Source organism: Biomphalaria glabrata, chromosome 11 (assembly GCF_947242115.1).
Source record: "Biomphalaria glabrata chromosome 11, xgBioGlab47.1, whole genome shotgun sequence".
Taxonomy (NCBI): domain Eukaryota; kingdom Metazoa; phylum Mollusca; class Gastropoda; family Planorbidae; genus Biomphalaria; species Biomphalaria glabrata.
The window spans coordinates 16022524-16094612 of NC_074721.1; the positions used below are offsets into that span (position 1 = coordinate 16022524).

Here is a 72089-nt window from a genome sequence, read left to right on the forward strand (position 1 = left end):
GTTTGCATGAAAACACAACTTAAATTTGTTATTCTTTTTCCTTAAATAGCATTTAGATCTAAGCAAAATATTTGACATTTTGGTAAAATAATGTAACAAGAATAGATGTTCATATATATATATATATATATATATATATATATATATATATATATATATATATATATATATATATATATATATAATTATATATATATATCGACTTGGGTGCATTACTTATTCATATTTCCCAACCTGTGAAATAAGCAAAAAAATGTTACTATTAATACAGAGACCACAACATTATATCGTCCCGAACTACCCACTCTAGTGTTGCTTAACTTCCATTACCAGCACACTCTTTTGACATCTGTGCATCCTTTTTTGCCTACAGGAAAAAACAAATTCTACAATGTTTTATTTTTTTATTTTTTTTTATTTGACATGTTTTGGATGTTCCTTCAGATTTGAAAACGATTATACCCAAAACCAATCCTCCAGCACGACGGCAGGAAGATAGCGGGCAATGTTCGAACCAGGGACATTCGTTAACAGTAGTCCAGAAGGCATACCACAAGATCGGCCAACCATCTCTCTGGCAGTATGGCAGTATAGAGTTAGGCAACAGCTGTATGCTTTCACGTAATGTGATCACAGGCCATACTGTTTGCTATGTACATTTCCTATGTACATTTAGAACTGTGAAACCAAGGGTAATCTAAATTCTTTATATTACTGATTGCTACTATAATAGCAACCTATTCATCAGCTAATAAATAAAAAAACAACTAAATTCATTAAAAAACAATAGAGCCAGCGCTTGTAACGCAGTAGTGCGTAAGCCGGGAGAGGAGGTGAAAGATAAACACTAAGAAAAGTCAAAGGGTTTGAGTAGAGGAAGAAAAAAAAGGAGATATGAAACAGAATGATAGTAGAGAAAAAAATGTTTAGTAAAGAGAGAGAGAGATAGAGGAGAGAAAATAAGCTTCAATAGCTGTAGATAAAGACAAAGCCAGACAGGCACTTACAGAGAAAATGATAAGAGAGGGAATATATATATATATATATATATATATATATATATATATATATATATATATACATATATATATATAGAGAGAGAGAAATAGATATATAGATAGATAGATAGATAGATAGATAGATAGATAGATAGACACATAGATAGATAGCTAGATAGATAGATAGATAGCAGACAGACAGACAGATAGATAGATAGATAGATAGATAGATAGATAGATAGATAGATAGATAGATAGATAGACAGACAGACAGACAGACAGACAGATAGACAGACAGACAGACAGACAGATAGATAGATAGATAGACAGACAGATAGACAGATAGATCGATAGATCGATAGATCGATAGATCGATAGATAGATAGATAGATAGATAGATAGATAGATAGATAGATAGATAGATAGATAGATAGATAGATAGACAGACAGATGTATATATATATATATACAGATTAAAAGTGAGGGAATATATATATATATATATATAGAGAGAGAGAGAGAAATAGATATATTGATAGATATATAGATAGATAGATAGATAGATAGATAGATAGATAGATAGATAGATAGATAGATAGATAGATAGATAGATAGATAGCAGACAGACAGACAGATAGATAGATAGATAGATAGATAGATAGATAGATAGATAGATAGATAGATAGATAGATAGATAGACAGACAGACAGACAGATAGATAGATAGACAGACAGACAGACAGATAGATAGACAGACAGATAGATAGATAGACAGATAGATAGATAGATAGATAGATAGATAGATAGATAGATAGATAGATAGATAGATAGATAGACATATATATATATATATATATATATATATATATATATATATATATATACAGATTAAAAGTGAGGGAGAATGACAGAGATTGAAAACAAAAACGGTTAAAGAAAGAGAGAGAGAGAGAGAGAGTAAAAGTGTTTAAAGACAGAGAGAGAGTGAGTAAAAGTGTTTAAAGACAGAGAGAGAGTGAGTAAAAGTGTTTAAAGACAGAGACAGAGAGAGGAAGAAAGAAAATGAAAGTGAGAAGGATAAAGAAGGAAGAAACAAATGAGAGAAAGACTGAAACATAAACAGAAGAAAAGAGAAAGAGTATAAGCCTATAATGTACGATAGAATGCTTAATAATATACTATTTGAACATAATATGAAGACAAACTACAAGGTAGAAAACAAGAACAAATGTTTTGTACTTTAGTCTTTCTCATTATTTCCATTATTCTACAGTCATGTTCTAGTCCAAACACTGTCAATTAATAAAGCTTTTGGAATATAATATATACGTGGTCTGCACCTAGAAAGAGTACTAGGGTTACACAGCATAACTCACCAGTGGTACAAGCTCTATCAATGCGCGAAAGTGTACAGAGCACCTCTCTTTCACCCTCCCTCCACCACACCCATTCGTTTAACATTTTTATCTTCTCTCTCTCTCTGTCTCGCTCTCTCTCTCACCCTTTCCCTCAGTATTTGAGGCAAACAGCCAATAATAGTTGTGTTAGTGCTCTGTTTTTTTGTTTGCTTGACTTCATGGCCTTTCATTCGGTTGTTTATTGTGCGGTAGATTTGGACTATTTAGCATCACAGCCAAAGTAAACTTTCCGACGACTTTTCCTATAAACCCTCTATTATGTGCCATTAAAGAATTCTTTGTGAAACATCAACAAAAATCGAGTTTTGATCTTCACCTCAATCAGTTCTTATTCATCAATTTCGGCTGGATTTCGGATGCGTTCTTTCTGAGTGAGTATTCTGCTTCAAAATTATACTTTGTGAGACTCGAGCTAAATTGGAGAAATGTTTGAAAATGCGCTCTGTATTGTGTGATAACATTGAAAATAAGGAAAGTAATTCTATTTTCAATATAGAAGAGTTTAAAAGAAAGGGTCTTCTGTACATCAGGTGTACAAAGTAGGAAGATTTTATAAACCATGTATAAAAGCCTGTCTAATAATTTTATGGTTACTTTCGTTATTGTATTATAAAAATTCTAAGCTAGCCCGCTTGTAGCTCTAATTAATGATTTATATTAATGAAGTTGCATCCTCGACATCGTTTGCTTTATTTTTTATGGTTTTGGGGGTAACTACCACTTTCTCACTACGTAGTAAAGGGTTGGGGAAAGGTTTGAGCTAAAATTACACTGAAATAAGAAACTAAATAAAGCAGAACTATAATTATCTAATTCCATTGTGCGTATCCATAGGAAGTTTTTAGGCGAGAATAAAAAAAAATAAAATATTCCACACTTTGATCAGTTACTGGAATGCATTATTAAAGTAAATTACTAGAATTCAAGTCACATAATTCACACATAATACAGTCATTTGAGGTTCAAGCCTAGCCCAAATAAATCGTCGCACACATTGATCTGTTTTATGGATGTTTAAGCACCGTGTTTAAAAAGTACATGAAACCAAAGCAACAATAATTTTAGCAACTTAAGAATTTATTCACTGAATCGTATTCGTTGATTATTAACCACGTGCTTAATTACTGCAATCGCATCGTAGTGGGTAATGGGGCTAAAAGTGTCTCTATATCTTTAGAGCCTCAATTGAAGACGTATGTGAGAATCAAACAGAGACTTGCTACACTAAATTAACGGCTACTTGGAAGAAGCTCAACTTTCTAGCATATCATCTTTTTACCAGGTTATTCTCCCATGCAATAAAAACTGATCCATCATTATAAGTCTGGTGAATGAAGAATACTTCTGGGTTTGATGCCGAAATAGAAGTATGGAATATGAACTTTAGAATTTAAAAAAAATCATCTCTTTAAGCCACACGAGTTGCGAAAAGAACAAAAAACAAGTGATATTTTTTTTTAATTAAAAAAAAATATTTTCAAAATTAAAGATTATATAAGGGAAAAAAATGCAGACCTAATTGTAACATATCTCAATGATGTACAATTTAGTTCACTTACTGATATAAAACAAACGTTAATTAATTATTAAGATTTAATTATCTGCTTTGTTGATTTTTTAAAAATTGATTTATGTTTTGATTGAAACAATGAATACTTGCGCGAAGTTTCAACTTATTACGATAATCTCATGTCGTAAAGTAGAGATTTTTTACCCTGCATTACAATAGCATCAATATGTATACGTTCCTGAATATGAAAGGTGAACCTGTTGAACATTTCCAAACTGAATGGGTTCGGGAATTGGCATTTGAGGTTGCAAGACCTGAATTTGATACTTCAAAGTAAAAACATAATTGTCACAACTGCGTATGATCTTGTGAAGTGCTCTCAAGCAAAGTTACGACTGTGGATAAACCAAATATGAAGAGAAAATCTTGTTCACTTCTCAACGTGCCTGGAACTAAAAAGATTACATACAGCTACAACATTTGGTAATAATGTCTTACACCTGGAATCTTTAGTAGATGCTTTCATAGACCGTTTTTGTGACTTTTTTATACGAGCAAGAATTTTCGTTGTTAGTATCACAGTTCTCATTTGATTCTGAAAATGCTGCTGATAATGTGCAACTAAAACTGATAGAATTGCAGTAAGATTTCTTGTTGAAATCGAAGTATATAGAATTGGCTGTGCCAAAATTCTAGTTATTTATCCTGAACGGTACGTTGAATTGCGGAAACTTGCAGCCAGAATTCTTGCTTTGTTTGCAAGCACTGATCTCTGTGAGCAGTTCTTTTCTATAATGAAAGCTATAAAGGCTCCTTACCGTTCGAGATTATCTGATCAAAATTTGTCATCAGTGATGAAGGTGTCAGTGGCAAACAAACTTAAACCTACATTAATAATCTTATATCCCAGAAAGAATGTCAAGCATCAGGACAAAGAAAATAATCAGTAATCATAGTAACTTTTAATTACCAAATAGTAGGCTAACTAAGGGACAGGTATGCCATTAATTATTGTATTCTATTGTATTATTTATAATTTACATAAAACTAGTAGGCTGTTTTGCAACTGATTTTTTGCTGCGGCTTCTCAGGTCATAGTAAGTTTGTTTTTTTATGAGGCCTTTACACCTTAATGAGTTTGACATGCCTGGTATATGTGATAGTAAATTACCCCTTTATTATCTTGCCATATAGAGGGCAGCTGATGTTTCAGTTCATCTATTTCTTTGATCTACGGTTAACGAGGGTGTCATGTAATAAACACAACGACCAACCGCATTGACTTTCAGTAACTTACGCCAGGTAAACATCCACTTCGTAACTTGCCTTTTTTTTAATTTCAAAAACATTTTTGTGTCAATCCAGCGCTTGGCATATTTCATTTATTTAAAAACTCCTTTCTTGTTGTCTCCCTTTTTAAACTGTGAAACCTTCTAGGTAACGAAAAAATAATAAAAAGAAGTAAATAGAAGTAATAACAGTGCTGTATTAGGGCTTCCCGACCTCTGGCAAAAGGAGTTTATGTCATTTATTTTGGTCTTCCGTCTGGCAGACGTTGCTCTAATTTGTGAACATGTCTGCTGCTTTCTGTAGAGGCATATTATCCTGGTATATTGCGTGCTTCCTTAGTTTAAATAGAAACATTTACTCAAAAAGAGAATTAATTATTTGATTTTAAAAAACGTTCTTCAAAGATGAATATTCCATTCATTCAGCCTACACTCAAGGCTGTTCAATGGAAACCTGTGACTTTGTGCGACTAAAGAGTGTAATTTATTATTATTTATATTTTTTTTGCGTGTGTATCCTTTGCATTTCCGGGTATAATGCGAACGTTGTGTGTTTCAGAACTGATCAACGAATTGTGGACAAAAGAGACAGATACTCCCCATTGAGTCCATTCGAGGCCTTTTGTCAAAGTATGGAGGCGTGGGGGCTGAGAGGCACAGCGCCTGGCTTCCAGACCGGGATCCAGGGTTTGAATCCGGGTGAAGACTGGGATTTTAAAGTACGGGATCCTTGGGTTCCTCTGAGTCCACCCAGCTCTATGGGTACCTAACATTAGTTGGGGAAAAGTAAAAAGGCGGTTGGTCGTTGTGCTGGCCACATGACACCCTCATTAACAATTGGCCACAGAAACAGATGAACTTTACATCATCTGCCCTATAGACCACAAGATCTGAAAGGGGAAAAAATTAGGCCAAGTTCACATCTAACTTTGCATTCACTTTCACCTATCCTTTGATCTGCTGGACAGTTGGGGCACTACACAAGATCTGTCAACCTTCTTTCTCCATTCTTATCTCTCATTTGTCGTTGATATAATTTCATTCGGATGTTCTTTCTGAAAATATTGAAGTCTGCCTGGGTGGACCACTTCGGGGGACGATTTTGAGTTTCCACACAAACTGTGTTTGTAACTTTGTTAAATCTTGTTGTTTTTATAGTCCTACTAGACATATGTTACCCGCGACCCGCGGGTCTTTATTTGCGCATTACTTTCGATATAGTCACTGAGAGTGTTTTGTAAACAATTAAACGGAATAATAATGTAATAAGTAAAGCGAATGTGTCAATGTAAAAATAGTGTGAATGAAGCTATCAAATCAGAATAGCTAATAGGCTTAAATCCATTTTGTTTTTCAAATTAAAACATTTGCTTGTAGGCCTACATATATTTGATTAAAATTTGAGGTGAATAGACTTAATTTTGTATGTTCATGTTTATAAAGTATAAAGTAGATCTTGAGGTAGACATAGATCTAAATCTACACTAATCTAGAGGCTTGTATAGAGTTCATTCTGTGTTGCGCATGCTTGACCTTTTTTCATGAATGAATATAGGCCTATCTCAACACGGCTACGCAGCTTTATTTAGCGAACAGCGAACGAATGTATTAAAAATGCTTTAGAAAAACAAATTTGAATGCTAATTTGATTAAAATATGAAATGAATGGACAATAATTAGTATGTTTATGTGTTAAAGCATAAAACTATCTTTGCGAAAAGAAGTTTTATCATCTTAGAGTTCAATAAGAGTTTTAGACCTAGGCCTAGGAATAGACTCAGTAGAGGGATGTGTTAATCACTGTTAATGTGTAACCATTTGGTAATGTCTAATGAAAGGATGTTCGCCAGACAATACCCGCGGCCTGCGGGCCTAAGTTTGTGTTTACTAATCTAGTGGATTGGATTTAGATGTATGTTAAACTTAACTAATGATCCTTTCAAGTTTTTTCTCTTTCGCTACGAAAATAAAATTAGGTTTGCAAAAATGGGATTACCCGAAGCCGATACATTCATATCTATTAAAAACGAAAAGAGCGATAGCTTTGTTAAATAAATGGAATTATAAAGTGAACAATTAAACGAAATAATTTTTTGTACGCGATTCATGAATGAATATAGATCTAGGCCTATCTCAACTTGGCTTCGCAGCTTTCGTAAACGAATGTAGCTTTAGAAAACCAAATTTGAATGTTTATTTGATCAAAATATGAAATGAATGGACTTTAATTAATATGTTAATGTATTAAAGTATAAAACTATCTGTGCGAAGAGAAGTTCTTTCATCTTAGAGTTGAATTAGAGTTTTAGATCTAGGGATGGGATTATAAAGTAAACAATTAAACGAATTAGTACGCGATTCATTACGGTATTGTCTAATGAAAGAATGTTCGTCAGGAAATCTGTAATCACAGATATAAGGAACTAATTAATGTAAAAAATGCTGTTGAAACACAAAATTGAAGGTTAATTTTATTATATAATGAAATCAATGGATCTTCTTTTGTATGTTCATATGTCAAAGTAAAAAACTATCTGCGCAAAGCGTATTTCTTAAAATTAGATCTAGGTCTAAATCCTTTCGATCTTTTCTCATGTCAACATTATAGACATGGCCTAGATCCATAAAATACTATAGCTGTAATAGAGTCGGACAACTTTATTTTTTTTGAGGGTCTTAAGTTTGTTTTAGGGCTACAATACATACACTACGGTTTAAGTTGGTACCCAAGGAACATTCCTGCCTAGTTTTATCAAGATTGGTCAAGCGGTTTTGATGTCTATAAGTAACATACATCCATACATACATACATACATACATACATACATCCATACATACACCTCACATTCTACTTTATAATATAGATAAAAGTCGAACTAGTGTCAATCTACTCGTGTGTATCTAAAACGGGAACAAGAACTTTTGCAGTTATGTCTTGATGTTATGGGGTATTTATGTTTACAAGTCTTTAGATCCACTGTTACCATAATTAACTCATAAATGGACTGCTCTGTGTAATTTGCATTGCATAATTGGGTTGGTTGGTTCGTATCCCAGGATTGCTCAGCTACGAAGTCATGAAAATCACAGTTATTATTTCAACAGTTCATCAAAAGAAAAATCGAAAGGAAAGGGTAACGGGAAAAAAAAAAAGAAAGATGAAAAGCAAATATTGCTGCCAAAAATTGATTTTACCTCAAGTTTGGCCCTAACAAATCAGGTAAGTTGCTGAATCTCATGGTAACTTTCACGAAGGAACATTAACAACTGAATTTATTCCTGGAGATGAAGCCACCTTAGACAACGTAGACACACTAACGCATATTTACAAAGATGCAGATTTCTACGCTCTAATTTCTAGATATTCATGAGCGCCTTCAACATCGGATGTCTTTAAATAATTTAGTGTCTCTAACCTTTCTTAGCCCTTGATTGTGGAAACATTGATCTATTGCAAGAATCTTTTATGTTAATTTCTTTTTCATTTTTATTTGTTTGTTTTGGTTGTTACTTCAAAATAAATATAAAATCCCACAGGACGGCCGGGTGGGGGAGGAGTTGATTGAGTTCGAACCCAGGACCATTGAGACGACACTTCAGAATGTTTTGATTACTCTTTTAGTTATATCAAAATAATGTAATTGACTAATTAAGATTGGGATTGCACAGTAGATTTTTCTTTACACATTACGATCTCCTATTGCCCCTCAGTCTATTTCCATGTACAAATACAATATGCTATAGAAACCAAGGTTTGCTTATTTGCATTCAGTTGTACAAATACCAAATACAATAAGGTTGTAAACACCCAGTCCACCCTAGAATGTCCGCCCTATTGTGTCCGCCCTAGTGTGTGGAACTAAAAGAAAGAAGGTAAAAGAAAACAAAACTGGCACTTTTATATGAACTAAGGGAGGCAATCGTTCATTTTTTAATCACAATACTAGAGTTATGATAAGAGTCTATTTCAATTCAAACATTAAAGACGGGCGTACAATCAAAAAACCATCACAAAACCAATAAAGGATTACGCTACATTTGTGTTAAAGGATTTTTCTAAATCAAAGAGAACAAGTTGACCATACCTAAAAAAGTTACAGACTTCTTTTCTCTTTTCTTTAATTGATGTTTCAGAATTACGATATCATAATTCAAGCCTCAGATGGAATATTTTCTCCACTATCAAAAGATAAGTTTTAACGTGGGTTATTTTAGGTTGATCTAATAAAATTTTGTTTCAAAGTTTTTTAAACGTTTTTCTTACAAGAGGCGTGCAATAATCCATTAGCAGTTCCGCCTCCTTGTAGCTTGCTGTCAAGGATGAAATGTTGATGTGTGTTTTTTTAACAGGGAAATGTCTAGGTTAATTCGTTTTTCGTTCTATTTTATATTTTTATTTGGATTTTTTTTTCTTGAAGTTGGCAATAAACGCCTGATTTATGAACACTTGTGTTGTTTTATTTCATGTTACATTTTATTATTAAACCTGATCTGAAAATTGTGGTGGCAACTTCGAAATAGAGTCCTACTAAGTCTAGTTAGCGTAAACAACTTGTACTAGATCTTCTTTTTTCTTGTATTGAACTTCTTGTTCCGGGCATCTTATACTGAACTTCTTGTTCCTGGCTTCTTGTACTAAACTTCTTATTCCAGGCTTCTTGTACTAAACTTCTTATTCCTGGCTTCTTGTACTAAACTTCTTGTTCATTGCTTCTTGTACTGAACTTCTTGTTCCAGGCTTCTTGTACTAAACTTCTTGTTCCTGGCTTCTTGTACTGAACTTCTTGTTCCAGGCTTCTTGTACTAAACTTCTTGTTCATGGCTTCTTGAACTAAACTTCTTATTCCTGGCTTCTTGAACTAAACTTATTGTTCATGGCTTCTTGTACTGAACTTCTTGTTCCAGGCTTCTTGTACTAAACTTCTTATTCCTGGCTTCTTGTACTAAACTTCTTGTTCCGGGCATCTTATACTGAACTTCTTGTTCCGGGCATCTTATACTGAACTTCTTGTTCCTGGCTTCTTGTACTAAACTTCTTATTCCTGGCTTCTTGTACTAAACTTCTTGTTCATTGCTTCTTGTACTGAACTTCTTGTTCCAGGCTTCTTGTACTAAACTTCTTGTTCCTGGCTTCTTGTACTGAACTTCTTGTTCCAGGCTTCTTGTACTAAACTTCTTGTTCATGGCTTCTTGTACTAAACTTCTTATTCCTGGCTTCTTGAACTAAACTTCTTGTTCATGGCTTCTTGTACTGAACTTCTTGTTCCAGGCTTCTTGTACTAAACTTCTTATTAATGGCTTCTTGTACTGAACATCTTGTTCCAGGCTTCTTGTACTAAACTTCTTGTTCATGGCTTCTTGTACTGAACTTCTTGTTCCTGGCTTCTTGTACTAAACTTCTTATACTGAACTTCTTGTTCCAGGCTTCATGTACTAAACTTCTTATTCATGGCTTCTTGTACTAAACTTCTTATTCATGGCTTCTTGTACTGAACTTCTTGTTCCTGGCTTCTTGAACTAAACTTCTTGTTCCTGGTTTCTTGTACTAAACTTCTTGTTCCTGGCTTCTTGTACTAAACTTCTTGTTCTGGCTTCTTGTACTGAACTTCTTGTTCATGGTTTCTTGTACTAAACTTCTTATTCCTGGCTTCTTGTTCTAAACTTCTTGTTCTGGGCGTCTTAAACTTAACTTCTTGTTCCGAGATTCTTGAACTGAACTTCTTGTTCTGGGCGTCTTGTACTGAACTTTTTTAAACTCTATGTCTCTGAAATTGAAAACATATTAATCAATTCTTACATTTCTATTAAAATATCTCAATAAAATTCTGAATTTTAAATTTTACGTTGAAAAATCTATCATACCAAATGTTTGTTATGGAAAATGTTTTCAGACAACTAAATGACTTCATTTCTTTAATAATTAAATTACTTCATCACCTTGGAAAAAAAAACTCAATTTCTTTGATTCTGACATTTGTTGAAAGCCACAGCTGAATGGTACCGGTAGTAGGTACATGACGCTTTGGCGGAGCCGGTTTGACGCTTGATGTTTTGGCACAAGGGGCGTTTTGACGCATGACGTTTTGGCGCAAAAACATGGTACGTTTTGGCGCGAGGTATTATGACTATAATATAAGAAGCACGTTATTTTTATAATAAAGTTTATTTCACTAAACTTTATTATTGTATGTATATTATGAGCCCCTGGAGTGAACTTGTGTGTTACCCGTGCTTGTAATCGTGCTAGTATTTGAAATCGTGTTCGCATTATCGTAGTCTGTGAATCGTGACCAGTCTGTACTGTGTTATTGTGTGTATCAGTCGTGTTTTATTGAAATAAAGCCTTGTTTCTAAGGTTATGAGTTGATTTAGTATATTACATCCACCGAATTTTTTTTTTTTTGTATAACGGTTTTGATTATTTCAAGAATATATAGTAAGTCAGATTCCTTCCTTAGACCATGGTAAAGGCATGCTTACAAGAAAAGATAGGGTTACTATTAATGGTATATCCCATTGACATACAATAAACGATATATCCTATTGACATACTATAAATAATATATCCCATTGAAGAATTGACATTGTTATAATCCACACACAAATTTGTCTCTAGTAGACATAATATTAATTACTCATATCTGATAAACAACAAGGTTACAAAGACAGTGTGTGTGGAAACACAAACTCAAAATCAGACCCCGAAGTGGTCCACCCTTGCAGGAAAAAAGGCAGGTTTCAATATTTTCAGAAGAATATCGGTATTAAATTCTATCAGAAGTGGTCCACCCAGGCAAGTAAAAAGGCAGGTTTAAATGTTTTCAGAAAGAATATCATAATGAAATTCTATCAAAGGCAAATGACAGAGAAGAACGGAGAAAGAAGGTTGACAAATCCTGTGTGGTGCCCCAAAGGTCCAGCAGACCAAGGGATCCGTTAAGGTGAATGTGAAGCTAGATGTAAACCTGTCCTAATTGATGTCTTTTAATGAGTATCTAATTGTTTGTAAAGGGTCAATCTCTTATTGAAAGCCTCAAAAAAAAAAAAAATCTCCGTAAAAAAAAAAAAGAATTCCTTTAGTTTTGTGTTGCTTGTATGTAGTATCTCGTTGCAGATCACGCGATAATATGAAAAACTACTTATTAATTGTTGTTTTAAATTGTGTATGATATATTTCCATAGTAAATAGATTTTTTCTGTTTAAAAAAAATTGTTCTTTTTTTTTTTTTTTTTGGTAAATGTAGTATTTAGTATGACAGAACTTAGCAATACAATTTTAAAAAATAAAAATATTTTTTATTTAAAATCTAAAACCATTTGCATAAATGTGTTAAAAAAATTTTAAATAGTGATCTCCCCTACCAAAAAGTCTCCAGTGTTTTTTACTATTAAAAGTGAATAGTTGTATAAATGGTGTATTTCTATGGAAAAACTGCTTGCATAATTGATTTTCAAAATTAGATTTTTCGCTTTCAGACAAAAAAAAAAGCCGTTGCATTAGAACTTTGAATGATCTAAAATATCATTATGTCCGAATTTCATTTTCTCTTCTAGTTTCTGAGATCTAAACGGGACGGACGGACGGTCAGACGAACTGACAGGTCACAATAACTAATAGAATCTTTTCCCCTTTCGGGGGCCGCTAAAAAACATAACAAATGTATAATAAACATAGTTTTTTTGTTTACGATCTTGAATCACACAATTTATAAGATTTATTTCCCCCGCCCTCTCACGAAAAAGAAAGTTTGGATAACTTTGGACTATTTCATGCAACATAGAGTGAAGTTTGGATGGCCACCTGGTCGTGTGATAATGTCTCACGATATGTGGGCTCAAAAGTCCCCATTTTAAACCTTTACTGCCGCTATTCCCTCTCTTGCTGTGGAGGTTTGTGTAAGAATGTTATAATCTCTTATTCTACGGGGAACATTTGAACCACGGAACAGTGTTCCGTGAGGCCTGACTAGGTGTTCCACGAACTTCTGGAACAATTAACTAGTGGCCTATACGAGAATTAATTTCGAAGAAAATCTAAAGTGTTCAGCTAAATTTTCCGAATACGCGAAGTGTTCCGTTAAACATGTGCAATGTATAAACTCTCTCTCTGTATGTGGTACATTCCCATTCGTCTTAAATAATATTGTCCCAACGATAATGTGTAAATATGCTAATATGCTGTCCACTTCAATTAATTATTAAAATGTTGTGTCTCAGAGTGGCTCTTATTTCTATTTCTGAATGATGCACGACCTCTCAAAAGTACGGACACTTGGAACTCTCTGGGGTGAGAGCTGCGTTTAGATACACATTTGGAAACGTCCATTATGCCAGGACAGCAGGTCTCAAGGCGGGAGATGTTAGCTAATTGATTTAGGGTTATTTACAGCAATGGCTGCCACACATGATATCACACACCACACATGTAGACACTTGGTAATACCTAGACATTTTTCTAAACACAAACACCGATAGAAAAAAAGATGTCCGAAGATAGTTATTGTTTATGTTCTTGCAAATATGTCTTAACTCTTCCTCTCCTGACGATACCACCATTGATTCCATCAGAATGTGGTCAATAATTACGGAGAGAAAGAGTTAAAAGATTATGGGCAAGAGTATACTAAAAGAATTGGTCTTTGATGGTTACAAGTACGTTGCTAATGGATTAAGTCATTTTAGTCTCTTTATTTAGTTAATGGTTTGTGTAATTATGATCACAATAAGTTTGTTTGACTTGTAAGTAAACGATTAATATAAAACAACAACATTCCAATTTCGTAAACATTCCACAAGTAAGTTGGAAGGGATTCATCTAGAATTGGAATCTTTTAGGGGAGACAATTAGTGTGTAACATATGCAATTGTTTATTTAGGAATGTCTAAAAAATATCTTATTATAAATCACCTGCTCATGCAGGTGTCGAGATTTTATCAAATTAATTTCAAGAGCTTGCGAGTTGGACATACATAAATAGTACAACTTTAAAGCTTTGAGTAATGTTTATACTTTGAACAATCACAGACAACAGAATAGTAGTCCAGAAGCAGTTAATAGATTAGACTTTTGTTAAGATTTTCCAGATTGGAGTTGATAATATTTTCTACTATGTGACTTTACACCAAAAATACTTTGGCTAATTCATTGTTTCTACTTGTTACACAATATTTTGGAAGCCTTCCCGGCATCTCTATGATACTAATTACTATGCAAGCTCTCAATATTACATTTATGGTTTCAAATACCGTTCAGTTTTGGTAAAGACAGCATCTTATGACCTGTCAATTCTACGAGGCTGTCATTGTTTAACAGTTCACCTTGGCATCAATAAAAACCAGTAGCCGGAAGCGACCAACTATTTATTTCGCAAATAAGCGACATCTTATTGAATTTGAATAGGAAAACGCGTCGTGATCAAGTTTGAACCTGTTGCAAGGCTATTGTTATTTCTACATGAAAAAGTCATAGCTCATTTTCATTGTTTTAACATTTTGAAAAAATTGATTTTTTAATATGAAAATAACTAAAAAAGAAATATATTGTTCTCTTGACTTTCGAGGGGGATACTTTATGAATCCGCCAGCGTAATTAAAATCTCCGCGGTATTTTACTATTTTTGGATACGAACATACATCCCTTAACAATTTAAATGACTATTCCCCATTCTATTGTTACGTATTTCTAATCTTCTGGCTAAATTTACTAGTAGGCACACAAATAAAAACACTGTAAAGAACTTGACGACTCAACTTTCAGTTTCATATAACTTTAATGACTATTAAGTCTAACAATTCGTCACTGTAACATGTAGCGTATACGTCTTACATCGACTGTATCGACTGTAACGGCTCAAGTCCACTCTCTTCTACTGTCTCGCACAGTAGACAACAGTAACGACGACTGTACTGACTCTTTTCACATCAACTCTCTGGTTTAAATAGAGTCCCTAATCGCTTATCTTGTTGCAAAAACACTGCTAGTATCCTCTGGAACAACATGGGAGGAAGCATCACATCCTGTCGCTGTTTATACATGTCGATTCCAGAGAACACCTGTTGCAGTGTCATCTCGCCGAGGTTACACGTAGTGACCTCTAACTGTCACTGTTCATTTGTAACACTGCCCCCTTCGTAGATCTGTTCGTCCTCTGGAGCAACACGTGAGGGCACGTCACATCCTGTCTTTGTTTACACACATAGATTCCAGATAACACTCGGTGCTGTGTCATCTCGCCGGGGTCACACATAGTGACCTCTACCTGTCACTGTTCATTCGTAACACTATTAATAAATCCTTACATGCCAACTGTTTCCGACGTCACGACCTGTGACGGGACAACGAGCTAGCTACACAGGTTGTGATTTCGCAGGTCAGTATAGATTGGTCTTAATTAAACCAGTTCATGTGCTCTACGGTGATTTCGGACAATGAACATCCAAAAAGCCTACACGAGACCAATCGTTCTATCGGGTGGCTTTGAGAAAACACGTGTTTAAAAACCAACAACAAAAAAACGAAGGAGTACTTTTAATTTGTTATTTATTTCGAAAGCCAGTGGTAAAGCCCTTCAGCGAAAGTCGTATCTGCGAACGTCAATGGACAACTGTAGCTCGAACTTTTTCTTAAAGAATATCAATTAGGTGCATCTGGAAGGAAGATACATAATATTGCAAGTGCAAAGCGAAAAGCTAGAAAAGTTCCTCGACTGAATCCGCCCGTGACTGTCTAAGCGACTATTTGGCTATTGCTGTTAAACTATGAACACTTGATAACCATAAACAACGCCAACACTATAACGCCAGATTCATGAGTGAATTTATTTACACATTGTGTCAACATACATGACACATAACATTCCAACATTCACTCCCTTAGTCAAGGGGAATCATTCAAGCTACTCCTATAAACAATGTCAACATTCACTCCCTTAGTCAAGGGGAATCATTCAAGCTACTCATATAAACACAATGTCAACAATTGCAAGTTTTGTGGTTCAACTCCGTTATTGATAGTTACTTACCATCCTCGGCCTCTCTTTGACAATAGTTTGAGAAGCATCCATCCCCTTGGAGGGCGCCAAACAGTTTGAACATAGCACCGTTAGCTTATTTCAATCAGGGGTGCTAATGGAAAACAAACTCGGAATAGGGTTAGCGTTGATGCAACTATTAAGCCACAACCTATGAGCATAGAGCGTATTGTCAATTAGTGCTAAATGCATCTCATTAACAAGTCAAGTCATTAAAGCTTATGTAGTACTACTGGTCGCCGCCGTCATCGTCATGTCCTTGATTAGCTCCCCTTGGAGTGCGCAGAGGCTACGTGTAGAACAAATGTTCTCACCCCAACCGAACAGAAGCATGATACAAAGGATTCTTGATCATAGCTGTACATTAAAAAGAATAGTTTTTGTGAACTATAATTATGAATTTATATTTGTTGTTATATTTAGTTTTTACAAATCTTATATAAACTCACTATGTCTGAATGCAGGGCCGGACTTAACAAGTGCGGGGCTCTAAGCGAAATGGATTGCGCTGGGCCCAGTCTCGGTCCGATAATGATAATACGTGAAAATTAAGATTTTGTTTTAGAAAATAAATTCGTCTTTATATTTTTTTTCATTCTTTACTAAGTACAAAATCATGATCAAATTTTACGAGCCTTGCATCTAGAGAAGTCATACAGAATATCATCAAAGTTATGTTTCCTTCATAGATTACGCTCAATAGCTAGAATTGCAAAACTGTTCAATCTATCTTCGTGAATAGTCGACCTCGAGTAATTCTTGATTAGTTTGAGGCGCATGAAGCTTCTTTTACCAGATTCCACAAATACGGGTATTGTTAAGAATACTCTGCAACAATGTAATTTGGGAATGTACAGATACGCAAAAATCTCTACCTGGGTCTTGGCAGTATTAGATAAAATATGCCTTAAAGATAACAATTTTGTCTATTTTTGACGAGTCTTTTATGGGTTTTGAGGAGATTTCCAAGAGCTCCTGGAAAATCAGGAGGCCTCGGTAACCCATTTACAAGTTATAATGATTTAATTTATTAATTTACTCATAGATTTAGCGCGGGTCCTATGAAAGTGCGGGGCCCACAGCGGCCTGTATGGTACAGATCTTATACACGTTAGTTCTTCCTCTTCTCAATCTTGGATCAAGTTGAAATTTTTGCACAAATTAATTATTGTCGATAATACAAACGAATCAATATATTTTTTTCTCCGTAATTAATTTTTCACGTTCCTGTGGAGTAATCCATTTTGATAATTTTGTATTTCACTACACTATTAGTGTTATATTATCGGTTGAACTGCAGTGCGGCAATACGGCTATGGATCATTTAACTAAAACATTGTTTTTTTCTTGAGGCTTTGAATACGATATTGACCCTTTACAAAACAATTAGATCAATTAGATGATCATTATATAACATCAGTTAGGCCAGGTTTACATCCGACACTTCACCTTCACTTTTACCTATCCCTTGGTCTGATGGACCGTTGGGGCACCACACAAGATCTGTCAACCTTCTTTCTCCATTCTTCTCTGTCATTCGCCTTTGATAGAATTTTAATCTGATATTCTTTGTGAAAATATTGATACCTGCCTGATACAAACTGTCTTTGTTACCTTGTTTTTTGTTTTAGTTTTTTTTTCATATTTCAACATGTTCTAAATGAAGTATAATGAAGAACAGTTTGAAACCAGCAGGCAGGCCGAAAGCAAGTTTCAAAGAGAGAAGAATAGAGAGAGCAACTAGCCCTGTATGGGCTGCTCATTACATTTGCTCTTTCACGTAATATTCCGGATAGATTCAACAGCAATAACTAGCCCATTAAATAATTATGAAAATTGGTCCAGACTAATTGCTCTTTACCAAATGAACATGCAATTGGGTTACTCTACCTGCCTTTTTTTTAAATAATAAATCTGCGTTCCAGTAGAAAATGGGTGGCGTGTTGGTCAAGTGGGAAAGCGCTTGGCTTTTAAAACGAGGCGTTTGAATCTCGTTGAAGACCGACATTTTCAGGGCGCCTGTGAGTCCATCCAACTTCCATAGGTGCATGACTTGCATTGGGTAGTTATGGTGATTGGTCGTTGTGCTGCCACATGACAGCCTGGGCCAGAGAAACAGAAGGGCTTTATATCATCTGTCTGTTGGTTCACGAAGTCTGACATGAATACTTGAATTTACCAGTTGAAAGTTGTAGCTGGAAAGGGAGAGAATTGATCGAACACTTCGATGGAGAGGACTGACATTGTGATTGGATATAGTGTAGGGTAGGACGTGTTCGTCCAACTATCGTCGCTAAAATGAATACATCGCCGATAGGTTACTACAATGTTATATGTTCTTATAACTTCTTAGAATATATATATATATATATATATATATATATATATATATATATATATATATATATATATATATATATAGAGAGAGAGAGAGAGAGAGAGAGAGATACATCTTCACTACTAGATATACTTGCACACTACATAGTAAGCTTGATAATTAACCTCTGTTTCTACTAAATTATATACCAATTTATTACAGTACATAGATGTTCACACCTATGTATAATAATAATTCACTACAGTATATACATCTTCACTACAAATTATACATGTTCCCTGAAAAAGCATATTTAACACAGTATAAACATGTAGTCTGCAATGTATACACATTCACTACAGTATATACATTCGTACAACTATGTGCGTTATTCTCGTGTGAGTGGATATAATTGTAATGCCATTCTCTTTAGTTCTTATCTCTAGCCTTGCTCTTGTCAAATAGCTAGCAGAGCGTATCTTGATCTGCGCCTCAAGATATTCTTTGTCGGCAGATTTTACTGCCATATATCTTTTCTGTCTACCTGGAGCTATTCCTGGATACAAGACCGCCTCTGTGTCGTGACCTGTATTTGTTGTTTTAACATATGCTAACTAGCTTTTAGGATTTCTTTTTTTGTGTGTGTCAAGGACGTCATTTGTTTCTGTTTTCGTTTGAACACAACTGTTTGTATAGAGAACTTTAGCAAGACGTCACAGTGTATAGTAGTTAACAAATAAATAAAGCAAACAAGTCAGACTACTAGCTGAGAACACGGATGAATGCACTAGCTCCTCCCCTATCCCATAATTTTCAGGTGCCGTGTGCATTTTAATGTAGAGAACATAAGTTGTCCCCCTCCCATTTGCACACTCACGCCAGCATGATCATCATTGTTCTATTGCGTTCTTCATGGAACAAACGGCTTTAATAGAAACACGCCACTCTCCACGGTCTCTTGTTAATAATTGAATGGCTTCCGAGATCTTTCCTGTCCCCTAGGCTTGAACAAGTACACTGTGTCGCCACGTTCTTTTTAGTCTTTGGGTCTCGTGCCGTGGGGGTTCTACTCTAAGGCCTGTCTAACTCTGTTGTTGGTATCTTTTCTAAGGGCGTGACCAATCCATATCCACTTTCTCTTTTAGATCTGCATCTTTATATTTCTTTGTCCACTAATATTCTATTTTGTCTTAAGAGTGTATTTTTAAGATATTTCTCAGACATCTGTTAATGAAGGTCTATCCTTTTTTTGTGTGTTTATGCTTCAGTTGTTCTCCAGCATGTTGGTATCGTATTAAAGTTTAGGTTAAGTCACAATCTGACCTCACCTACGTCACCACGTCCTCTTAATGAATAGTTTATAAGTACAACTAACAACTTTGAGCACCTAAAAAAATAAAGAAGTACTTTTAAATTCAAGTAATTGTGGAAACATAATCTTTTACTAAATGGAAACGAGCCACTTTTAAATATGATGTTTAGTGTGACCCTTTGTAGTTATTAGTTTATTAATTTTTTGCTATGGAAAAAATAAATTATAAACATGTTTTTCAACCGTTATTTCGCTTTGGTTTTGTTTGAAAATTAGAATAATTGCTCAAAAAATCCTTTATTCCCACATAACATTCACAGTTTAGACATCAAGTGACTCTATAATGGCATAATAAAAGTATATACAAAAAATTACGAGAAAAAAAGTTTACATAAAAGTCCATGATTATAACTGAAGTAACATTTAAAAAAATGATCTGAAAGACATAGTTTCCTTAATGTATAATGTATTTCAATAATATACAACGCGACGTCCGTCACCAAAAACAGCTGCGCCAAATTGTCATGTCTTTGCTCCAAAACATTTGACCGATATTATCAAGATATCCGGAGGCCATTGGCATTTTCATTAACTACAGCCATGTCGAAATAATTAAAGTAATTACATGAGTTGGTAGAGCAACAGCATGAATTGACTTTGGAATGTTGGGTTCCTGTGCCTACTTCACCTTCACCTTTCTCTTAGTCTGTTGAACCGTTGGAGCACACCCTATTTCTCCATTCTTATATGTCTTTGGTCTTTGATAGAATTTCTTTTTACTGTTACTGTTCTCTGAAGGAGGGTCTTTGCTAGCCCTGAGGACCTTGTGATATGCCCATAGAGATTAAGTGTGCGATTTTTTTACTTTAGTTAGCAGGTCATCATGTGGTCCAATAGCTGTATTAATTCTAATTTCATTTGTGTTACGGTCTTTGAAAGCTTTACTTTCCATTGCTAGGATTCTCTTCTCGAGATCTGCAGTCACAATGAAAATATATATGAAAGTGTCGAGACCAGGGAGCGCATCAGTCGGATTTTAGTTTCGAATACTTTCCAATCTGTTTTGAGATTTGCATATCTCAATCTACTCTAATTGATGCTTTCAAGCCGTATTTAAAAACAGCATAACAACATAGATCTCAAAACTATTAGCAAAAGTGCAAAACAAATTTGTAAACAAATTAAGATCGCAATTAAATTTCTCACCCTCCCTGATACGATACGTTTGTACTAGATGTGACAATATATTTAGAGAGCTAGATGACAACGATGTTTTAATGTTACAATGACATTGTGTTGATCAAGCAATGTTTTTTTTAATTGTTTTACTCTTACATTGATTTCTCCTTTGGACAATTTTTCAGAATTCTCAAACAATATCATGATGCCGGAGATACTACTTTAGAGTAGAAACTCAAAACTGAAATCTTCTTTAAATAAATACAAAGCTTTAATTCTGGAACTAGGAATCACTTTCATAATATACACTACATAAAAGTACAATACATTTAAATTTAAATTCTTCCAAAACTAAATGTTCACACCTTTTAAAAAACGACCTCATGCTCCCTTTCTAGTAGCTTTCAAACTATTGTTTAGTGCTAATGAAAGAAACATGACCTTGCGCTGAAATAATCTAATTATAAACTTTATACAAAGGGTGTGCTGTACGTGACGTGCCACTAACTAAAGAGAAGCAGCCAAACTCCTCAACACTTTCTTTACCTACCATTGTAAACCACAAGTCAACAAGGAGTGGATGAATTTATCAAGGAGAATGTTAAGACTTATTAATGTAGACATGGGCACCCGCAAGGGGGCGCACCCCCCTGGATTCTGAGCAGCCAGATTCTAGCTATTTTTTCACAGCATCAAATCAATTAACTTCTAAGTAGCAACTGAACAAGTAGTGCTTCCACTTCCACATGTAGTAGTAGAGTAGCCTACGCGTATCAGGAATTGACGACCAACCATGTACATGCACGCCTCTGCATTCTGAGTAATCACATTTTAGCCAATCATTTATATTTTATAATGAAATACATCTTCTAGATCTGTTTTTTTTTTTTCGTAGATGTAGATTTAATCAGAATGCAGGGTTGTGCAAGCGCACCACCATGTACCCCCCTGCGGGCGCCCATACAATATTGAATCAAGAATTTAATAAATTAAAGTTCAAGAAAATTTTTGCGCATCGTCTTCTAAGTCTAAATCTAAACGCCCGTCATTAGAATATTATAAAGTGTAGTCACTTAACAAGTAGTGCTTCCACTGAAGTACAGTTGTACAGATATGCTATTATTGTAACTAGGCAAATCTGTAGTTCATGTCCCACCATTTACGATTTATTATAGGCTTGCAATTCTTTGCTCTATAAAGGGTGTCGAATATTCTATAGTATGTTAGTCGTGACGATTTGTTTATATTTGCACATAGATTTAGTTATTATGAATGCCACAAGGTCGACTTTCACAAGACATTCTGTATGATGTTTTAACAGAAGGCAGGAGATCCGCTGGTCATCCACTGCTAAGGTATACTGATGTATGCAAAGGCGACATAAAGCTCTTCAAAATCGACACTAACAGCTGGGAAAACTTGGTACTGGTTAGATCCACATTGCCACAATGACCTTTTACAATATTTAGTTAAGGTCTAAAATATTAATTTTTGCCTTGGAGGAGGAATCCTTGCCAATTACTTTTCGATGTGTTAATTTTTCTAGTTTCTTTGAACAAAAGTAAAGTGTGTAAATGTATTAACATCTTGCGGTCGGTGTCAGCGCTCGATAAAATAGCAGGTAAAACACATCCCCAAGTTTACAATAGAAGAGATAGGCTTACAAAAAAGTTCTTCACATGCCATCGTCCAAGTCATAACGTTGATTTGGATCAACGGAGCACTGTAGGCAGCAAGAACTCAAAAATACGAGCTGCAGCATCATGAATTAACTGCATTTGCTGGGTATTATAGTGATGAAACTGCAGATATATCAGGTACTGGGCAGTTGTCTTTGAGTGTTCATTTTGTAGTGTTCGTTTTGTTGATTGCGATTGTATTCAACTTCATTGGTTTAGTTCCTGTGGTTCAGAGAGACGCTCTGCATGTGTCTAACGTCATTGTACAGTCTAGACATGGACAAACTACTCGGCCGAGGCTGCCCCCTGATGGCTAGCATTCTTTTTCCGTTACTGTTCCTAGCGATAGTGTTGGTGGTAAATTTACCTCTTTTGTGTGAGACACAACCAACTAAAAATTCGAATCCATTCAAGATTTAAGTCTCAGCTTTGGGATGTTTGACTGTTTGGCGGATCTTAAACTAACGACTGCAAGTGAAACCAAACAAACTGTACATGTGTAGTAAATGCCTCTCCTCTTGTTTCTGATTTGTCTTTTCATTGTTGTTAATTAGTCATCTGTTCTTGAACCAGTTTCCACGGTGTTGCAGTCTTTCTAACTTAACAAAGTGGCCGCTCAACAGCACACCAGAAGTCACATTAATGACATAATCAAAAACCAACTTGACCATCCTGAGGAACACGTCAGAGATGTTAGTCTCTCTCTTTTTGAGCAATAATAATGGTCACTTAAACTTGTTTTGTCTTCATCCTAAAAGCTGCAATGCAAAAAAGAATATCAGAACTGCACGATAAGCGTTCATTGCCAGCTTGTCCATCGCAACGAAAAGCAATGCATTAGTAAAGTTATTGACAGTTTCAGCAACCACAGTCAACGTTTGCAGTTTTTGTTTGATCCTCGCGGATAAAGGTAACAATGTGTTCACGTGTTTAGTTTCTTATTATTTTACTTCATGAACAAGAAGTATTTACTGTGTACTTAATATCGATTAGGTATGAGGGCCCGAATAGAGGCCAGTTCTTTTCTTTAATATTATAATAAGAAAGTTGGGGCTACGACTTTGATCCATGGGTGGCAGCATGCATCCCCCTGAAAAAAATCCTGCGGGCGCCCATGACTGTAGATTCAAGCCATGAGTTTTAAATTTGATCCTGCACGCCTGTATCTTAAAGAAAAGAAGGGCGTAGTTGCATTATATGAATTTGAGATATTAAAATACAACAAAAAAACAACAGCACAAAACAAGAAGAATATTTAAAAAATATAAAAAAAAAACACAATAGCTCATTTATGCAACTTTTTAAGCGATTGTTTTTCTATTAAAATGTAATGAATGTTAGATTTAAAAACTGTTTTTTATCCCGACCCCTTCCCCCCCCCCCCATGAGAAAGAATCCTGTTTAAGCGAATGTATAAATCTAGTACATCTTTTAATATTCCAATGATAAGCATTCAGATCTAGACTTAGAAAATGATGCGCAAAATTATCCTCAACATTTAATTTATTAAACTCTTCAATTCATAAAGCTTTACATTTGGAAATTTCCGAACGCGATTGTCCTTTTGAAACTGAAGTAGGATCTAGACCTAGCCAAATTTAAATTTATTATTTTTACTTTGAAAAATTATAACGATCAAACCAGAGTTTTCTCCATTTGGTCAACCAGCCAGTACTTCTTTTCTCAGCGATATACATCAACTGTAAAATTTCTATAAAAATCGTTAGAGATGTTTTTGAGATCAGCTGTCACCAACCCATCCATGTTCCCCCATGAATAGAGGCATTGTAAAAATAACACTGAAACGGTAATTAAAGACACTGGATGAAGTATCTCATTACTTAAAAGGTTGTCCCACTGACCTAAATGAAATTGATGAACAACAAACAGCTGATCAATAAACTCTTCAAACACCATACATTTCAATTCTATCGGTTACAGCCCATTAAATAATAATGAAAGCAAACTGACATAGTGTGGAAACAATTGTTTTAAAGCTGAAATCTCTTTTTTTTTTATCTAGACACACTAGGTGGCCAGGGTAAAAGTGAATGACTGCCTTGTCAATTGTTTTGAGCCGCGGTGCCACGTAACGATAGTACCGAATAGGAACCTTGTAGTCCTTTACAAAGCTTTGGGTTAAGACGCAATATTATTTATTTATGAAATAGCATTCAGTAATTAGCTAAAACAAAAAGAATATTTTTTTTAAAGTTTCCACCATATGTTACCATATTTCCTAATCGATGTCTTGGGTCTAGTATATAGACACTGAGCACTCTATCACACTGTCCTCCAATCTATTAGTTGACTTACTTGACCCAATTGTTCTAGAGTCCCAATGGACCGCTACATTACTTCGCCATCGAGCTCTGTTCTGTGCCCTGTCCCTCCGTTGGGTCCATTTCCTTCCTGCCATCTCTGCTTCTTGATCTACTGATCTTCTCCATGCTTGGTTTGGTCTCCCAGCCTCCCCTGTGGGTCCCAGTCTAGAGCCTGGCTTGCAATGTTTTCTGCCCTCCAATTTTGTTTTAGCATCAACTCAAATGTTTCTCCTCGTTTTGTGGGATGATAAAATGAAAGTTGTTTACTCCCCCGCCCCCCCCCCCCCCATCTAGCACTAGCCCGTTTCACTCAGTTCAGTGAGTATGGTGAACAAGGAAATATAAGAAATAACATTACAAAATTAGCTTGTATTTAGTGTAGCTGTATCAATTAGTTTAGATCAGTCATGTCATTAAATTTGTAATAGATGACTAATAATAATAAATCTGTGCGATTAGAAATATTTTTACCAGTTGTGAAAATGGGGGGGGGGGGGGGGGGGGGAAGAAAGGGTTAAAAGGGAGAACTTTTACAGTAATTTTAAAACAATAAGGAACGACCTGAATTTGAACCCCTGCCTCACGCCTCTCAAGCCGACATTCTAACCACTCTGCTAGATAGGTGCCTTTGGCAATATAGGATTATATAGTTATCTATTGTTTGCTTCAAACTTACTTTAAAGCGGCGACCTATAAAAGGAATCCCAGATCATTTAGGATGAACTCAAAAACCCTGGTTGACACGGATCTTGAAAATGGTTCGAATGATTTTTATAGAAATTTGAAAGTTGATCTGTATCGTTGAGAAAATTACAATCTAATTGGCCACAATGGGGAAAATCTAGTTTGACCGTTATAATTTTTCAAAATAAAAAAAAAAATTTTGCAAGAGAACTAGAAAATATTTATCGAAAACTGGTATTCCCGCTTGTAGACTGTAGTAGTATTCGCGAGTTTAATAAACTAATCTTCATCTTGCACATCTTCTAGATCTTAAAGCCAATCATTGGAATATTACAGTCTAGTAGATTTGGCTTAACCAAGATTCATTCACCGGAGGGGGGGGGGGGGGAGATTGGGCGTTGTAAAAACAAAACATCGATTTTAAAGAATCTAATATTCATTACTTATTAATGTGAAATGCTCTATCTATCTATCTATCTATCTATCTATCTATCTATCTATCTATCTATCTATCTATCTATCTATCTATCTAATCTATCTAATATCTATCACACTCTATTTATCTATGTTTCTCTCTTTACATCTATATATATATTCTAGCTTGAGATACTATACTTACATGCTCAGTGATATTTTTTTTCTGCATTTAAATAAGTTAAGAAATAAGTTAAGAAATAAGTTAAGAAACGAAAATTTCAAGAGATGCGGACCGACATTTTGATACATTTCACGAACAAGTTTTTTTCAAGCAACTGTTTACAAAAGCAAATAGTGTAATGAATATTTCTCATCATATTTTTGGACATTGCAGTCACAAACAGCAGTCAAGGAAGTATATCGAAACTTTAAGCAAACTGTAAAAGTATATACACATTTAAAAGTTAAAAACTCTTAGTTTTGTTGTTGTATCTTACAAGATCAGTATCTACAGGTCAGTGCATTTCCTACACGTTCCTAGATTCTTCATTCAAAAAAATATTTTACATCTAAATGCACAGAATCAACTTTTATTGATATTTCTTTGACCAAGCGCTACAAAATGTCTTGTTTTTTTCTAGTAAATATCATATTTATTTATTGATTTTAATTCCATTCAAGTTTTCTTCTGTGATAACTCTACAAACAGGCCAATGGTAAATTTGTTACATGTAAATATTCAAAAGTGAAAAGCAAGAGTAAACTTTGCTTTTTGGACTTGCTTATCTACAATCTACTATAAGGAGTCTACCTAAATACTCTCATAACTTGACTATACAATCTATTATAAGGAGTCTACCTAAATACTCTCATAACTTGACTATACAATCAATTATTAGGAGTCTACCTAAATACTCTCATAACTTGACTATACAATCTATTATAAGGAGTCTACCTAAATACTATCATAACTTGACTATACAATCTATTATTAGGAGTCTACCTAAATACTCTCATAACTTGACTATACAATCTATTATAAGGAGTCTACCTAAATACTCTCATAACTTGACTATTACACCATAGAGTCCCTAACACAGGTGCTGGATAATTTAATTGCTTGTTCCCATCAACTTAACTCTTTCTCTCCTAACTGACGATACCAGCCTTGGTTCCACCAGAATGTGGTAAATAATTAGGGAGAGAAAGAGTTAACGTGAATCGGTCGAACGGGATCCTCGTTTGTGGATTTTATCTTAAACTGACATACACAAAAGCTGAGAACTATGTGTGTAGACTGGCTGGGCAATATAGGGCAAAACATAATCGGTATAGAGTCAGTATAGACGCTAATGGCTGTCAGCAGTTTAAGAAAAAAAAGCTCAGGACAGCTAATCTCACACTGTTTAACGTATTGACCTGTTTTCTTATGGATTATAGCTGGACCTAATAGCTACTTCACTTTCATAGATAAAATAACCACATATATAATCATCTAGTTTACTTATATAATCTTAGAATTAAAAGACAGAAGTTCATGAAACATATTGTTCATTAATGAAAAGTTTTATAAGTTTCGGATGTTTCTTCAGAGATGAAAATATTTTACTTCCTAATCCAAACCTCCCGCAAGACGACGGTTTGAACCCGCGATCATCGATAAATGTAAACGACAGTCCAGCGCACAAACCGCACGAACAGGCAGCCTTAAAGGCTGTGTATTACAATTCTCATAAGATTATTATTTTTTAATTAAATGTAAAATGTAAAATAAATGAAAACGACAGTCCTGCGCACAAACCTCACGAACAGGCAGCCATAATTGCTGTGTATTACAATTCTCGTAAGATTATTATTTTTTAATGAATATATCTATAACCATTTGTGAAACTGCCAGGTACCGTATATTAAAAAAAACAAAAAATGTGAATATGCTTACAGTGGCAAACTAGGCCACTGCAACATATGCGACTGCAGTGGGCCCCGCACTTTCATATAACCCTCGCTAAATCTAGGTGTATAAATAATTAAAAAATAAACCATTGTATGCCTTTCGATTTCTCTTGAAAATGCAAAATATAAGAAAAAGTCCTGGAAATATCCGGAAATTATTAAAATCTTTAGAAAACTCATACAAATCTCCTGAAATATATAAAGACAAAAATTGGCATTTTGGGGTGTCATTCAATATGGAAAACGACAAACCTACGCGTTATCCCGTAATTTTGAAATCTGTTGAAAGAAGCTTCTCGCGCCTCAAACTAATGAAGGTCAACAATTCTCGTAGACAGATTGAAACATTTGATTATTCTTGCTATTGAGCGCGATCTATGTAGGAAATAGAATTATTATTATATACTTTATGACTTCGCTACACGCAAGGCTCGTAAAGTAATTGTGTATGTATTGAAGAATGAATAAAATACAAAGACGAATATATGTTCTAATATTAACTCTTAATTTTCACTTATAATCCGTATCCCTGCCCAAACTGGGCCCCGCGAATTCCGATTCGCACTGAGCCCCACAATAGTTAAGTCTGGCCCTGCTATTTAGTGACGGGTGAATACAGAGTAGATTACATGTTCTCCTCCCCAATCTTTTTTTCGCCGCTAAAACTACGTGGGGTAGAAATTAAAAAAAAGTGATCTTTCCATGACTTCTTGGTCACAACGGTCCTGCTATTTTGTGATGGGTGAATGCTACTTGTTCTCCTCCCCCCTCTTTTTTTTTGTAGGGTAACTCTAGTCCTACTTGCAGAAATAAAAGAGTGATCTTTCCTTTACTTCTTGTCCAAACTCTTGAGCCATGAAGAGAATTATATAATTTTAGGGTAATTTGTACTATAAATGCAACACTTTGTATAATTTAAGATTAGTCGATATTTTCTAAATAGATATGAACTGAACAAAAAAGTTGTATTGCCAAAATAACGACTGCCCACATATCGGACATTTTGATACGTTTTTTTTTTCAGTAGCAATCGAAGTGAAGCGATGCTTGTTCCTAGCACGAGGTACCTGAAGACAACTTGACCCCCAGAGTTACCTGGAGGCGCTGACTCAGTTGGCAATATTCGTGCGAGCTATTGACTATTATTAAAAAAAAAAAGAAATTTTAAAGAAAATGTTAAGCCTTTCAATAATTCTCTAAGACTGTTTATTTAGACAGTAGGTAGACAGTAGGTAGACATTGCTTTCTAGTTTCAACCTATTCTGTGAAGACTGTCAACATTTTTTAGGTTCACATTTATTCGTCAAGAAATGTTGAGGACATAGAAAAGTGTATTCGTTTGTTTCAGTTCAAATTGTACGCGTGCCAATTAATTATTTTTTGCTCTCCGATGGTCTACATATGTTAATTGACATTGAGTAGAAAGTTCAGGGGAACAATCGAGAATTTGGAACATGTAAGATTACTGACTTTTAGAATTTCGGTCCAAGCCGAAACCAATGCAAAGGGAGGCCTACTATTGGTCTTCGCTAACCACAGGTTACCACGTCACAGGTCGTTGTTCAGACCTACTATGACGATTGGTCTCCACTGACCACAGGATGCCACGTCTTAGGTCAGTGTTCCAGCCAACTATGACGATTGGTCTCCACTGACCACAGGATGCCACGTCTTAGGTCAGTGTTCCAGCCAACTATGACGATTGGTCTCCACTGACCACAGGATGCCACGTCTTAGGTCAGTGTTCCAGCCAACTATGACGATTGGTCTCCACTGACCACAGGGTGCCACGTCTTAGGTCAGTGTTCCAGCCAACTATGACGATTGGTCTCCACTGACCACAGGATGCCACGTCTTAGGTCAGTGTTCCAGCCAACTATGACGATTGGTCTCCACTGACCTCAGGCTATTGAGTCACAGGCTAATGTTCAGGCGTACGATGAAGATTGGTCTTCACTGACCACAAGTCGCCACGTTACATGCCACTGTTGAGGCCTACTCTGACGCTTGGTCTTGCCCTAGCCGGCTTAATCACGTGGTAGATGACTGCCAACCATTTTCAGCCATTGTGTGAGCCTGACACATATGTCACTGGGCATATCAGCTCAGAAAACAATCGTCAAGTCCAAAAGTGGAGGTAATCCTCAACTAGGCAGTACACTGTTAGCAGAAGTTGTGAGAGGTATGATACAACCACCTGACAAGCCGGATCTGGCTCGCGGGCCGTAGATTGGCCATCAGTGTGAAATCATTAGTGTTTATTTACAGCAAAAAACTTTTTTGTTAATTTCAAGTTTCTTCTTCTTCTTCTTCATCGTTCTCATTGTTATGTTGGAGTGTTCATATGACTAGACCAATACATGAGATGAACTGCGCAGTGGTTTCCAAATCAGGGAGCTCTCCATATAGTTTTCTTTCTATTGTGGTGATTTGGGGCCAATGTCTCATACGGGCCTCTTGGTAGAGAGAGCAGTTTTCAAGTAACTTTATGGTTTTTAAGATTATTATTATAAAAATGTACATTATATTTATTATTATAATAATATAATAATCTGTGAATTTATTTCATTATATAATGTAGAATTTCGATTAAACAAATTGAAGTAACATTACTGTTTCCTTTTTTTTGTCAAAATAGAAGACATACAGTAGATACGTAAAATGCTAAATCTGCTTTTGTAAACAAATGTAGTGTTGTAATTTAACATCACTCGTAACATCAAAACACCATAGCATCCAACTGTTTCATTGGTGAAAGTAAATCGATACTTGTCAAATGTAAAAACATCTAACCCGCAATTCATTTCAGCAGACGTAACGGTTACAACATAAACATTTCCGTAGTCTTTCTAAATCAATGAACTTCAATATCGTAAAAATTAATTTTACTATATTTTTTTGATTTTCTTTAAAGGCTTTCAAATAAAACACTAGTGACTTATTTTCTACATTCTTGTTTCAGATTGAATTCTAGAAGTTGAATGAAGTGAATGATCTCTCCCATAGATTGTGGTTTTAATTGTTGCCTGAGCTAGACAGAACTACACAATGGTTAATAAGTAAGTAGGGGGTTGAATATTAAGAATTCCTTATTATATTTGTTATATAATATCTACCTATTTAATCTGAGACCTAATTATCTGTCTGTGTGTCTGTGTGTCTGTGTGTCTGTCTGTCTATCTATCTATCTATCTATCTATCTATCTATCTATCTATCTATCTATCTATCTATCTGTCTGTCTGTCTGTCTGTCTGTCTATCTATCTGTCTGTCTGTCCATCTGTCTGTCTGTCTGTCCGTCCGCCTGTCCGTCCGTCTGTCTGTCTGTCCGTCCGTCTGTCTGTCTGTCTGTCTATCTATCTATCTATCTATCTATCTATCTATCTATCTATCTATCTATCTATCTATCTATCTATATCTATCTATCTATCTATCTATCTATCTATCTATCTATCTATCTATCTATCTATCTATCTATCTATCTATCTATCTATCTATCTCTCTCTCTACCTATCTATCTATCTATCTATCTATCTATCTATCTATCTATCTATCTATCTATCTATCTATCTATCTATCTATCTCTCTCTCTCTCTCTGTATATATATAGATATATGTATTACATTATATGTTTACATTTAATATATGTTTAGTGCAATATAACACTTTATCATTCAATTCACATAAAAAAGAATACTTTTGTGTGCATAAGAGATTGTTTGCATGAGCTGTTGTGTTAAAATAGATTTTCTTTGACTTTGAGCTAATAAAGCTGACATATCTAATCCACTCTCCATCCCTTCCAAAAGTAGCATAACTCTTGATAACATAATCTTAAAAAACATTTTAATACACGAACCGTGTGCACCTCAACTCTTTAAGAGAAGGTTTAGTTGTGGAGGGTTGTGGTTCTTGGAACTATTCCATTCTTACCTTCAACGTTTCATAAGTGAACGCGTGGAACACATTACAATATCCATTACATTGTATGTAGGTCAGAATTGAAATAGCATTGTTGTAATAAAAAACATATCAAACATTATCTAAGTAATTTACTCACTGCATGTTTTGTGATGGTGTTTTTCTTTCATTTCTTTTGTGTAACTTGATGTAGAAAAAACAAATAACATGCTTTTTTTTTAAATTGGACCATCACGTGGTGGAGAAGTAGACCGCGCGGACGTATAGCAGTAGACCAGGCGGACGTAAAGCAGTAGACCAGGCGGACGTGTAGCAGTAGACCAGGCGGACGTGTAGCAGTAGACCAGGCGGACGTGTAGCAGTAGACCAGGCGGACGTGTAGCAGTAGACCAGGCGGACGTAAAGCAGTAGACCACGCGGACGTAAAGCAGTAGACCAGGCGGACGTAAAGCAGTAGACCAGGCGGACGTAAAGCAGTAGACCAGGCGGACGTAAAGCAGTAGACCAGGCGGACGTGTAGCAGTAGACCACGCGGACGTGTAGCAGTAGACCAGGCGGACGTAAAGCAGTAGACCAGGCGGACGTGTAGCAGTAGACCAGGCGGACGTGTAGCAGTAGACCAGGCGGACGTGTAGCAGTAGACCAGGGGACGTAAAGCAGTGCACCACGCGGACGTAAAGCAGTAGACCAGGCGGACGTAAAGCAGTAGACCAGGCGGACGTGTAGCAGTAGACCACGCGGACGTGTAGCACTAGACCAGGGGACGTAAAGCAGTAGACCACGCGGACGTAAAGCAGTAGACCAGGCGGACGTAAAGCAGTAGACCAGGCGGACGTGTAGCAGTAGACCACGCGGACGTGTAGCAGTAGACCAGGCGGACGTAAAGCAGTAGACCAGGCGGACGTGTAGCAGTAGACCAGGCGGACGTGTAGCAGTAGACCAGGCGGACGTGTAGCAGTAGACCAGGGGACGTAAAGCAGTGGACCACGCGGACGTAAAGCAGTAGACCAGGCGGACGTATAGCTGTAGACCACGCGTACGTATAGAAGTAGACCACGTATACTTGTAGCAGTAGACCAGACGTACGTGTAGCAGTATGCAGATATAACGGGACGTAAATTAATCCCTAAACGAATTGCAAGACGTAACACACCAGCCGACAGCGACGTAAGACTTCCTTATTGTTCACACTTCGGAAAAGCTGACGATAAAACTTTGAATAGTAAGTTCTTGAATGAGTGTTTTATAAACAATGTTTATTTTGCATAGAAACACGAGCGTTGCGGTGTCAAGTTCTAAAATTAATTCATTGTTAGGATTCACGACATGATAACTGAGTCGAAGTGGTCAAACATATCGTCATTTAGTAACAACCTGTATTTAAAATGTGTTGAGATCAGCGTGAGTCGTACAGTTAAGACCTGTATTTAACGTTGTTGTTTTTTTTTAACTTCGCAGCAAACTTTTAAAAATTTGAAAAGAAAAAGTCTAGCTTGGGAGGGAAGGTGATGGTCACCTCTATTGCCATCAGATGTCGAGGACAGTAGAATAAAGTGAAATTGTAACTAAGAGAAAGGTCCATGATATCATTTTTCAATCATTTTAGCGATCGGTCACGCTAAATCTAAAACAACACTCCAAAACTTCATGACGAAACTACAATTTAAGCAATACATACAATAACAAAAAAAAAGTAAATATTTAACACCCACATATTGCAACAACAAAAAAGTAGAACAATTGAAATGTTTAACTTACATAACACTTTAATGGACTGATAGTGTACAACAAGAAACAGGAAATATCCCCCAAACAATGAAATAAATTCGTACTGTTTGAACAAAGCACTCACATATACGATTCCTACTAAACAGATAACAAGTTCATCTAAAATACAAATACTTTACATATTATTTAAATGCATTCTTTAGTTACATATTAATGAAAGAAATACTGTGACTCACCTTTGCATGGGAACGACCATACGCAATATGGGGTATTACTAATACTCAATATAAAGAAACATACAACACAATTGTTATTTTCCATGACTCCTCCTAGACAGTACACCGAACTTAACGGTCAATTAATGATTTTAAATTTATGCACAAATGATGGAGCCGATTGTTTTTAAATTTGATAAAATTTGATATAATTATCTTTGCGTAATTTCACATTTTTCTTTCCTTCTTACTTGACGAACGTGTAATTCTTATTTCTTATTTTATTAACAATACGCTTTGCATTTTTAACATATTGCATGAATTGTAGAATTCGCAATTCGAGTTTTATTAATAAAACAAAAAAATTTCTGCATTATTCATGTTAAACTTCACCTAATCTGCAACACTTAATTAAGCCAAAATGTTTCTATAAAGTTATTTAATTTCAAATGCTCATTAAATGCTCATTTACACATTACATATATATATATATATATTCTAACGTACTTGAATAATCATTTGTTATTTATAACCAAGATATGCTCTGACAAATAATTGCATTGTAGGTGGAGTGATATTATTGGTACCGATGTTCCTACAGAAGTTTGGCTAGCTAACATTTATAATTAGTTTTAATGATTATAAGTTCAGTTTCTTGTTGGACGACATGCATATGTAAGGAATCAGTTTTAAATCAAATCATTTACTGGGCTGGAGAAAAAAAAAGTTTAACAAAATACAAAGCAACAACGTGAAAGTCTGTTAATTGTTTTTAAACCAACCAAATTTTATTTTAACCAAATAAAAACTAGATCACTATAAATCTACATTTAAATCATCTGCACTGTAGACCGCAAGGTTTTAAATCTGGAACTTTACTTTATTTTTTTTATAAATCTAGGAGAGTAGCACTTCAGCTATATATATTCAATAGTAATTTTTTATCTTTGCTTATTTTTTATAATAGTGTTTTTACTGTTACTTTCAAAAATGTGATATTTACTATATTTTGTAACATTTTTCAACCTGATAGACTTGGTGTAATATTTCTCATTATTTTTTAAGTGTTTTGCGTGTATGTGTAACATCGTGTCATTATTTCCATTTTATATTCATAGCATCATGGCTTTTTTAAAAATTTTATTAGTGCTTTTAGTTGTGCTGTGATAAAATCGGGAGTTCCTAGCAGACAAAGTTCGCCAGTTGGGCGAGTCATCTAAGGGAGATGTACTCTTTGACTTCAAATCCCCGTTGAAGTCTGTTTGTATGGCTTTAGGAGACAACCTCGAGGACAAATTTTAATATTCCCTCCGGCAGCTTCTACGTATGAGTTGTTTAGAATTGAGATACAAAACTCTTTTAGGATCACATCAGCAACGCCGAGTCGTATGGGCCAATCATGAACACTTTACCTAAGACCCAGGAGTGCGTCCCGGAGAGGAAACTGATGCTGCTGAAAAGTGGTTAAAACTACACGGGAGGCAGTTGTGGGTTATACATCCAAATTATTAAAAAGATTTTGTAACAGCATGGATTTCTTCCTGATTATTTTGTGTTTCTTTATAACAGTATGTCTTTCATCGTAAGCAGTTCTCGTAACATTTTTTTCACCTAGTTTCCTTTGTAATAGCACGGCTGTCTTCCTGATTAGATTTTGTAATATATTTTGATTTGAGTGTTTTTTTTTGTTTGGTGTTTAACCTTGTGACTTACTTCCCAATGTGTATGTGTAGCATCATGGCTTTTTATTTATTGTGCTTTTACATGGGTTGTTGTGACAATTAGATTAACGAAGAATGAATTTAATGTCAAATTTTAAACTAAAAATCTCTTTCAAGATTCTATGAAATCTATATACATGGCATATACTTATAAGTAGAATCACACATGTACATACAGTGATACAGACATACTGATAGAGAGACAGGTAGACATGATGGATTGAAAGGAAGAAGAAAGAATCCGAGGAAAGAAAATACACAAAATGTGTATGTGTTGGCAGATGCAGGTAGATTAAGTTTTAAATAGAAGAGTCCGATATAAAAACTCAATATTCATTTTTTTTCTGTGCAATATCTCCAGTCTCCAGACCAAGCTATTAGTAAAATCATTGAATTCTGCTTTGAAGATGGTTAAAATTCATTACTTATTATGATTAAATGATGAATTTAACGAAATTGTGCGCCATTTTTCATCTGTCTAAACTCTTTTGAAAGAGACCTCTCAACAGCTAGCAAGTGAAGAAACTATATTTTATAACTTTCTCCAATGCAAAAATGGTTGTCTCATACTAATAGCAAGTTTCTCAAAGCAGTTCCCACCACAATGCGACAACAAGAGACATTTAAACAGGACATGAAAGATCATTTCACGATATTTCAAAATCAAGAAAGCGGATTCCTTACAAGAAATGTAATGACAATGTATTCCATGTAAATCCTGAAGCTTAATCATCATCATCATCTCTGCCTGTGGTCCCTTCTGGGGCATCCGCCACCAACCAGCTTCCTCCAGGCATCTCGGTTCTGGGCAAGTCTCTCAAACTGTCCCCAAGTCTTGCCCATCTGCTTGGCATCTGCTTCCAAATCGAGGCGCCATGTATTCCTAGGCCGTCCTAACTTCCTCTTTCCTTGGTGGTTCCAGGTTAGGGCTTGCCTTGTAATGTTGGATGCAGGGTTGCGAAGGGTGCGACCTAGCCATCTCCAGCGTCTCTGAAGGATATCTAATTCAATGATTTGCTTCTTTCTTCTTTGCCACAGTTCCTCATTCGAGGTCTTGTCTGGCTAGCGGATCATACGAATCTTCCTCAGGCAGGTATTGATGAATACCTGGATTTTTTATGGTAGCTATTGTGGTTCTTTAGGTCACTGCTTTATAAAGTAGTATTGGCTTAACAATAGTGTTAAAGAGTCTGATGAAAGGCTGCTCGAGCTCAAGCTTTACCAATGCGGTTCTGTCATAATGCCGAAATAAGTGAAGCTTTCCACCGAGCGCCTCACCTTGGAATGTAATGGGTGTACTATTGGATCCATTTATCTTGAACATCTTGCTCTTCCCTCTGTTTTTGGTAATTCTCTCTCTAGCTGAAAAGTCCGCAACGATGCTTATCTTTTCATGCATCTGCTATCGTGTGTGAGAAAGTAGAGCCAAGTCATTGGCGATGTCAAGGTGGTCTAGCGGTTTCCACAGTGGTCACTGTATACTGTTCCGCTTCTGGTCTGTTGCTGTCTTCATTAACCAATCTATGGCTAGTAGAAACAAGAATGGAGAGAGTAGACAGCCTTGCCTCACTCCTGTTTGGACTTCAAAAGCGTCTGTTAGTTGTCTGCCATGCACTATTCTGAAAGTCATCCCCTCATATGACTTTTCAGGCACTCCATACTGTTTCAAAAGTCTCCGGAGGATCTATCCACGCTCGCTGTCAAACACCTTCTCATTGTCTATAAAACTGACTTAGAGAGGGGAGTTCCATTCCATGGACTGTTCCAAAATTATGCGTAGTGTTGCTATCTGATCTCTCCTTTCGAAAGCCGGCTTGTTGGTCACGGAGATGTGGATCTACAGCATCTTTCAATCGGTTTAGCAGAAAGCGGTTAAATTTTTTTCGTGGAATGAACAGTAGTGTTATCCCTCGATAGTTGGAGCAGTAACTGAGGTCACTTTTCTTTGGGAGTTTGATGAGGTAGCCCTCCTTCCACTCTGGTGGCACTTCTTCTTTCTCCCATATCTTGCAGAAGAGAGGGTAGAGTAACTTCACACTGGTATCAATGTTTTTTTAGTGATTCAACTTGTAAACCCTGTAGCTTATGCTGTCTAAATCGACAGTCAGGTGTCTAGAGTCAAGAGGACGAGAAGTTGCAGACATAACCTCAAAGAAATGTTCTAAACAAGAAACAATATAATACACTTCTCTTGACACAACATTCATAAGTATATACATATATGACTTCTTCTGACTATGAATGCACCCAGATGAATTACTAGTCTTGGTTTCCTCCCCTTGAATCAAGTCATAATCAGTTTGACTAAAGAGGTCAACTCTGTTGTGCCATAGTTGACTACAGTTTTTTACATGAGAATAAATCTTGCCTAAGGGCTATCAGATCTTCGTTCTGCCAAAGGCCAAAAGTTACTTTTGCTCTTCACGAAGTTTGTGCCAGCACTTACAGTCTCCATGCTGTCCGAGTTTAGGGTCATTTTCTCCCACATACTCTCATTAATATAGGTAATCCTTGGTTCCCACTTACGGGCACGTCTGTTGGCTAATCTTGAAGGTGTCATGGCTAAGTAGAAAAGAAGATTTTAAAATTTTCGTCATTCCTATGGCTTAAAACATCCGTGCCCACGCTGTTCAACCCAAAACGTTCAAACATGTCACAGAAACATCCAGAGGAACTGGGAATTTTTGACTTTTGAAACAAAGATGAATCACAACCCGATGAAACATTGCGCCAGTAATAAACCCCTTTATTATTTGTTAGGGCTCCTTGTCATGGACATAATCCATCATGTTGCAACAGAACAAAAAATTACAATTATTTTATTTCTTTTGTTTAGCTTGAGTTTAAATGAAAATAACAGAGACAATACAACACACTACATTGTCATTCACGTCTTTGTACTCTATTCAATGACTTCAAGTCAGAAATAAAATGTGATTACAAGTATATATTTTGTTGTTTATATAGTCATGTTCGTTTCTCTCTGTTGACAGCAGTACTACGGATTTCATAGTCAGCGAGGCCATTGCACAAACATATTTATGGTTTCTGTGTGGTATTGGTATTCCTGCCAACACACTGGCCATCATTGTCATTTTGACCATGCAATCCATGACCCCGGCCACGTTTCTCATCGCTTCTCTGGCGTTCTTTGATGGCACTGCGCTCATTGTTAAGTTAGTGGTCTATCTGATGGACGTCTACGCCACACCGCCTTGCAAGACCAGTTTTATTGTCAACTTCTTCTCCATGATGACCAACTGGACACTGGCCTACGTGTGTTTGGAACGGTTTATTTCCGTCTGTTACCCTCTGAAAAAGCTCTATCTCGTTACGCTGCTCAGATGTGTTGCTTGCGTGGCTGTCACTGCAGCGGCCATGTTAAGTTACTTCGTGCCTGTATTTAGTCTGATGTTCTTTTGGAACTCTAACGACACTTCGTGTTGGGTGCACAATGAGTACGATGAGTTCTATTTTTATTACCACAGATGGATCAATGAGACTTTGGTTCTATTCATACCTTACACTGCCGTCGTGGTGCTGACTTTCGTCATTGTCGTAAAGCTGAAAGTTAACGCTAAACAACGTCGTAAAAGTCTTCAGTCCACTGGGTCCGCGAACAGCAAGACGCCATGCAGTTATACTGAGCGCGTCATCAAGGAAAACGAGCGAGTGGAAAGCACTTTGACCATCATGCTGATCTGCACCGCCATCTTGTTCATCGTCCTGACCTTGCCTTCATTTCTGTATTTTATTATAGATAAGAATTCACTCAGATATCCGCTCATATTCAAACAGTTGAAGTATATCCTTTATGACAGCACACATGCGTTTAACTTTTTCATATATTTCTTCTCGGCGGCCAAATTTAGATGCCGCTTTTATAAACTTATTGGTGTAGATCGGTGCCGCAATGGGTGCAAGAACGAATCGGATGAGTCCAGGGAAGGAGAGGACGATATGTCACCAAATACCCACCTCACGAATTTTTCAACAAATCAATAAAATTGTCCGACAGAGTGGATTTCTATTTGTACATTAAGTCTATTTCAATTTCGTCAAACCGGAAATGTTCAGGACATGGAGCTTTTTGGTGTATCAGTTTGACAGACAACAGATTGGCAGTATAGATGTTTTAATCCACCTGATCAATTTTGTGTTCTTTTTTTAGCATTGTTGAATTAAATTTTAAATGAAATTTGTAAAACAAAAACGCAGATTACTGTAACTATTAATTGACAGTAGAAATTAAAAACATTGCTGCTAGGAAAAGACAAAAATTTGTATTGAAAATGTTTAATTTTTGATATCATAATTATTGGTTTTCTAACCTGTGGACTTCTCATTGGTCTCAACTTTTCACCAATGAGTATTTAGATCGCTAAATATTATCAAAACGAATTATTTTTCCATAATAAAATAAAAAAAACATCTTTAAAAAAACAAAAACTTATAACATAAATAAAATAAAATAAAAAATAACGCAATGAAACAGCTGCTTAATTAACTTCGTGTACTCACTCCAAACTCAAAGTTGGTTTCACTGTGAAAAGAGTTGTGCCGAAGGCTCTTCGTACTCTAGGCTTGCAAGCCTGATTGAAAAAAACAACACTATGTCCGGATAAGGTTCAAATCAATGTCTATACAAAATACTCCTATTTCCAATGTGTCGGAAACACCGGGTGTACGGACTAAAATACTAGGCCCAAGGCCATCAGTACTTAATGTGGTTAGGCAAAAGAAGTTGAGACATATATATTTTCCAAAATCTCAAACAAAGTCATTGATATTTGGAGTTGGTTTAATGTATAGTTTTTCAATACAGATCTTTTTTAAAAACAAAGTTTACTCGCAATCTACACAATTGCTTTACATGTTACTTGCAGTGTAAATGTTTTTTTGAAATGTTTGTAAATTGCTCGACAAGAAATTTCATGTCAGTATCTTCCTACATTTTTTAAATTTTATTTTTGTAATTGTGACTTTTTGTCTGAATTTGTTGTGAAGGACTCCAGTAGACCTTGTGAATGACTCCAGTCAGGGCCGGTCTTAGACTACTGCAACCTATGCGGTCGCAGTAGGCCCGCGTTTTCATAGTTGTAGATGTAAATTATTAAATTAAACCATCTTAACTTATCATTAAAGTGTTCATGGAATTATCCTGAAATTGCAAAATATACGAAAAAGTCATGAAAATCTCATGAAATTATTAAAATCTTATGAAAACTGATGCAAATCTCCTTAGAAATAGACAAAATTGTCATTCAATATGGACAACGCCAATCCTACTCGTGATAAAAAAAAACGGCATAGTCAGCTTTCATTTAGTAAATATGTAATAATAAGGCGAATTTTAACAAAAACAAGAAGTACAAATACTTAATTTACTTTAATAGTCACTGGCATTTAACTATAGATCTTAATCTATCTCGACCTCTTAAAAAAAACTAAAGCAAATGCGATATTTTGCTAGTCGATAGTAAATCTAAAGGGCAGATCTAAATTTGTATCGGCTTTTAGTTGAAAAACTACTATCTACTGTAGATTGCTCGTAAAGTTAATTTGACAGTGGTTTTTTACTTAGTAAAGAATGAATAAAATGCAAAGACGAATTTATATTCTTGTACAAAATCTTAATTTTCACTTATTATCCAGAATGGGCCCCACGCAATCCGTTTCGCATAGGTCCGCGCAATCAGTAGGACCGGCCCTGACTCCAGTTGACCTTGTTGTGAATGACTCCTCAATTTTTTGAATTGTTACAAAGACCAGAGTGTAATTGGAATACAGACGGAAAGTAGCCATTTATCTTGTATTAGAAGGCCGACGTAGGCCCTACGTATTGCTTGGGCTAATAGTAGAGATATTAATTGTTGTTTATAACTCCCTGTCATCTAGACGCTTGTAGTGGGTAAGTTAATAGTATATTGTTTACGTATTCTGTTCTTTAAGTTCTAGATGTTAATTTATTTGTTAATCGCTAGGACTATATCGACTTGCTACCATATTATTTGAGTGCCAGTGTCTTAGGGGGTTTGATACCATGCATGAATGCAAAGTGAAAAGTGAAAACTTGCATGAACAAGGCGCAGAGGCGTAGTGAGAGGGGGGCATGGGGGGTGACAATGCCACGAGCGCCACCAAAACAAATATTGTAGATATTTTAGTTAGGTAATACATTCTAAGGCTATTTATATTATATTATTATTAAACACTTATTTTATTTATAAACTTATATTTCTATGTGATGTTCATGGAAAATGGCGGGTGTGGGGGGGGGGGGGGACTCACGTTTCGCTCACTACGCCTCTTCCAAGACGTGAAGATCTTAAATGAGAAAAAAAAATGGATGAGTTTGATAATTGTGCTTCGGTATGTTGATAGAATGACTTCATCACTAATAATAGGTTTCGTGTGTAAGAAAAGCCTTGAAGTCCTGTTCAACTGTTATCTAATTTAAGTATACATTTTTTTGTAGGGTTTTGAATATTGATGATTACTACTACAAAGGATTATTATAACTATTTTACATAATATCTTATATATATCATAAATGTAGTATAAAGCTATTAGCGCTGAAACCAATTATGCATAGACTTGAGACGTAACATCTAATACTAGCAGCACCAAGGGACCAAGTCTATTGAGAGAAGAAGGCGAAGACAATATGGCGTAGGGTGAGGGGCAGTGGTTCGAATCTTCATCTGGACCTGTCTTCTTGTCGACATATTTTCTTCCCTTTCTTCACTTAATAACCTTGGTCCTTTAGTGCTGCTATTTTTAGATGTTACGTATTCTTGTGTTACGTTCTGTTGTATATACATAGAAAATGTATGTTCACCAACACCCTTAGACGTTAGATGTTATTGTATAATTTAGTTTCTATGCTCCTGACAATGAAACCTAATTACTTTGTCTGAGTGATTTGTCTACGGATTGTTTTTAATATTATGGATTTACTGAAAACCTGTTGAGAGATTAAAATTGATCATGTTTTAAAAATGTTTAACTATATTTCCTTGGTGTATTGATTCTATCTCTTAAGATTAAAAAAAAAAAAAAAAAAAAATAAAACAAAAGAAAAAAACTAGTTCAAAAAATCAATTGGAAACTCATATGCCCAATTACATACTAACCTTTATTCATGTATGCTAATTTTATGTCACGTACCTCTCATCTACCTCCCCGCCTCCCAAGTCAATACCGTTTTAATGTCATTTGAAATGTGTGAACGATTCATGAATTATTGAAAGACTAACACTATGTATCTACTTTGTTAATACTATACACATTTAAAGACAGAACACTTTGTTGCGGTCGACTCATGTTAGCTTCCTTAAGGCGAAAAGCCGATTTTCGTTTAGTGCCTGTCCATCCGTCAGTCCTTTAGCTCTCAAAAACTACGAAAGATCTTGTGAATATCTGATATCAAATTTAAGATCTTAAAGACCTAATGTTCGAGTGTTACGGCTATTTTTTTTTCCTCTTCTGAAAGCGAAAAACTTTGTTTTTAATTTTAAATATACTACCAGTTTGTTTAAACTTTCATTTTATTTTACTATAAATAATAGAACAAGATAAACTATGACAGAGATGTAATTATTTGTATATTTATATAACATAATGCTTACAGCGTTGAAAACATTTGAATTAGTAAAAAAAAATTATTAAAAATGTATGTGTCTTCTGTTGTCTACTATTAATTTACTAATTATGTCTCAGCTGTTATTTAAATAAAAAAGAAAAAGATTTTTTTTTCGCACATTATTGTAACCTATTTTAAAACAGGATTTAATAAGCAGAGTTAAGAAATTGTTTTCGTGATCCTGTGGCATAATAGTATAAACTGTATAGTTTTCTTAATGGAAGGATTTCTTCCACATTAAGTCTATTTAATATGAAGGGAGAAGTGATTATGATCATTGATAGTTTTTACTTCATAGGTTCTGCTATTCATGCTTAAAATATTGAAACCTGCTTTTTTGCCCACATTTCTTATCTTTCTCGGTCAGACTATATCAAAGCCACCCTTTGCTCAGGAAACATGAAAAGGACCAAGATGCCTGTAGTCGTTGAATAAACTCTTCATGTTGTATCTGCTCTATTTCTGTGTATGTTTCTGTTATGTTGTCTTTATATGAGAGAAAAGTCCTTGTAAACACGACCAATTTCCATAAGGATCAATAAAGTAGTCTTAGTCTTGGTCTTAGTTTGTAAAGCCGTGCACGCGTAGCAAATTGGTGAAGAACTTACTTTACCAGCTGAAAGTAATGTAATACGCACCGTGTTACACAAGCCAACTTTAGACATAATGAAAAGAGTTCCACTGAGCAATTCTACAGTACAAAGATGGAGTCACGAAATAGTTCCGTGCTTAGAATATTCCTTACGTAGAATACTTCAAAACATCTGCTTTTTCTATACAGACTAACTAGTCGTCAGGAAACGAAGCTTTACTTTTAGCTTATGTAAGATTTGTAAAAAAAAAATTAAATGTCAAGAAATTTTTTTTTGGCTAAATGTTTCAAAAGCGATATCGAAAGATACTGAACTGAAAAAATTGTTTGATGTAAAACTTATACTCTTGACTAAAAAACATTTCCTTTGCTACCGAGACTTTACCGAGACATACAACAAGCTGAGCTGAAAGTATTTTCAGTACGTTGTGTCTTTCGTCGACATCATTTAGTCGTACACAATCTTTGTCATTAGGGCAGTTAGTAAAATCAAAAGGATTGTCTTCAATGAGGATTTATTTCCTCCACTTTGTTTGTAAAATGGCCCAGAATCTAACCGTTCACAACTTCACTGGCACATCGACTAAAGTGACTAAGTCAAAGAGCATCTTGTACCGATGGAGTACAGCAGCAATCTCAGGTAGAACTATTCATGAAAAAAAAAGATGCCTTTCAAAATCATGTCTTTAAGACGATTTCAACACACTAAACCACATCGAATCTGGACGAAGAGGCCGACTCTGCTCCATTAAGACTGGAATAGAGATTATTAACAAGTAAAATATATGTAAACACTTTAAAAATATATATACAAATTTATCAGCTTAAGGGAATAAATCCACATTTACAGCCATAAATGTAAGATTTATTTCCCTTCTCCGATTTCAAACGACATCAATTAGTTGCCACTATTAAATTATTTTTTTTTTATTGATTCATGTTTTGTCGAAAACATTAAATAATTGAGCAAAAATTTAACTTTATCCGAGAATGTGAAGTGGGAGACAGACAGACAGACAGACGGAGTTGATATCAACTTTGTAAAGACTCCTTTATTTCACTTACAGTCAGGATGTTTTAAAGTCCTTTATCGTCACATCTAAGCCTTTTTCATAAAGCGATGGTTAATTGTGTGATTGATTGTGTGTCTCGTCTGTAGATGGTGTTTGCATTTGCGTCTATATTATGTTTGGTCTATAGGTTGAGGTGGACAATCCTAGTTTCAGAGAATGTCTATTTAGGACTAATAAAATCATCTTGTGTTACTTTACTTCAAACATCTATACACCTCATCAAGTTTCTCCAAATCTTTTTTTCTTATCATTTTATTATAATAAAAAAGATTACAAAGACAGTTTGTGTGGAAACACAAACTCAAAATCGGCCCCCGAAGTGGTCCACCCAGGCAGGCTTCAATATTTTCAGAAAGAACATCCAAATGAAATTATATCAAAGACAAATGAGAGATAAGAATGGAGAAAGAAGGTTGACAGATCTTGTGTAGTGCCCCAACGGTACAGCAGATCAAAAGATAGGTGCAAGTGAATGCAAAGTTAGATGTGAACCTGGCCTAACTAGTTCCCCTTTCAGACCTTGTGGTCTATAGGGCAGATGATGTAAAGTTCATCTGTTTTTGTGGCCTACGGTTAACGAGGGTGTCATGTAGCCAGCACAACGACCAACCGCCTATACTTTTCCCCAACTAATATCAGGTACCCATTGGAGCTGGGTGGACTCAGAGGCGCCTAAGGATTCCGAAGTTGAAAATCCCAGTCTTCACCAGGATTCGAACCAGGGGGCCCCCGGTTCGGAAGCCAAGCGCTTTACCGCTCAGCTACCGTACCTCTCCTGGCCTAACTGAAGTCTTATAATAGATGTAATTGTTTTGAAAAGGATCAATCTCTTATTCGAAAGCTCAAAAAAAAAAATAAAAAAAAAAAAAAAAAACATTTTCGCAATATATACAATATTCACGAAAATGACGTTTACAAGATTACTATTCGTTTTAAGTTAGGTCTAACTTATAATGCATACTAATTAGCTTTTTCTCTTTAAAAAACTGCTTGCATAACTGATTTTAAAAATTAGATTTTTTTCGCTTTCAGAAAAAAAAAGTAGCCGTTGCATCAGAACTTTGAATGATCTAAAATATTGTGATGTCGGATTTTCAATACCTTTTCTAGTTTACGAGATCTAAACGGGACGGACGGACAGACGGACAGACAATTCGCACAAAATAATAGCGTCTTTTCCCCTTTCGGGGGCCGCTAAAAATCAACACATTTTTTTTTTTATTTTTAAATTTTGCAGCTTTTTCAATAGGCGATCGGTGGGCAACTTTTGACTATAAAAGGGGTCCGCTTGGCCTAAACAGAACCAAGTGTTGCTTAAAATAAATAGAAAAAATCAAATAAAGAAATCAAATTGAGAAATATACAGGAGTGTATTACATGAGCTAAAATTATTACTGCTATAAAAAAAAGTTATCCATGAATCAATCCAGGCTATTTTATCACGCAGTAAATGTGGCGCGAAGTTATAAGCAGTTTCTGCAGACGATAACGGAAAATCTAAGTAAAAAAAATATTATGACGTGAAGAAAAAGTAAAGTTCCCCCTATGACGTAGAAAACTTTTTAAAAAATTGACCTATAAGCCAAGAATACTAAGCAATCTTGCATAACCTTTACTTGCTAAATCAGGAAACAGGTTACTTTGCTCCTGAGTTCTGACACCGTTGACTTTTTACATCATCTCTCTCTCTCTCTTAACACCGGAGTTCTGGAATAAAGTTACATATTTGTATTTAGTTAACAGAATCGGATGTTACATCAGGAAAAGAACTCATGGTTTTATCGCTTTAGAGTTCATTGGCTCTGTTTGAAAAGCAAACTTATTTTGAAATAGGAAAGTTCATTTGTCAGACTTTAACTTCTTTGCAGCAATTTTAAGCAAATCATGGTCCAAAACTTTCAAAGGGTTGAATTAAATACATTAAAAAGGAGTATTTGCTATTTAAAATATTGAAACAACGGCATCATGGTCCAAAACTTTTAAAGTGTTGAAAGAAGGAAAGCAGCCAAATATCTATTTCTGGAAACAAATTTTTGACAAAAACTTTTGAAAAGCTGAAAAAGTTATTTGAAAAATATCCATTGAAAGTTCAAACCTTTATCTCATCTTGTAAAATACAGACGTTAATTCCAAAAAAGAAGATGATTAAGTCGTAAGTGTATTCCTAGGTCAATCATGGCATGCATGTTAACCAATCGCTTAAATTTTGCCAAGTCGTTGGTTTTCCAGGCTAGCTCAGGCAACCCATATCATACTCTATTAGCAATAGGGAAAACGAGCATTTGTACAAATTTGTCCTAGCATATGGAACGAGGAATGTGCCTTTATCTTTGTGTCTTTCTGAGTATTTTGTTAGGTTTTGTTTTTGTTTTTCAAGATTTCGATTTGTTAGCATTTGTTATCACTTAAAATAATTAAGTGATTTCAATGCTTAATGAAGTTATTTAGAAGATCTGCACTCCTACGAAGATTGAAATGGACTACGAGCAGATTGGAAGAACCATGACACTTCAGATAACAATGTTACAAAGAAAGTTTGTGTGGAAATACAAACTCAAAATTGGCCACCGAAGTGGTCCACACTGTCAGAAAAAAGGCAGGTTTCAATATTTTCAGAAAGTATATCAGAATAAATTTCTATCAATGGCAAATGACAGAAAAGAATGGAGAAAGGAGGTTGACAGATATTGTGTGGTGCCCCAACGGTCCATCAGACCTAAGGATAGGTGAACGTGAAGGTGAAGTTAGATGTGAACCTGGCCTACTGATTTGATGTAATGTTTATCTTATTTATCTGATTGTTTTGTAAAGGGCCAATCTCTTATTCCAAGCCTCATAAAAAAAAATTCGTAAAAAAGATAATAAAAATCTTTAGTTAGGTGGCTTATTTGTATGGTGTTATAGTTTATACATGACGTGATTTTTATCTAAAAGTACAATGTAAAAAAAACAGAGGCGTGGTGGCTGAGCGGGTACCGGGGTTCGAATCTTGGTGAAGACTGGGATTTTTTATTTCGGGATCTTCGGGCGCCTCTAGGTCTACCCAGATCTAATGGGTACCTGACATTAGTTAGGGAAAAGTAAAGGCGTTTGGTCGTTGTGCTGGCCACATGACATCCTTGTTAACCACAGAAACAGATGACCTTTACATCTTCTGCCCTGTAGACCACAAGGTCTGAAAGGGGAACTTTACTTTTTTTTTTACAATGTAAAACATAAAATAAGGCATTGTTTTCTATCCCCAAGATTAAGAATGAGTGCAGTATTTCACGTGACCCCGCCAACCCAGTTGCAACCTACATATTTCTCTTCATCTAATTGTCAAATTCATTCTTTGTGACATAAATTAGTGGGAATCACTTTTTGTTGTGTTTCACGTGAAAGTGAAACCTAATCGAGAATTATGGGCAGGAAATCTCGTTCTGGGAGTTAATCACATGGTTAGAGAAGCAATCGACGCCATGAGTATTACAGAAGACAGACATATTAGGTCTGTAGAATAGAAAGCTTTACGTTCGGGCCATCCATATGTCTATAATTCCACCGCACCCTTGGGGGACCATCACCACCCGTATGGCCCCATTTTGGGAACGAAGCGGACTGGTTAGCAAGTCTTTTTTACATCCCCACCACGTGCAATGTTCACTCCCGAACTTAGCCTATCCACTTTCCCGGATAGACGTTTCCACGGAGGCGCCACACTGAGGCGACGGAAGCTGGAATTCCTCCACTCTCATACCAGAAGAGGTATCAACTTAATACAAAGAATCTGACACTAATGCAGACACAGCCGTCGTCCGCCGGAGTTTATTTGAGTTTCTTTTCGTCTTCTGCGCCTGTCTACTACGCGTTTCTCGAGACCATCGTAAAAGTTCTGCAAGTCCATATGTCTCAGAGACTATATGCTCCTAATTGCTTTCCTCTATGCCAGTGAGTGCAAAATGGTTTTCGTGTTGATCTTTAAAGCGTTTGCAGAGGAATTCTGTTGCGTCCTACTCCTTTAAGATCGCCAGATAGGAGAGCGGTTGCATGCAATCCTTCCCCAGTCTGGATAGGTGTCCAACCAAGCACAGCCGTCGAATGGTAAGTAGTGCATCTTCACTGCCCACACCGGCCTTCAGCGGAATATTTTTAGTTTTAGCATATGCCATGGGGAGAGAGGGTGGTGATGGAATTTTCTGACTATTATTTTGCTTTAATTTTCTTTATTGGAGTGGAAATTTTAATGTCAAACCATCACTTGCTCCAGCGTTTGAGCATAAACCCCTCTCCGGAAGGTTTTGAGTTTAAAACTCCCCTCTAAAATGTTTTGAGGTAAACCTCTTCCGAATCTAATAAAATAATTAAAACAAACTACAGCCACCAAACTTCATGAGCGTAGCCAATAGGAATTTTTGAGTTTAAAACCTTTCTCCAAAGGGTTCTAATTTTAAACCTCATCCAGGGGTTTTGGATAAAAAAACAAACAAACAACAAAAGCAACCTACAGTCATCAAAGTTCACGAGTGTAGCCATCGGATGGGGGTTTGAGCTTAAAACCTTCCGCCAATAAAAACCTAAAAAGAATGTCTTATAATAATTCCATAAAATTAATTAGAAAAAAAAAGCAAATCTACATACACTACATTCCATGAGCGTAGTACAAAGGGGCTTTGTGGTTAATTCTTCCTCTTCAATAAATAAAAACAAAAGCTAAAAAAATCGAAACTATAGTAACTACTTGAGCCTAGCAGTGGCGTTCTTCTATCAGTTTTTGGAGCCAATAAAGAAATGTAGCTAGGAGAATTCAAGACAGAGACCTTGGACAAAAAAAAACTGAAGGAAACTAACCTCAAATAAAACATTTCACAAATTTGATTTTTTGTCTACCAGTCGATGGGATCTATTAATAGAGGCAGTGAATAGCAGATTTGATATCTGAACTTCATTTGAAGAGTATCTTATCTTATCTTATATGTTACAGAAGCTAATTCAAAAAAGAAGTTATTGCACTGCAGACACCTAAGAATATGCAGTTTTTTTTTATAGTTTCAAGAACAGAAAATAATGCTTGGCACCGGGTTCCCCTCCCCCCTCGAAATCTTGCTAGGTAAGCGCTGACACTTGTCTGGCAAGGGAGTGGTGTTAACCGTAGTTTCACTAACAGAGAAATCTTATTTTAGGGTACAAAAGACTGATTATGAATATTAATAATGACATATATATATATATATATATATATATATATATATATATATATATTTGTAATATGTCAAATGAAATGTATTTATATTTGTTTTTTTTTTAAATAAAAACATCAATAAACAACTGAAAATGCAAATAACATCATTGTAATTAGCAAATAGCTCAATCGTACAAAAAGAGTGTATAAACATAAACACAAACATTGAAATTGATACATATCTATTTTTTTTTTAAATTGTAATATCAAGTCACATGACCTCCCACTCTGTTGTTACTTTGTACACTATTTATATAGATACAAACTCTCTTTAGTGTTTTAGAGCTAATAATGAGAACTAAAAAAAAAACTAAAAATAAAAACAAAAACAACAAAAAACAAAAAACAAATGAACACTTTATTTTACAATAGAAAAAAATTACATCAAACAGATGCAATCAATGAATTCATTTTTGTAATACCTCTATGAGGTCAGAACTTCATGAAACCTGGACCCTGGAACCTGGACAGCTGATGTCAAAAACAGATGTTATAATTTTCTTTGAAATGTAACAGTTAATGTATATCGCCGAAACTAGAATGACTAGCTCGTTGTCCACACGGAGAAAAACTCTAGTTTGACCGTTATAATGTTTCAAAGTAAAAAATGAATAAATGTAAATTTGGCTGGAGACTATATCTAGGTCTAGATCCAACATGGCGTAGTCAGCCGTATTACCGTAATTATGCTATAACTAAGAACATTTAAGGTTGCTTCAGTTTGTATTGAAGTTTGTAAGCGTTGCTTGGTAAATCTTATCTAAATTATATCTAGATAATAGATGTTGAAGTGCATCTAGATAGATATTAAAAGTTCTAAGTTAGAACCTTAGGTCTAGTGCTTGATCTTGATGTCCATGTAATGAACATGACAATAAATTATCTCATAAATATACTCACCGGCCGGAACAGAAAAATGCATTTTGTTTGCAGCTGACGATGTCACGGGTTCGATACCCGAATAGAACTAAAAAATATTTAAATTATTTTTAATAATTATTTTAAAAAGAACCGATAATATATTAATAATGGATGTATTGTCTTTAAATTTAAAAAATAATAATTTCTTGTTCGCTTACAATTACAGTCCAATACTGTTTATCATAACGCACAGATTGTTTTTGTGCCATAACAACCGGAATAGGATTTCAGTGTTCTTTTTAACCGGATTCATTTATGTAAAAGGATTCCAGTACCTTAGGATACGGTCCGGATAAACTGCTGTTCCGATTAACCGAATCCAATAGTATAAAAGGTTTCTTTCGTTTCTAAGATTCGTTCCGAAAAAACGACTGATCCTTCTGACCTGATGTCCAATTAATCGGACTAGCATGTAGATTCTTTGTGTGTTTGCGGCTCTTACACAGCATTTTAATCGGAGGCGTAGTGAGCACAGGGGCAAGAAACCTTATTGTCGCCCCCCCCCTTTTTTCCTATTCAATGAAAATCACATAGAAATATAAGCTTATAACTAAAAAGTATTTACATATAATACAATAGAAATAACCTTTTACCTAACTGAAATATCTACAATAATTTTTTTTTTGCGCCTCTTTGCTTGTGACGCCCCCACCCTGAAAGTAGCTCTCGGGTCGTCTTACCCCTCTCCCCCCTCACTACACCTCTGATTGAAAATGTTAAAATAATTTTGACTTGAATCTTATTAGATCTATATTATATCCTAATTGTCTTATTTTTTGTTGACAGTTCCTATACAGATGATCTTATAGCCCAGGCTATTAACAAGCACTATATGTGGGTACTCTGCAGTATTGGTGTGCCTGCTAACTCACTGACCATTGTCGTAATCATGACCATGCAAACCCTTACACCTGCCACCTTTCTGATAGCTACTTTGGCTTTGGTTGATGGCTGCGCCCTTATCTCTAAGTTTGCCTTCATGCTGCTGGATTTTTATGATGTACCTCTCTGTAAATCGTATTTCCTAGTCTACTTCCTCTCAATGATGGCCAACTGGACGTTGATGTACATATGCCTGGAAAGGTTCTTCACGCTATGCTGTCCCCAGAAAATGATTCCTATCATCACACTGCGAAGATGCCTAGTCTGCCTGTCAATAACCGCTGCAGCGTTGTTAAGTTATCTAGTGCCAGTTTTTAGCGTCATGTTATTCTGGAATTATAACGAAGATTCCTGTTGGGTCTATGATGAGTACGAAGCTTTCTTAAATAATTACCATAAATGGATCAATGAAACGTTGGTGCTGTTTATATCCTACGCCACCATCTTGGTTCTAACAATAAGAATAGTCGTCAAGTTGAGAGTCAACCCCGAAGAGTACAGTCGCTCGGAAGCTCCAACTCCTGGTAATGTCCTGCAGGAGAACCAGTCTGACGAAAGAGTGTCGACAACCATGGTCCTCTGTTGCGCCATATTCTTCATAACCTTCACTGTACCTTCATTACTTTATTTCCTCATAGATTCAGACTCTATCATGTACCCGAAAACATTTCGGCAAATCAAGTTCCTTTTGTATGACAGCACTCACGCTTTGAACTTCTTTCTCTATTTCCTCTCCGCTACCAGGTTTAGAAGGCAGTGTTGCAAGCTGTTTGCTGGATGTCGCCAGTCGTGCTGGAGAGGCGCTGGAAACGAGAGTGGACTCGAAGAGGTGCCACTGAAACGTTCCCTGGTGAAATAATCCACGAAATGTCTGTTGGATTTCTAATGAATGTTGTCTCTGGATGCCACGAAGTCATATAGTGGAAATGTTCACGATGAACTAACCAATGTCAAGGACGTTAAATTGATTTTCTATATTGCCAACTTTCAAGACTTGAATCTACTGTGTTAAAAATAGAAAAAAAAACAAACAAAAATGTGCTTATCAAAACTTCCTTTATTCTGTATTCCAAAACGTTTGCTATTATAGTTTTCAAGGCGTGATAGAAAAAAATCTCTAATACTCCCTCAGTTGTCAATAACAGTGATCTCCAAAATACGGCCCGCGGGCCGGATTTCGAGGTTTCATTCGGCCCGCCAAAATGTCAGCACAAAGTGTAGAAAATTCCTCACCTTCCCCTCTCCAAGAAAAGTTTGAAGGTTCTCACTGGAATGAAACTAGAACAAATAATTCTAACCCAAAGACCTAGGTAACACTTTTGAGAGATGGAACCCCAATATAACCCACTTTATTATAAATACTTATATCTATTATATATATTATACGTCTTAGTTCCAAAATGTTGTTCATAGCGTGTACATTCTCTCTATTTGGGACATCCTACAAGAAGAGACAACAAATATAGGAAGTCGCCTTTACTACACCACGTGACTTAAACATAAAGTAGAAACTTTTTTTTTTCGTTTTCATAAACAAAATGTAAATATTGTAACATTGGATCTGTCCAGAGCTACATCAAAGTTCGGATCACAGTAAGAACTGTAACTCAGCAATACGGCTACATATTGACTATTTTGCCATTTCAACTAAAAGAACTCGTTTGTCTTGAACGTTGCTCTATATTGTTACATTGTATTATTCAAAACAAAACAATAACCCTTCATTTTTCTTCTACTTAACAATCAATTTGTACCGGAAACTATATTTCGTCATATTTTTATTCTTTTCTATTTAATATATGTATTTCATAGACATATATATATATATAGACTGGACGATAAAGAACAAATTATTATCGGAAATATTTGGGAAAAGATAAGTTTGTAGATCCACATCACAAACCTATATATATTTGCCTATGCCTAAGACAATTATTGGGAATATGGCAGTTTTGTACTTTTCAAAACTAAAGATCAAAGGTATATATTGGCTGAAATGTTAGTCCTAGAATTTATAGCTCAATCGCCGCCATTTTTTTTCCACATAGATATAGTACATAAAACATATTTGACTTCCCCCAAATAAAAATAACTTCCTACTTCCAGTCTATATTTATTTATGTCTATGATGTATTTATAAATATTAATTTTTTAATCACATTATTGTATAACGCAAATGGAATTTTGTTTCACAAGTTTTAAAAATATAGTTTTGCATGGATCTCGACGATGTACTATTCATTTGCTTTGTACCATTACATCGTGAGTATTACCATACAAACTGTAAAGTAAAGTTAAAGCATTCAGATGTTGTTATCGTGGGGTTTTTTTATTCTATCATCTACACTCTACACAATAATCTGCTCAATAGTTATGTTTTGAAAAACACAATTGTCTAGAGTAGCAGAAGACCAACTTTATCCACTTTGAGGTCCTCCATGAAAGAAAGGCGCCAAAGTTATATGATGACGTCTTAGTTTGCACTTTCAACGTCTTAGCCTCAATGTCTTTGCAGCTCTTGGTATGCGCAATTCATTCTGTTGGAGGACATGCCCCGCAAACCTCATGCGGTCGCTACCTCATTAAGTGGTCGATTCCCAGTTCAGCATAGGATAATAAAAACAAAATGAAAAAAAAAAACATAAAGGCGAATTTTTTGTTTATTCCATAGGTTAGGAAATGATCTTCCAGTGATTTTTCTTCCTATTGCTATTAGAACATGGAATGGGTTGGCTGAATCAGACAGTAAAACGAGTGACTTAGCTGAGTTTAACTTCATTGTGCAAGCTGACTAGAAAAAACATTTAGCTATATTGAAGCATTACAAAAAATAAATAGAATTAAACATTATATACCACCATCAGTTTCCTAAAGGCAAAATTGTTTAAAAAAAAATATTGTTACGTATTTCTGAATCTTCTGGCTAGATGTATTAGTTGTCACACAAATAAAAACACAGCAAAGAACTTGACGACTAAACTTTCAGTTTCATATAACTTTAATGACTATTAACTCTAACAATTCGTTACTGTAACATGTAGCGTAGAAGACTGTACAATATCTGTCAGTTTACAGTTAGCTATACTTCGTTGCAATTCATCTCTTCACTTCGTTGCAATTCATCTCTTCTCAACTTTCCTCGAGCCGTATTCCACAGAACAGACCAACGACACACTTCCCAGTGTCGCTCCAGGTCTCCCAAAGCTGAACCAAGTCGTACTCAAGTCTACCGAATCAGAGCCGCACACGTCTTACATCGACTGTATCGACTGTAACGGCTCAAGTCCACTGTAGTTCGCTGTATAGACTTTAGCGACAGTAGTCCACTCCAGTTAACTCTACCCTAGTTAACTTGCATCGAGTCGTACACATTTCTCTTCCACAGAGCCGCACACGTCTTACATAGTCTGTCTCGACTGTAACAGCTCACTCACGACTCCATACGACTGACTTTCACATTAACTTTCTGGCTTATATAGAGTCCCTAATCGCTTCTCCAAAGTTGCACAAACACTCCTAGTATCCTCTGGAATAACATGTCAGGAAACGTCACATCCTGTCTTTATTTATACACGTAGATTCCAGAAAACACTCGCTGCAGTGTCATCAAGTCGGGGTCACACGTAGTGACCTTTATCTGTCACTGTTCATTAGTAACTGTCCCCCTACTTAGATCTGTTCGTCCCCTGGAACAACACATGTGGACACGTCACATCCTGTCTTTGTTTGTACATGTAGATTCCAGGGAACACTAGCTGCTGTGTCATCTCGCCGGGGTCATACGTTGACCTCTACCTATCACTGTTCATTTGTAACACTGCCCCCTTCTTAGATCTGTTCGTCCCGAACAGATTCTACTTCATCACGATACTGATGAAATCGATCGACGATCAAGTAGGAAGCTTTGGTGGTTGCCCCCTTCTCAGAGATGTTCTTTCAATCTGGCAGTTGTCCATCTTCTTTCCATAGAAGAATTGGAGCCAAATCCTCATTTTTCAGCAGTTCCTCACAAATGTTTTCATCAATCTTGGTATGGAAACATCGACCTTCAGATGACGACATTGGACACTCTTGTCGAGAAAATTCATCAGCATTCTAACGAGTTCGTGCTTCACTGGCTGAGTTTTACATTTTCAAGCATCTTTTTCCAGAGCTTCTTCAAAGATGACCAGGTTCATTACAGTACAGCAATATTCACATGCTCTTCTTTTAAACAACAGCAACTGACTTGGGTTTGTACGATGTTGGGTTGATCTTCTTGTACAGTTCTGTCACAGATGGTTATTCACTACAGTTCTGACATCTTAAACTACTTCTTTTCTGTCCTTCTTGCTTCTGACTTAATTAGCGTTCTTCTAAAACCTCTGTTATACTTCATCAACCTATTCTCATGAGGAATGTTCTTAAATTATTATTTAGTGGCTTCACACTTTCAACTGATTCGTAAGGCTTTCTTCTTTGGTTTATGGTCCTGGACAGAATCTTTCTAAAAACATGGGCTGTGGAGTTTCATTAGTGCAGGTGGGAGTCTATCAGTGGGAGAAGTGGTGGGCTTGTTTTCTAACAAGATGGGCTATGGAGTTTCATAAATGCAGGTGGGGGTCTATCAGTGGGAGAAGGGGTAGGTTTGTATCTTGATCTTGTTGGAGCCATCCACGTTGCACTCTGCATGTGTCGCTTTCTCCGCCTCCTCAATTTGATATTTCTTTGGTTGCGTTGATGTCGTTGTCGTTGTCTTGCTTTCTTGTCGATCAATGCTGATGGCAGCCACTTAACACATAGGAAGGTATTGCACTTCATAGCTGTATTCATCAAGACTGTTGATCTAACAAGTTGCTTCAGCATTATTCTTCGATGGGTGCTTTGCGAATGAGCTGCAAGTCCACTTGAAGGCAAGTTGTCAAACACGTCATCACCTTCATCCGAGTCTGGAGGACTCGAATGTGGGGCAGGTTGATAACATTCAACGTGCAAAGGTCCATCAACTTCAGCATCAGTTTCTATTGTAATTCCTTGACTATCACCAGGGCTTCTCACGCCTACCTTGATAGCTGTACATGCTTCTGTTAAGTCTAGAGCTTGTTGGTGTATTTCTTGGCATTCACAGTCTTCTTGCATAGCTACGTACGTACAGTTCTTGTCAAACGCATGGGTGAAATAATCCAGCTTCGAGTTCCTCTCGTAGACAATGGCAGATAGAAGACAGAAGTCTTTAAGGCCCGCAGCAACAGGCTTGGACGCAGACCCAACGTTGTCTTGTTCTGTCTGGCTGGTTGAGGTACTCATATCGGGTATATCTCTAGCAAAATCTTCGGTTGAACTATAGGTCTCTTCTATTGTTTCTTCAGCGGTCTCATTCTGCTTTTCGTTGAAATAGTAACAGCTATCGTCTCTTTTCATTTCTTGTGGGCCACATTCATTTGGTTTGCTATCACAGTCAAAGACAGCACAACCATCACCAACATGCCTATCGTAATTGTCTGTATCGCCACATCCTTGGTTGGACAATTGTTCGCTGTTCATCAATGGTGTAGCTCTTTCATCAGTCGACTCAATCTGATACTGCTGGGTGTTCAGCAGCTCATTAATCATGATTCTCGTTTGATCTTTTATCGTATCTGTTTGTTCTTCAGTCTTGTTGGGCGTGGTAGCTATTTGTTCATTTTCATTCATGGCTTTGATCAACTGGTTAAATGAAGAAAATCTATTGTTGATTTCTGATTCTATCTCCTTAATGCTCTCTTTCACCGAGTTCATTTTGTATTGCAAAGTTCTCAGGAGCTCCATCGTATTAGGTTTGATTTCAAATTGGCAAGTGTCTGGATTCTCATCTTCCTCCAACAGGGCTTGTCTGAGACGTGCTGTTAGCGTTTCCTTATTTCCGTTAAGCTGTAGACCTCTTTCTCGAAGCTCTTGTCTAAGTTCTTTCATGTCAAGTTCATTAAGAAGTTTGGTGGAATACATTCTAGCCAGAAAGATCCCACTTCTGACACCAATTGTTACGTATTTCTGAATCTTCTGGCTAGATGTATTAGTTGTCACACAAATAAAAACACAGCAAAGAACTTGACGACTAAACTTTCAGTTTCATATAACTTTAATGACTATTAACTCTAACAATTCGTTACTGTAACATGTAGCGTAGAAGACTGTACAATATCTGTCAGTTTACAGTTAGCTATACTTCGTTGCAATTCATCTCTTCACTTCGTTGCAATTCATCTCTTCTCAACTTTCCTCGAGCCGTATTCCACAGAACAGACCAACGACACACTTCCCAGTGTCGCTCCAGGTCTCCCAAAGCTGAACCAAGTCGTACTCAAGTCTACCGAATCAGAGCCGCACACGTCTTACATCGACTGTATCGACTGTAACGGCTCAAGTCCACTGTAGTTCGCTGTATAGACTTTAGCGACAGTAGTCCACTCCAGTTAACTCTACCCTAGTTAACTTGCATCGAGTCGTACACATTTCTCTTCCACAGAGCCGCACACGTCTTACATAGTCTGTCTCGACTGTAACAGCTCACTCACGACTCCATACGACTGACTTTCACATTAACTTTCTGGCTTATATAGAGTCCCTAATCGCTTCTCCAAAGTTGCACAAACACTCCTAGTATCCTCTGGAATAACATGTCAGGAAACGTCACATCCTGTCTTTATTTATACACGTAGATTCCAGAAAACACTCGCTGCAGTGTCATCAAGTCGGGGTCACACGTAGTGACCTTTATCTGTCACTGTTCATTAGTAACTGTCCCCCTACTTAGATCTGTTCGTCCCCTGGAACAACACATGTGGACACGTCACATCCTGTCTTTGTTTGTACATGTAGATTCCAGGGAACACTAGCTGCTGTGTCATCTCGCCGGGGTCATACGTTGACCTCTACCTATCACTGTTCATTTGTAACAATATGTTTTGAATTTTAAAGTACGTTGCTTCTAAGAGCTGCAAAATGTACGCATGCCTATCGTCTAATCTATCTGTAAGCTTCGGGGAAGATTTACTTTAGAAATTGTGCGTAGCTGATTGAAATAATATTTGACATTCCTTTTTGTTTCATTTTTTTACTCATATGTCGTAAATCTATAAAGGTATTTGAAATATTTGGAAATGTTAATTAGCTCTGTATTTTTAAAACGAGTTTGATATTTTTGTGTTCTTTTCAGCTCTGTTGAATCAAATTTCAAAACGTTTTTGTTTAATTGTAGCACAACGCAACATTAACCTTTTATTATAGTCAAATTGTTTAAGAAAATAAATGTATCGTCGAAATACTTTATGAATGAATGAAACTCTAAAATATTTCATCTGGCTTCATGATATGCGTCCATTGACTTTTGAGACTAACAGGGTAGTATTACTGTTAGCAACTCTGTCGTGGTTTCAGACGTGTCCGTAGCGTGCTCGTAATGTTGAAATACATTTGCGGATTAAATCAGGGTCTTACCCACCACAAACTCAAATATATATACATTTAAAAAAAACTAAAATATGAATATTAAATCATTTTATTTTTTAAATATGAAATGTCATAAATGTACAAGTGCTCTACTTGTCCTAAAATATGCCATGTTTTTAGATATAAGTGTGTTATTAAAAAGTGGATTTTTATTAAAGCTTTTGAGAATGTGTAAGGACCTCCACAAATTTTCTTTCCGGGACCGCCACATACTTAAATCCGGCCCTGAATGTTATCTTACTTTGAGAGACAAAAAAAATCTGATGGATTGTGTGAACAAAAGAACTCTCGTTAAACTTGGTGATTGCAACGAATTCAACAAGGCTGTTAAATCAGTAAATGCTATCACTCATGCAGATTTAATAAGATCTAGCTATTGGTAAATTACTACTTCTATTAGCATTACTCTTGTTTCAGTTGCTACTTTACACGTGTTTTGTGAGCTATGTCCTACATGTTTATACCAACAGCTGCTTGCATGCTGCTGTCTCAACAAAGACATGAAGTCTAGACAATGTCAGTACAGTCGTCCCAAAAAGAGTGCAAAGTTCAATCTGACCTATCACGCATTTGGCAGGTTTTTTCTTTTTTACATTTTGTAAGCATCTGAAAGAATTTTTATCTCCTGCAAGATGCAAATGTTGCACTATCAAGCTTGTTTCAATTCAGGTGAGTGACATGCCCTTAGAATCTATTTTAAAAGTAACAGAAGAATTTTTTGATTATTTAAAAAAAAAACACGTAAACTTACGTAATAATCATTCACGTTTCAAATTTAAAAAAAGTTTTTTGGAATTCATCACCAACCCATTAGTTCTAATATTATATGTGCACATTTTTTGCTTGTACCAAAAAAAACAAAAAAAAACAACAAAAAAATCTGGCTACAAAATTGCATTACAATTTTTAATGAGTGTTTTATTTCTGGCCAATGTATTATAGACCAGTTTGTACTGCAAGCACCAGAAACAAAGCAGTGTGTGTATGGAGATAGTTCTGGAGACGTTTAGGTCCAACTAAATAATGGCAAGAACGTTCCACTAAACTTCTCTGCCACCAAGCCAATATCTCAATGTCTAGCTGTTAGCCTTGGTATCGACTCTCCTTCAGTACTGCTATACTAGTTTATTGGTCAAGATTTTCTAGTCCATAATTAAACGTCGAATGTTGATTCTTTTTTGCAACAAACGAAAGAGTGGAGTAGATTCTGTGGTGCTAAAAAAAAATGCTAATTTTTAGAGGCCTCCAAAAGGGGAAAAGACGCTATTATTTTTGTGTGGAATGTTTGTCAGTCCGTCTCTCCGTTCGTCCGTCCCGTTTAGATCTCGTAAACTAGAAAAGATAGTAAAAATCCGACATCATATTTTAGACCATTCAAAGTTCTGATGCAACGGCCACTTTTTTCTTTTCTGAAATAATATTTATGAAATCACTTATGCAAGCAGTTATTTCATAAGCATACACCACTTTTACAACTATTCACTATTAGTAGTAAGAAGCACAGGAGGTAATTTAGTAGGGGCACTAAATGCCACTACATTTTTAAACATTTATGCAAATGGTTTTAGACTTTTTATAAAAAAAACTTTTGTTAAAACTTTTGTTTAAAGTTCTGTCATATTAACTACTACATTTACACTAAAAAAAAGTTTACTTTTTTTAAAGAGAAAAAAATCTATTAAGTATGCATATAAGTTGGACAACAATTAATAAGTAGTTTTTCATATTATTGCGTGAACTGCAGCGCTGTACAATGGCTATAGTACACTTAACTAAAGGAAACATTTTTTTTAAAGAAATGTTTTTTTCTTGAGGATTTGAATAAGAGATTACCCTTTACAAAACAATTGGATCAATTAGATATTCATTATAAGTCATCAGTTAGGCCAGGTTCACATTTAACTTCACATTCACTTTCACCTATTCTTTAGTCTGCTGGATCGCTGGGCCACCACACAAGATCTGTCAACCTTCTTTCTCCATTCTTCTCTGTCATTTGTCTTTGATAGCATTTTATTCTGATGTTCTTTCTGATAATATATAAACCTGCCTTTTGACCTGCCTGGGTGGACCACTACGGGGGCCGATTTTGAAGACAATCGTCACCTAAAAGGTCCCTTTCACACTTTGATATCGTTAAGGCTTATGAGGTCATTTATTTCTATGGCCGACGGCCAACGAGGGTATATGTGGACAGCACAACGACCAGCCGGCCTTACTTCTCCAACTTAATGTATGTACCCATTATTGTTGGGTGGACTCAAGGGAGTTCTAGAAATACCAAAATTAAAAAATCCGATTATGGTATAAAAAAAAAACACAGATAGTTTCTACTTTATAACCAGAACTCAACCTTTTAGTATATTTAATTAAAAGTTGATTGTGATGCCCCTCTCTTACCTCCACGAACCTACACAGTTGTCTGCGTTAAATCAAAGCTCAAAGAAGACAATCTTTTTAATAAGCAAATTTCCAACACACATTTTTTTTTTGGTTAAACCATGAACTCTGGCAATGGTTTCTGAAATGTGAATCACATCAGCCAAAAGTGAGTACACTTAAAACATGTCTGATTGACCTAACAGCACAAATAAGAACAACATGCATGTTTCTTTTGTGTGAGAGAGAATCGGTGCGCATGCGTGAACTTGCAGTCGTAGATCTGAGAATTGATATGTATAAAAAGAACAAATTACTTGTTAAAATTTCCTTTTATCAGCTTGCAATGTCTTCATGTGAACAAAAAAAATGACATGGGTCTTGAAAACTGCTCTAACGATTTTCCTTAAAAAAATGACAGTTTATGTATACCTCTTGGAAAAAAATTGCTTGTTAATTGGCTGCACTGGAAAAACTCTTGTTGAACTGTTATGAATTTTTGTGATATAATAATCTATATTATAAAGTAGAAAGTAAGGCGTATGTATGTATGTATGTATGTATGTATGTATGTATGTATGTATGTATGTATGTATGTTGTATGTATGTATGTATGTATGTATGTATGTATGTATGTATGTATGTATGTATGTGCAGAATAGAAATCAAAACCGTTTGACCAATCTTGATACAATTTGGCAGAAATGTTCCTAGGGTACTAACTTAGACCGTGGTGTATGTATTGTAGCCCTAAAACAAACTTAAGACCCTCAAAATAAAGTTGACCAACTCTATGAAAGCATTATAACTTCATCGATCTAGGCTATGTTTACCATATTTACATGAAAAGATCGAAATGATATAGATCTAGATCTAATTTTAAGAACTGTCCTTTGCGCAGATAGTTTTTTACTTAGACACATGAATATACAAAATATAGTCTATTGATTTCATTATATAGTACAATTAACCTTCAAATTTGTGTTTCAAAAGCATTTTTACATAAATTCGTTCCTTATATCTTCGAATTTAGAATTCCTGACGTAAATTCTTTCATTAGACATTACGCGAAATGTTACACATCTCTCTATTCCTAGGTCTAAAACTCTAATTCAATTCTAAGATGATACAGCTTCTCTTCGCAAAGAAAGTTTTATAATGAAACACATGAACATACTAATTATAGTTCATTCATTTCATATTTTAATCAAATTAACATTCAATTTTGGTTTTCTAAAGCATTTTTACATAGGTCTACATTCGTTCGCCAATGTTTTCACAAAATATTGAATTCAGGTCAATTAGCTATTTTTAGCTCCATTAGGAATATTTTTTATTCATAAATTCATGCATTCGCTTTACTTATAACATTATTATTTTCTTTCATTGTTTCTAATGCACAATATCAGTGACTCTATCAGCAATACGTGAGCTGATCAATCGCGGATAAGAATTGGTTTCCGTTTTCAAGTCTAGATATAATATATACATATAGGTCTGTGGTCTATACATTCACTTAACCCGCATTCATTCCCCTTGGAGAAGTGGAGGGGCGGGATACAAATATGTTTCATTGTTTTATTATCTAACATTTATTAGGACTGATGAGAAAAACATTTTATTTTCATTATCTATGGATCATTAATTATTATGAGTAAACAATCCCTAACTGCTTGTACAAAGGGTGATCTGCTTTTTAAAAGAGAGATTGTCTATTTAAATATGTGACTTGCTTTTAATAAGAAATGATGCCTTTCATATTGTCAAAGGCAAGATGTCCAGAAGAGAAGAAAAGATGGCTAAAGTGTGGCTCGAGACTTGACATCCGACTTGACTAAATCTGCTGATTATCTTTTGTTAGGAATGGAATAGATAGAGCATCAGTGTCAGCGCCTCTAAGGTCCAGTCAAACGTAGCACTTCGTAGAGTCAACTCAAGTACGAAATTGTAAAGCGTTACATGTAGATAGATATACATTTTACATTATGTGGCTTATAAAGCGTGTTAAGTAGACTCTCTAGAGTATGGGCTTTTTTTGTGCTTATAGAAAGATCATCCTAGAAAAATGTCCTGTGTCAATTACTGTCAATCTAATCATGCATCTTAACCAATGACTTAACCTTTACCTTAACCTATCCCTTAGTCTGTTGGACCGTTGGGGCACCAGGCAAGATTTGTCGACCGTCTTTCTCCATTCCTCCCTTTTTTTTTGCTTTATTTAGAACCTCTCTCAATGGCAGGCCTGTCCATTCTTTAATTTAATCAATGACTTAAACTCTGCAAAGTCGTTGGTTTTTATGGCTGATTCATGCAACCCATTAAATTCTCTAATGACATTAGGTAAAAATAAGCACTTGTAAGAATTAGTCCTATTGATAAGTCATATTAATTGTATTTTATTTATAGACTTTTAGACTGAAAATGTCCAATGCATAAAAACAGTTTATACTTTATAACCAGTACTCAAACTTTTAGTGTATTTAGTTATACAATGATTGTTATGCATCTGCCCTTCCTTCAAGAACCTTCCCATATATTGTTAAACATGTTTTTCAACAGGCATGCCAAACAAAATATTGTTCCATTGTTTTACATTTCTAGAAATAAAAATTAGATTTAAATTACAATCACAAACAAAAAAATGCAATGAGACAAGTTAAAATACAACAATTTTATTATATTTATTGGACACATGCTTTTTTAATACTTAAAGCACATGTTTACATCTCTGGATATTTTAAAAATAGGCAGAGTCTAAATACTTATTACCTTACTATATTACAATTATGTACACATATAGACAATACTGAAAAGTCATGATTCATATCATATATATATATTAAGAATAAAGTCTCATGAACACATCACATCAAAGCTTTTAAATTTTAATTTTCAACCACACATTTAAATCAATCGTTTCCATTTGTGAAGCAAAGGGAAATCACTGCTCGTGGAAAATAGGTCCAATACACAATGTCTTTTTGTCTCCCCTTTTCATCCAGCTGTCAGGCAGCAATGGCGTCTATCAACTTCTGTTTCAACCAGCCGAGACGGAAAGCTTGATTATATCGTATGATGGACATGCCTTTAAGTACGCTTGGCACGTCGCCGATTTCTTTGTCGATTTGAACTGGGATCAGATTTCTGTACCTTGCGTCTGCAAAGAGAAACACACTGTCTCATTAACTCAAGTTTATTCTCTTGTGATTTAAAGTAAAGTAGCCTTTTCAGACATTGTGTTAGTAGCAGATGATATAAAGGTCATCTGTTTCTGTCGCCTACGGTTAACAAGGGTGTCATGTGGCTAACATAACGACCAACCAACTTTACTTTTCCCTACTAATGGTTAGGTACCCATTAGAGCTGGGTGGACTTAGAGGTGCATAAAGATCCAGAAATAAAAAATCCTAGTCTTCACTAGGATTCGAGCTTGGTAACCCCAGTTCGGAAGTCAGGCGCTTTACAGCTCAGCCACCGCGCCTCCATCTTGTGGTTTTGGTAAGTAATAATAAATAAGCGTCATCTAAACATGGCTCCATATTTTATTGAAGCGTGAGCCAAGAACCCTATAGGGGAAACGCTTGAGTGGAGAGTTGAACTAACACAGAAATTAGTGCACTAATTGTTCAGTAGTGGCAGTGGATCTCAGGCGTACAGTTAACAAATTTAAATAACATTTCGCCTCTAAATGATAGAACCGGATGAGAACTATTCCCGCCTCCCTACATCGTAAATTTAACAAATTTAAACCATGTCAAGAACCCTAAAAATTAACTTAAATGTTGCCAACCACACAGTTACAAATTTAGCTGCAAACACAAACTCAAAATCGGCCCCCAAAGTGGTCCACCCAGGTAGGTAAAAAGGCAGGTTTCAATATTTTCAGAAAGTACATTAAAATGAAATTCTATTAAAGACAAATGACAGAGAAGAATGGAGAAAGAAGGTTGATAGATCTTGTGTGGTGCCCAAGCGGTCCAGCAGACCAAAGGATAGGTGAAAGTGAATGTGAAGTTAGATATGAATATGGCCTAACTGATGTCTTATAATGAATATCTAATTGATCTAATTGTTTTGTAAAGGGTCAATCGCTTACTCAAATCCCAAGAAAAAAAAAATGATTTCCGTAAAAAAAATAAAAAATAGTTAAGTTCACAATATAAATGTGGCGACGCTGCAGTTCACGTGATAATATGAAAACCTACTTATTGATTGTTATTTGGATACATAGTAAATAGTTTTTTTTCTCTTAAAAAAAAAAAAAAAGAAAACTTTTTTTTGTGTAAATGTTGTGGTTAGTATGACAGAACTCACATAAGTTGGCAGTATAAATGTTAATATTTTTTTTTATAAATCTAAAACTATTTGCATAAATATGTTTAAAATATGGTAAAATACTCCCCTTCTAAAGAGCCTCCCGTGTTTGTTACTATTAATAGTGAATAGTTTTAGAAGTGTTTGCATAAGTGATTTTAAAAAATAGATTTTTCGCTTTCAGAAAAGAAAAAAAAGTAGCCGTTGCATCAGAACTTTGAATGGTCTAAAATATAATGATGTCAGATTTTCACTATCTTTTCTAGTTTACGAGATCTAAACGGGAAGGACGGACAGACGGATGGACAGATGGACGGACAGACATTCCACACAAAACTAATAGCGTCTTTTCCCCTTTTGAGAGCCGCTAAAAACAGAACTTATCATCACTTCCTTTAATCTATACACCGGATACACCAAGAATGTAGCTATTTATAAATGTTTTCAAAGATATCAATGTTTCATAGGCTAAACTGAGATGCACAGATGATATACATGGGAAGAAATAGGATAAAATGGTATCCAATAAGCATATCAGTTGATACACACACCCCTGAAAGTTAGATAATGTGTGTCTCAATCCACCAAAACCGGTAACATTTCTAGTTAAGAAAAAAAAGTAAAATTCATCCTTTCAGATCTTGCGACCTATATAGCAGAAGATGTTATGGTCATCTGTTTCTTTGGTCAACGGTTAACGACCATTGACCAGCATAACGAATGACTCCCTTTAACTCTCCGTAATTATATACCACATTCTGGTGGAATCAACGTTGGTATCGTCAGTTAGGAACACTCATCTACTGCGCACCCAATTTCTAGGTAATAATAAATGAAATTTTTTTTTTATGTTTGTTTTACGCCTCCAATTTTTGTGCAAGTTGGCTTTCATCCCCCCCCCCCCCCCCATATTGTGAATGATATGTGAAGAAATATAAGAAAATATATCCATTACGATCAACATGTTGCATAAAACATAGGGCGAGTTTTTTTTAACTGTTTGATTTACTTGAATCTATTTACCTGGATCCAAGACTCTGGCGAAGTATGTAAGAAACAAACATTCCTCCGAGTCCAGGTAGTTGCAGGAGAGGACGATGATAATTTTCCCGTTGCACCTGAAGAGATAACAAAGTCTTTGAACTCAAGACAGCAGGCAGATAGGACTTCCATTACAAACAACAATTGAACCACAAACATGAATATAGTGAATATTAAAAATTGTAGACATAGACGAAAGATATTTTTAGGTTTTGCTTAAAAACGACTCTAGAATATTTCTTAGAATGTTCAGGTTTTCGCATCTGGGGGAAACTGCTGTGTTAACATCATTCAGTGTTTCATAAATTATTGCTACTTTACTTTTTAGTCTTCTGTCCTAAAGTGTCTCTAAACTTACTAATGGTGTTACTCTAGACGAATGTTATCAAAATTAAAACATACAATTAATTTACTTCACTCTGAATTACAATGCAGAAAATAAGAATTTATATGTGTATTTGAAGACTTATTGAGGAAGTTATCTTCAGTTCAACCAAAGTACTTGCAGGTAAGGTAGAGTTAGTTGGACTCAAAAAGGTCAATATTGAAGTCTATGGCACAGCTTCATGCTCGAAATCTTCGTTTTATCATTTCAGTGGTTTTCCACTCAACCACTCTCCTAAACGAGTATGTTGTCAATGTTGTCCGACACTGTAAGTAAAGTAAAGTTCCCCTTCCAGACCTTGCAATCTATTGGGCAGATGATGTAAATGTCATCTGTTTCTGTGACTCACAGTTTTAAGAGGGTTTCATGTTGCCAGCACAACGACCAACCACCTTTACTTTCCCTCCAACTAATGTCAGTAATCAATTAGAGCTGGGTGGATTCAGAGGTGCCCAAGATCCCGGAATTAAAAGTCCCAGCCTTCACCAGGATTTGAACCCAGGACCTCGGTTCGGAATCCAAACGCTTTGCCGCTCAGCCACCTCGTCTCCTGTCTGTAACATTCGGGAGCCGCTAAAAGCATAACTTATCATCATTCCTTTAATCTATACACCGGATAGACCAAGAATGTGGCTTTACAAATTGTCCATTAATCTAAGAACGAACGCTTTAAATAAAATTCGATTTTTTTTTTGCATGTCATTTTTTTTTCAAATTTATTAAACTACGTAATTATAAAAAATTTGCCTTATTTTCTCTAAATTCCTTTTTCTAAAACAATAAAGAAAATTAAAAAAAAAGGGAACCAAAGATATAGATCTAGATCTACAACCCATTCGGCTAGCTGGTCGTCCGGTTTGCGAGCTCGACTGTCGTTTGGACTTATCGATGGGTTCAAACCCTCCCTGCTCCCATACCCCGTCGTCCTGCGGAAGGTTTGGATTAGGAAGTAAATTATTTTCAACTTTTAAGGAACATCCGAAATATGTAAAACATTTACGCTCAACCAAAAGTGGCGTAGCTATGGTGGGGGATAGGGGAGAATTCGAAAATCCCCCCCCCCCCCTGGGCTTCCCCCAAATTAGAGTTCGATTTTTTTTTACATTAAATATTAAATAGTATGCCATTGTCTCATGTCATGATGTCGAATGTCAAAATGCAGGGGCTCTTAAAAAGGTCAAGCCCCTTGGTCCCCCGAATGATAGCGAATTCCTAGCTACGCCACTGCAACACAATAAACTCAGTAACTCAGATCTCATATAGATCTCAGCCTTGTAAATTGGTGGGTATTCCTTCAGAAACGATTTCTAAGCCGTAATCTAAACCTCCACCATGAAGACAGGGGGTTCGAACCTGGGGACTATCGAGACGGCAGTTGGGAGTGCTTCCTACACGAGCAGGGGGGCCATCTTTTGTAGCTAACAATACTGTCGCTTTAATGGTCTTCACTACATAGAGCCGGTTGAATAGATTATTTTGAAGCTTATCACAGTAGCTTGTTTTTTTCTGGTTGTGTCATACTCTCAATATAAAAATTGGGTGTGAGCCTGTATCTAGGTTTGCGGCTTAGAAAATATAGGTGCACCTTGAAGCTATGTTTTTAAAAAGCATTTTATCACTGCATAATACAATTTTTAGCACTGAGTATTTTTTTTTTATTTATAACCTAATACGATTTTTTCAAATATAGTGTCTTAAACCAGTATTTTTCAAACATTTTTTGAAAAGTCCTACTCGGTGAGGACCAATGAAATACCACTCGGTGAGAACCACTGAAATACCACTAGGTGAGGACCACTGAAGTATCACTCTTAATTGATGTTTAATTATCGATGGTGTTCTTCTCAACAAAAAGTTCGTTAAATAATCATGACCACTAAGACATTAACATGATAGTAAACTCATTTAGTTCTAATCATTACAAACATTGGTTTTATTTAAACGGAAGTTTATAATTATGAGACCAATGAAAAAGTCCTATGGGCTGTTATTAAATGACAGATTCTCGATCAAGAGATGAACTTTTAAAGATTCGTTTTATTCATATGCTAATTGCAAAATCGAGTGTATAAGGTGACTCGCTCTAATTGCAGTGCTATTTGGTCGTGAAACATAATTGACACGGTTGATTTCTAATGCCGAGGAAGTTCAAGTTTCTCATCAGCAATGTGGGGCGTATTTTGTTGTAGTCACTAGGTACGCTAGAGCACACGATTCCAGTAAACACATCCCGGTAATTATTCCTAGTCAATGAAAATACATTAATCAATAAAACATGAATCAATTAGTTAATCAACAAGTGGAAATTAATTAATTTTTTATGTATAAAAAAAGGCAGCTTATTTCAAAATAATTGAGATATATTGCAGTAATTTTTCAGTTCTTTCCCTTTGTGTTTTTTTTTTATTTTGAATTTTTTTTTAAGATTGTAGACCGGGTTTTAAAATGAAAACATCTAGAAGGAGCATATTGCCAAGACTAGACAAGCCTTAGGTATGGACAGTTCCAAGATTTATGTTTTGAGATTGGTTGAGAATCTGGTAGCTGACTGCACTTACCGCTCTTCTAAGGCCCTCGCCATATTCTCGTACATGGGGCCAGTGATGACAAGATCTCGAGGTGGGAGGAAGATTTTGAATCCAATTTTCTCAAGCATGGCATGAAATGGAAGCCCAAAGGAGGACAGGTCTTTCTGTGCACAGCATAGGTATGCGGAGTAGTACATTCGGAATTTACCTGGGCCATCTATGAGGAAAAGTCAAGGTCGTGTTAAGATTCTGACCAGTTATCAATCTTACAACAACTCAATATGTCTGTCTGTTTGTATGTCTTGGTGGATTATTTTACACATTTTTTCTCGGATCAAGTTGACATTTCGCAAATTATTCATAGTCGAAGACAAAACATGAATCACTAAAAATAATAATAATTAATTAGTTAATCATTTAGAAGTTATTAATTAATTTTGTCTAATATTGAAAGAGTAGTATTGAGCGTTATGACAGTGATTGTGCGATGCTTTTTTTTTAAATAAAATATAAACCTTATATTTTTTTTTCAATAAATATTTTCTAGTTTAAATGGAACTGTTTATCTGTTGCTCATTATGCACCTTGTGCTGAAGTATGGGTGGGAGGGGGGCTGGACAGCACGTGTCAAGGACTGGAGTCAGCCCTATGGTCGTAGGTTACACATAAATGCTGTTCTATACCCCCTCCGCTTCTACTGGAAGGGGAGAGAAGTAAAAATAGAAAGCTAGTGACATGGTGTAGGGCCGGTCCTACGGATTGCAGGGCCCTATGCGAAACGGATTGAGCGGGGCCTAGTCTATGTATGGATAAGGATAATAAGTGAAATTTAAGATTTTGTTGTACCAAATAAATGTGTCTTTGCATTTTATTCATACTTTACTAAGTACAGAATCATTGTCAAATGAACTTTACGAGCCATCTACAGTAGATAGTTTTCACACAAAAAGCTGATAAACATTCAGATCTCCTATTTAGATTTACTATCGACTAGTAAAATATCACTTTTGATTTTTGCTTTTTTTAATCGCGTGTAGGATTGGCGTTTTCCATATTAATTGACATCCCGGTCACCCCAAAATGCCAATTTGTCTGTTTTTATGGAGATGTGCATGAGTTTTCAGAAGATTTTAATAATTTCAGGACAATTCTATGAAACCTTTAATAAGTTACAATGCTCTAATTTAATAATTTACACCTAGATTTCGCGCGGGGCAAATGAGATTGCGGGGTCCACTGCGGTCGCATAGGTTGCAGTAGCCTAAGACCGGCCCTGACAAGGTGCAAGATGCATGGAGGTTTGACGAAGAATTTTTTTATTTGAGGTACTGTTTCTACACTACTTTAGACATTTTCTGAGCTTGTACCCTAGGTATATCTAGTGTTTCCAGACATTTTGTATGACAACTTCTGTTTGTTTATAGAGTATCTTATACGAGCATAGTACACGCAAATAAATATAAATCTTTTTTTTATTATTATAAAATGGCATCCGTGTTTTAAATGGAATTATCTTCATCAAATTCACCGTAGTCTCCATTGGTATCGAGAAAGATGAAAAAAAAAATATTTTGGTTTTCTGATACCTCATGCTTTTTTTTTTTAAAGATTATAAATGTATATCTATATTTAAAATACAATCATCCGTGGCGTAGCTAGGAAGTTGGGGGCCCTGGAGGTGGGGCTTGATCTTTCTAGGGGCATTTTGACATTCGGCATCATGACATGAGATCTTATCTTATATAATACAGACGTTACTTCAAAAAAGAAAAGATATTATACTTAATAAATATATAAGTCTAAGTTCCAATTCGTGCAGTATGTAAGTAAAATAAAAAAAAATCTTTTAATGAATAATACAGTTGTTTATGGGCGAGATAACGCACAAGTGATAAAATCTCATATTTAATGTAAAAAAATAATTTAGGATATTCCTTTGGGGGCCCT

General features: G+C 35.7%; 2 protein-coding genes across 5 annotated transcripts in view; one reads left to right on the forward strand and one right to left on the reverse strand.

The window, feature by feature from the left end:
- The first annotated feature begins 2443 nt into the window (after positions 1 to 2443).
- On the forward strand, positions 2444 to 54337 carry LOC106054886 (blue-sensitive opsin-like). 3 transcript variants are annotated; one of them, XM_013210972.2, is made up of 3 exons: positions 2444 to 2786; positions 31072 to 31168; positions 38691 to 43370. In XM_013210972.2, the coding sequence occupies exons 2-3, from the start codon at positions 31158 to 31160 to the stop codon at positions 39697 to 39699; spliced, it is 1020 nt and encodes a 339-aa protein (XP_013066426.2). In that variant the 5' UTR covers positions 2444 to 2786; positions 31072 to 31157; the 3' UTR covers positions 39700 to 43370. The 3 variants fall into 3 exon arrangements, with proteins under 3 accessions (XP_013066426.2, XP_013066425.2, XP_013066427.2); XM_013210971.2 differs by having other exon boundaries at positions 2446 to 2786; positions 38688 to 43370; XM_013210973.2 differs by lacking the exon at positions 38691 to 43370 and adding an exon at positions 51933 to 54337 and having other exon boundaries at positions 2452 to 2786.
- A 10193-nt stretch (positions 54338 to 64530) lies between these two features.
- Positions 64531 to 72089, reverse strand: part of LOC106054887 (myeloid differentiation primary response protein MyD88-like) — a 15484-nt gene continuing 7925 nt past the window's right edge. For both annotated transcript variants that reach the window (XM_056004676.1, XM_013210975.2), the window contains exons 3-5: positions 70173 to 70359; positions 67212 to 67306; positions 64531 to 65031 (exon numbers count right to left, since the gene is read on the reverse strand). In XM_056004676.1, coding sequence (XP_055860651.1) covers positions 64880 to 65031; positions 67212 to 67306; positions 70173 to 70359 — 434 coding nt within the window. In that variant the 3' untranslated portion in view covers positions 64531 to 64879. The remainder of the gene's footprint in view (positions 65032 to 67211; positions 67307 to 70172; positions 70360 to 72089) is intronic.